The sequence below is a fragment of the Blastomyces dermatitidis genome, assembly GCF_000003525.1.
Source record: "Blastomyces dermatitidis ER-3 genomic scaffold supercont1.4, whole genome shotgun sequence".
In the NCBI taxonomy this organism is placed as follows: Eukaryota; Fungi; Ascomycota; class Eurotiomycetes; order Onygenales; family Ajellomycetaceae; genus Blastomyces; species Blastomyces dermatitidis.
The window spans coordinates 763,237-835,325 of NW_025544777.1; the positions used below are offsets into that span (position 1 = coordinate 763,237).

A 72,089-nucleotide genomic window follows, 5' to 3' on the forward strand; every position below is an offset into this window, starting at 1 on the left:
AAGTTACTATTTTTAGACATTTTAAGATTTTTTTTACACTATTTTTAATTTTTTAAAAAGTAATGATATTTGATAACACTTAAATGAGATTTAAAGTTATTTAAAGCAATACAATAAATTTAAATTAAGAAGTGAAAATCATAATCTTATTTTAAAATTAAATATTCTGATTCTGATTTCAGATATACTTACACAGTCAGTCTAGTTATAACTGAAAGAACTAGAAACTTATATACTTCAATCTCTGTATACTGTACTGCAGATACTCAGAAGTAGCTATCTGAATTATAAATAATCTCTATAAAAGAAATGTCTCAGAGAACTTATTAATTACTTACAGAATATTATTCTCTATATCTGTAATAGAGAAACTTTCTGAATCTGTGAATAAATTAATCTTAGTGAAGAATATTTTTAAGTATCTTTTACAGAACTAAGCTATTTTTCTATAAGAAATACTTACTATCTGTAAACACTCTTGAACTGAGTCTCTAAATATAATCTTCAGAAGTATCTATAAATTGAAAAGAAACTTTCTTAAGTAGTAATTACTTAAAATCATCTACTGAATTATAATCTATAAAAGCTTTTATAAGTTTATCTTTGAAATTAACTCATAAGTCAGACTATATAATATAAAAGATAAAGAAGTTATTATCTATATAATAACAGATCTCTACTATATTAAAGTCAAGAAGTAACTAAATTATTTAAAGACTAATTATAAGATATTCTACTAATCAGTTCTTAAGATTTATTTAAAGAATAAGTTAAGAGACTCTGTAAGCTAAATAGAGAATATTCAAACTATAATTATTAATATTAGAAAAAGAGATAAGAAATCTGATAAAGATTACTTATAATGCTTTATAGAATTATAACATAAATTAAGATCTGTGAAAATAAAGCTCTGAAATAAGATATAAATAATGATATTTATAAAAAAACTGAATAAAAATATATAGAATAAGCTTATTAAATAAGACTTTAAAAGCTCTTAACTCTAAAGAAACTAATAACTCTTATTTATTACTTATAAATTACTGTAAGAGTTATAAATTTATAAAGAGTGAATTACTAATCAGCTTTATAAGAATTAGAATAATAGAGAATAGATTTACTATAAAAAGATAATAAAATATAAAGAGATTTATATCTAACTATTAAGTAGAAAGAGAGAGTTTTATAAGCTTCTATAAATAGAGTATATAATAAAGAGATTAAGAAAAAGAGTCTCTACTTTATCTATTTTAAATCAGAATATCTCTATGTAAACTGTTTTAATAAACTGAAATAGAAATTTAAAGAGTTATAGATAGAGTCAGTAACTATCTTCTTAAGAGTTTTAAAACTAATGTCTGAATCTGTTACTCTTTTAATAAAAATATATACTTATAAAGAGAGACTGCACTGTGATACTATTAAACTGACTGTGTGACCGTGTCTGAGATCAGGATCAGATTTTTTGATAGTCTCATTACCAATTTGACTGATCTCATTACATGGTTTTAACATTAGATAGTAGTTTCATACTGTCTCAGTGAGACTTACTGTCTACTCTTATCACATTTTTCAAATAAGATCATGATTTTCACTTCTCAATTTAAATTATTTTTATTGCTTTAAATAACTTTAAATCTCATTTGAGTGTTATCAAAAAGTGTTACTTTTTAAAAAATTAAAAATAGTCTAAAAAAAACCTTAAAATGTCTAAAAATAGTAACTTTATACCAAGAATGAGACTAAATGAAATCAAATGAGATCACTTTCTCATTTTTTTCAAGTCATGATTTCATTTTAAGATCTGATATATAGTCACTTTACATGTTTTTTTAATAGTCAGTCCCAGCGGGATTCACGCCAAGAACTGTATGAAACCAGATCAAATGAGATCAAATGTGAAATTCATGATCTCAGTGACCAGTCTAGATACTATTACTCTATAAATATAAAAAGTATTAATAAACTCAGAATCTCAGATCACTATAGTATCTCTAAAGCTTATAAAGTGAATAAACTAAGTGATAAAAACTGAGAATCTACTCTTATAATAAGTAGAGTATGAGAACTTAGATCTAATAGCTAAGAAACTTATAAGAGTTATCTTTAAATTATAAGATCTCTTTAGAACTTGAAGAAGATTTATAGAAACTATAATTATCACAGATATTATAGATAACATATATTTAAGACTTATATAACTTCAAAGATACAATTCATATATAGCTGTTTATAAGTCAGATTTATACTTTTAATCAGTATTAACAGACTTACTTATAGAGATAGAATCAGTTAATACTACAGAGTTAATTAAAGAAGATAAGCTTATTTATATAATAACTTTATAAATGTCTGAGAACTTCACAGTTATTAAAACTGAGCTTCAGATATCAGAGAAATACTGGGATCTTATAGAAATATTCAGTTGAGCTAAGATAGCTAAGCTTTTATCTCACTATAAGAAGAATCTGATAATAAATTTGATAGAAGAGTAGAAACTCTTCTGAGAATTAATTTATAAGCTCTCTCATTATAAGACAGAAGCTTTGTGAGCTTATATAAACAAGAATTTAAAGAATAACTTTATTCAATCTTTACAGATCTTCATAAGAGTCTCTGTAATATTTATAAAGAAGAAGAATAAAGATTTCAGATTATATATAAACTATTATAATCTGAACTTTAAAACTATAAAGAGTTACTACTCTCTGTCTCTGATTAATAATATAATTAATCATCTTATAGAAGCTGTTATATTCACATAACTGAATATAATTAATATATTTATACAGTTATAAATACAGTCTGAGAATGAATAAAAGACTGTCTTTAGAACTGTACTGAGATTGTTTGAATATCTAGTAATATCTTTTGATTTAACTAATACTTCTATAATATTTCTAGACTGGCCGCTGAGACTATAAATTTTATGTTTGATTTCATTTGATCTGGTCTCATACATTTCTTGATGTGAATCCCGCTGAGACTAATCATCAAAAAAACATACAAAGTGACTATTTATCAGATCTCAAAATGAGACTATGACTTAGAAAAAATAAGAAAGTGATTTCATTTGATCTCATTTAGTCTCATTCTTAGCATAAAGTTACTATTTTTAGACATTTTAAGGTTTTTTTTAGACTATTTTTAATTTTTTACAAAGTAATGATTTTTGATAACACTCAAATGAGATTTAAAGTTATTTAAAGCAATAAAATGAATTTAAATTAAGAAGTGAAAATTATGATCTCATTTGAAAAATATGATAATAGTAGATAGTAAGTTTCTCTGAGACAGTATGAAACTACTATCTAATCTTGAAACTGTGTAATGAAATTAATCAAATTAGTAATGAAATCATCAAATATTCTGATTCTGATCTCAGACACGGTCACACAGTGAAATAAGAAATAGAGAAATAATAAGTTCTTGAAATATAAGAGCTTGAAAAAGCCAGTAAAATCCTTGAAAAACAGTGTCTGATTGAGATGAATGAAGAAGTTCTGTTAATTCTTCATACTCAGGCTAGACAACTACAGAAAGTGATTAAGTTCAAGCTTGAAATTTCAAATACAGTTCAAAAAACATTAAAAATTTCTAGTATAATCACTGACTCTTCTTCATCTTCTTCTTTCTCAAATCAGAAAAAAACATATGCTCAAGTAGCAGAATCTGCTGTTTCTAAACCTGCTGTCTCAAAACCTGCTCAAAAGTCTAAAAGTACTCAGAGAAAAAACACTCATACTTCTCTTCATAAGAAAGAAGAGAAGAAAATTTAAAAAGAGAAAATGCTCAAATCTTCAGAAATAGAAGACTTATTCTCAAAGTCTCAAATAGAAAGATTCTGCAGAAGAACAAGCTGAATTTAAGTCTTGTTTTCAAAATTAGAAATGAAATTAATCAGCAGTTCTTTTCTCAGTTAATCTGTGATATTGAAGTTCAAAAATCAGTTATAGCTTTAATTAAGTCATCTTTCTTTGAAAATTTCATCATTCTAACTACAATGCCTGAATTCAGTGTGGAATTTCTTATTAAGAATGAGAATGTCTGAAAATCAGTAATAGAATCTCTGTTAAATACAACAATTCTATCTGAGAGAGATGAAAAGTGAGACAAATTCATTCTTTATAATATTTCAGTTAAAATTTTTGACTGTGAGAAAGAAACACTACTTCTCAAAAATGAGTTAGAGGAATACAATTCTATTCAACTGAGAAAGAAGACTGTATAGCTGAATTCAATTAAATTCAGATAAAACAGAAGAAATGTCTCTGTTCTAGTTTATACAAAGACACTTGAATAATTAAAAATCTCTGAAGTGAGAGTGACAGGTTTGAAAATGAGAGTTTATGAATACAAAGACTCAAGAATGAATCTCAAAGCACAAACACAGTGTTCAAACTGTCAAAGATATGAACACTTTGCAATCTCTTATTACAGAGACTTAAAATGTGGATTCTGTGCTAAAGATTATAAAACTAGTGAGTGTAAATGTGAAATATGCTTAAAAAGAGATAAAATATGTCAATATACTCTGTTTAAATACTCTAACTGCAAAGAAAAGCATGCATCTAGTTCAAAAGAATACATATTTGCTTCAAGAATTCAAAAGAACTGAAGAAAAGTAGAAGCTCAGAGTCAATCTAAAACTGAAGATAACAGTCAAGTCCGTTATTATTATTATTATTATTCTTCAGTTATAGATGTATGCAGTCAGAGACTATGACATCTACCTGAGAACTTTTAGTTCTCAGGGTTTTTCCTATATCTATAAAGTTAACTATTATACATTTATCAATTTCAGATATGCAAAATCAGAAAATTCCAGCTCAGAATACAAGAACTGTTTATAAATTGCAGTATTTTAACACCTTCTGATACTTTGAAATCATTTGATAATATCATGACAAAAGAAAAGAGAACACAGTCTTAAAGATAGACACATTAAATAGATAGCTAGAAAAGAACAAAAAAAAGAAAAAGTCAAGTAAAGAGAGACTATAACAAATCAAAATTATTAAAAGATAGTGTATAGCTGTTTTAACAGACTATATCTAATCAATTTTCATCTCTTTATATTCAGATGTTTCTGAATTCAGCTGTTTTCTTATAGCTGCTTGAGTTTCTGATAGAAAGTCTATTAAGTATTTAATTCCTGTCTCAGTTGAGAATAAGAACCTTATATTTAATTGATTTAAATCATACTTCTTCTTCAATCTGGCTCTGAGACTATTGTATAATGCACAATGTATTACAATATACTAAGAATTTTCATTTACATTGCTGAATGAGCATTCTGTTGAATTAAATCTATCATCAAATCTTTGTATATAAGATTTGAAATAACCATGTTCTAGTTTCAGCTGAATTATAGATGAGAATATTTTCTTTTTACATTTAATTGAACAAGATTTCCACTTAGGTTTTGTCTTAAATCTTGAATAATGTATACTCTTCTTTTATTTCTGCCAGTGCCAGCTTTTATTTCACTTGTTTAAACAAGATTCTTTTATCTTTCTCTTCATAAAAGACCAGGACACTATTTTTTGAATAGATCTGCTTAAGTCTGAACTCTTTTTTACTGCTGAATCAGTCAATTTATTGTCATAAATGTTTATATGAGCAGAAACTCAGTGCAGATAAATTATCAGTTTTAATAATCTTCTCTTTCAAATCTTTATAACAGAATTTAAAATTAGTTCAAGATTCATTTAATTATTATGAATCTGACTATTTTTAAGTCTTTTCAAAGTAGCTTGACTATCAGACAATATTCATGTCTCTTTCAAGTTATTTTCTCTTTTATAAGATTTTATCTTAATAAGTTTGAAAGCTTTTACTATTACAAATAGTTCAGCATCAAAGACTTCAGATTCACAGCTCAAATTTCAGAAATCTGAGATAAAATTAATATTATCTTCAGTATAAGCAATGCCTGCATCTAATCTGTTCAAACTCTCATTTTTTGAGTCATCTGAGTAAACTAGAATAGAGTCTTTTATATTGATTGTAGAGATCTTCTTCAAATGCTGTTTATATTCTCTCTCTTTACATAGTTTTACTTATTTATAAGGCTATGAGATATTCCAGCTTTTCCCTTCTAAGAGATCAGTCAAGCCAGTAAATCTGTAACTGCAAGCTTAAAAAGAAGAAACTCTCAATTATCTAAATTCTCAAACTCAAATTCTCCAGCTAAATACAAGCAGAATTTGAATTTTCAACCATCTGTCATGATTAGAGAATTGAGAAATAACTCTGTTAATAAACTGAAAAGAATGTAAGCAGTTGAATTTCCTGCTTTTCAAAACAGTTATAATCTACTATCAGATGATAGTGATTAGATTTTACTCTATTTCTACTCTTTTTTAGTATGAATATATAATAAAAATAACAAAAAAGTTTAAAAATTCTTCAAAAATTACATTCATTTAAAACAATGTGAATAGAAACTCAAATTATATTTATTCTTATCTTCAGATTGTATTTGAATAAAAAGTTGATTTTGTACTTTTTCAAGAACCAAACTTTGATACTGAGTAAAAATACATTATTTCTCATTCAAGCTATTACTGCTTTCTACATGAAAAATCTGAGATAAAATCAAGAGTAGTGATTTATGAGAGAAAAAGATCAAGATATTAATTTAATCTGAGATTTGATATTATATCTGACTCTGATATTCTAGTGAGTGATATTATAGATAAAGAGAATGAGTTTGATACTATATAACTTATAAATATCTATAATGAAAAGTTATTAAAAGAAAACAACAATATCTGAATAATTAATAGAGGATTTTTGAATATAATTCTCTTAAAAAACTCTATAATTGCAGAAGACTTCAATGCACATCATTTCTAATAAAATTCAGAATGCAGAAAAGCAGTAAGAGTAGATAAACTGATTGAATAAACTTTTAAACATTCAATAAATTTAGTTAACAAGTCTGATCAACAAACATTCTTTAGAAAAGATATGAAATAGAAATCTATTATAGATCTAATCTTCATATCATAAAATCTAATTGAAAAAAGACTTATAAACTAGTTTATTAATTCAAATAAGATCTCAGAATCAGATTATGAGATTATTCAATTTAATATTGAACTGAGTGAAAAATAAATAAATGAAAATTCTCTTCTCTCTAATCAGTATAACTTTGAAAAAGCTAATTAAAAAGCAGTTAAAGAAAGTATAAAACAACTGAAATCTGAAAAGTAGAGTGAGCTCTATTAAAATCAGAGTTAATATATCTCAAATGAAATACTTGAGAATAGAGTAAAGCTAATTACATCTATTTCTCTGACAAGTATTAGAGAAAACATTTCAAAGAAAAAGTCTTCTAAGTATTTCAAATCTTAGTAGAATAAAAATATCACTTCTAAAAGAAAACAATTAGTCACTGCTAAGAGAAATTGAAAAAACAACTTAATATCTGATAAAGAGTTCAAAGCTATCAGAAATGAATATTTTTCAGATATTAAAAGAGTAAAAATAGACTACTGAAACAAATTTCTTAAAGAAGTATAAGAAAAAGAAGTTTTTAAAGTCTTTAACTATACTAAAACAAGAAGTTATTATTATTATTCTTCAATTATAGATGTATGCAGTCAGAGACTATGATATCTACAGTTCTCAGAGTTTTTTCTATATCTGTAAAGTTAACTATTATACATTCATCAATTTCAGATATATAAAATCAGAAAATTTCAGCTTAGAATATAAAAACTGTTTACAAATTACAGTGTTTTAATATCTTCTGATACTTTGAAATTAGTTGATAATATCATGACAAAGGAAAAGAGAACACAGTCTCAAAGATAGACATATTAAATAGATAGATAGAAAGAAATTGAAAGAAAAAGATAAAGTAAAGAGAGTTATAGAATAAGATCTCTGCAGTTTATATCTTAAGCTATATATATATTTTAACACTCTATATAACTGACTGCTGTCTCTGTTCTCTCAGACCTGCTTTAGAGATTATCATTCTCTCTAAAGAGCTGCTGCTCAGCTAGCTTCTGTAACTAGCTTATTTATAAGTGAGATTCTCACTAAGAATAATATCAGAGCTACTTAATTCTAGTTAAGTCTTTAATCTTTCAGCTGTCAATCTCAGCATTTCAGCCTACTGATTAACTGTCACAGTCTTACTTACACTAATCATCTATTAAGAGTGTCTAGATATTGTCTTATCTAGATTCTTACTAGGCTCAGAGTGTTCTAATCAGATAGTTTTCAAATCTCATTCTCTGAAAGTGAGTATCTAGAGTGAGAGAAATGAGACCTGAATAGTTAAGCTTAATAATAATTCACTATTCTGTAAGTACTCTAGATCTCAATTACTCTAGTACTGATCTAACTTAAAGCATCTGAAGAGCTGTTAATTCTAAGATCAGTGAGAATTAGCACTTGAAAACTCTTAGAATAAATATCTTAAGCTTGATAATAATTCACTATAGTGCATCTGAAGATCTCTGATACTATTTTATAACTTAACAGTGAAAGCTGTGATTAAGATAACTCTTACAGAGTTTGAATCTGCTCTCTCTTGACATTCATTCCCCGAGGGGAAAGGCTGCTAATTGAGGCTTCATGGTAGCGTAGTTAATCACTACGTCACCAGGCCTAAAACAAGAAGTGTAGCAAAGCTTTCAATCTTAGAATATAAGTTTCAGAATAAATTATATACAGCAAACTCTTTTAAGAAAAAGTGTTAAGCTTTTATAAGAATTCTCTTTCAAAACTTATCACATTCAGATAAGAAGAATATATTATTTCATAAATATATTGATAAAAATAACTGAGAATGATCTGAGCTTATATATAATGAACTAGAGTCAGCTATATTCTCAAGTTCAATTAAAACTGCTATAGAACCTGATTCAATCAATCACTTGATTATTTAAAATATATATTTCTACTTGAAGAATGAATATTTTGAGCTGTTTTTTTATCTCTTAAAAAATAATTATTATTCTGAATGCTGAAGAGAAGCTACTGAAGTAATTCTTATAAAGTCTAATAGAAAAGCTTTAATTTCTCAGTTATATAGAGTAATATCTCTATTGAACTGTCTGAGAAAAATTTTAGAAAAGATAATAGCTACTAGATTATCTTTTATAAGCTCTATTAGTAATTCTCTTCTATTTAATGACTAAATGAGAGATAGAAAACAATGTTCTGCAATTGACACTGTTTTTTCAGTTATTTATAACATTTAAATAGCAAAGTATGAAGACCTGATCTCAACTGTAATTTTCATTGATATAAAAAATACATTGAATCATGTTTCAAAGTCAAAGATGATTCAAACTTTGAAGATATTAAAACTGTCACTTTCTCTAATAAAATGAGTTAACTGTTTTATAATTAAAAGAAGTATACAACTATTCTTTGATAAAATGAAATAAGATAAGATTAAGATAAAAATAGAAGTACTGTAAGAATCTTCAATGTTATCTGTTTTATTTATAATATACACTGCATATCTATTCAAGAATAGAGAGATGAAAATTATGAGATTATTAAGTTATATAGATGATATTGATCTAGTCTACATTTTAAAAACAATCAAAGAGAATTTAGAAGTGATTGAAAAAGCAGTAAAGAAAATCTTTGTTTGAGTAGATATCAATCTAATTTAATTTAATATGAATAAAACTGAGTTGATTCACTTTTTCTTCAGATTTAATAAGAAAACACTAAGTCTTACTCTTCTGAATAAAGAGATTAATCTCAGTTTGAATATTAAATAACTAGAAGTATAATTAAACTTCAAGTTGAATTTCAAATATTATATTCAATAATGAACTATCAAGACAGAGAGACTACTGAATAGTATAATCAGACTATTAAATACAGAGAGAGATCTATTCTTTCAGACTATAAGACAGTTATACATAGTCTGTATCATCTCAGTAGCTGATTATGAAGTTCAAGTTTGATGAAATAATCAAGAAAATTTCACTGAACTCTTTCAAAGTCTATAAAACAGAGTTTTGAGAAGAATTCTAAGAGCATTCAAATCATCTTCTATTAAAGCAATGAAAATTGAAGCTTTAATTTCTTCTTCTACTATTAGATTTGAAAAGGCCTGTATGAACTATGCTCTGAAAGTTATAAAGATGAGCTTAAATTATATAATCAGAGAAAGAGTCTCTTCTTCATTTTCATCAATTAACTCTGAAAATGAACTGGATTGAAATAGATTTCTTGATTGAAATGAAAATAATTCTTTAAAGAAAATGTCTTCTCAACTGTACAGACTATGCTCACTAATTAAAAATCAATTTTCTTCTTTAAATATTGAAAAAGTTGATCATGAGAAGATATCTCTCTGAAGAGAAAAGCTTGAATCTCTTATAAAATTATAAATAAGTGAACTATTTAAGAAGAAAGAATATGAACAGTATTTGAAGAGAATTTCTACAATCAATATATAAGACTCTATTCTGATTTATTCAGATAACTTCAAAAATGAGAATTTGAATAAATTAAACACAGACATTGTCTATACTGAAGATAATATCAGTTTTATCTCAGATTTCTGAAATTTATGCTGTCAATCTGAAGTCTTTGATACTGAACTATTTATAATAGTGAAAGCTTTCAAACTCATTGAAATAAAATCTTATAAAAGAGAAAATAGTTTGAAAGAGATATGAATATTCTCTAATAGTCAAGCTGCTTTAAAAAAGACTTAGAAATAGTCAGATTTATAATAATTAAACAAATCTTAAACTGATCTTAAACTCTGTTTTAAAAATTTAAAAGAGAAGAATATTAAAGCTGATAATTCATCTACACTGAGTTTCTACTTATATAAATATTTATAGCAATGAATTGGCTCATTCAGCTGTAAAAAAGAGTATAGAATTAAGCAGATCTATTCAAAAAATTGTATTCTGATCTTTTATAAAGAGAAAAATAAAAGAATCTTGTTTAGATAAGTGAAATGAAAGCTGACAGAAATAAAAGAACAGTATATATTATTCAAGATTTGAAATAAAACCCAAGTGAAAATCTTGTTTAATTAAATGTAAAAAGAAAATATTCTCATCTATAATACAGCTGAAACTAGAATATGACTATTTCAAATCTTATATATAAAGATTTGATAATAGATTTGATTCAATAGAATGCTCATTCTGCAATATAAATGAGAATTCTGAGTATATTATAATGCACTGTGTATTATACAATAGTCTCAAAGTCAGATTAAAAGAGAAGTATAATCTAAATTAATTAAATATAAGATTCTTATTCTCAACTGAGACAGGAATTAAATACTTAATAGACTTTCTATCAGAAACTCAAGCAGCTATAAGAAAATGACTAAATTCAGAAATATCTGAATATGAAGAGGAGAAAATCAATCAGATATAGTCTGTTAAAACAGCTATATACTATCTTTTAATAATTTGTTTTATTATAGTCTCTCTTTATCTTATTCTTTTCTTTCAATTCCTTTCTATCTATCTATTTAATGTGTCTATCTTTAAGACTGTGTTCTCTTTTCCTTTGTCATGATATTGTCAAATGATTTCAAAGTATCAGAAGATGTTAAAACACTGTAATTTATAAACAGTTTTTGTATTCTGAGCTAAAATTTTCTGATTTTGCATATCTGAAATTGATGAATGTATAATAGTTAACTTTACAGATATAGGAAAACCTCTGAGAACTAAAAGTTCTTAGGTAGATATTATAGTCTCTGACTGCATACATCTATAATTGAAGAATAATAATAATAATAATATATATTTTTATTAAGAGAGTAACAGATTCAGATATCAGCTTTAAGACTTTTAAGAAGACTGTTATTAACTCTGTCTATAACTTTTTAAATTTCTATTTTAATTTGTCTGAATAGTTTGTATAAAGATATTCTGATTTAAAATAGATAAAGTAAAGATTCTTTTTCTTAGTCTTTCTATTATATACTTTATTTATAGAAGCTTATGAAGCTCTCTCTCTTTACTTAGTAGTTAGATATAAATCTCTTTATATTTTATTATCTTTTCCTTAGTAAATCTATTCTCTGTTATTCTAACTTTTACAGAATTAGTAAATAATTCACTCTTACAGATCTATGACTCTCACAGTAATCTATAAGTAATGAATAAGAGTTATCAGTTTCTTCAGAGTTAAGAACTTAAAGTCTTACTTAATAAGTTTATTCTATATATTTTTATTCAGTCTCTTTATAAATATCATTATTCAGATCTTGTTTCAGAGCTCTGTTTTCACAGATCTTAATTTATATCATAATTTTATAGAGCACGCTGCACTGTAAGTAGTTTTCATCAGATTTCTTATCTTTTTTTCTAATATTAATGATTACAGTTCAGATATTCTCTGTTCAGCTTATAAAGTCTCTTAACTTATTCTCTAAATAGATCTTGAGAACAGATTAGTAGAATCTCTTATAATTATTCTCTAGATAATTCAGTCAGTTCTTGACTTCAGTTGTGACAGGCTGCGCCCGATTAATTATATAGACTATTCTGTTACACTCCACAGATTCCAATCACTTCATTCTCGAACGCGTACGCTCCGATTCTCGGCCATTCTCGATTGCCGATCCTCGGCCGCCACAAACGCGTATGCTCCGATTCTCGGCCGTTCTCAATCACTGATCCTCGGCTGCTATGAACGCGTGTATATTCTTCCGCCCCGAAGCTCCACCGCGTACACCATCACATACATGTATAAATATTCATCTCAATCACTGATTCTCACACTTTCTCTTTCTTTCCTTCTTTAATGTTTTTATCTTTGTTAAATAAGACCTATCAATATAATACTGATCTATTCAGTGTAGGTCTCTTACACTATAAAAATATTCATCATTTTCTTATTAGAAAATGATTATTTATATATTATCTTCTCATCAGAAACAATTATTCATTGAGAGATATCTGAATATGTAATAACATGTAAGAAAGAGAAAGCATAGTTAAGTAAATATTAAGTTTTCAGATAGAAGCTTACTCATCAGTTACTCTGACTTTGTAATAAGATCTTATAATAATGTCAGTGAAAGATCTGAGAGTTCTGACACTAAGATGTATAAGATATTTATATAATTACACATTCAACAATTGATATAATCATGTCTAATGAGAATATGAAACTCTTGAACGCGAGTATAAATATGATACCACAGTGACTCTAAGCAATGTTGAAATTACAATAATAATAAATAGCTGATATGCATGCAACTCAATAACTTTAATACAAAGAGATTCAATGATTAACTCATACAATTTCAACATCTACAGAATTAAATACAAAAGTGTTAAAAGAATGCTTAGATACTCTTACATATTTTAATGCTTTCAATCTCACTCTCTACTCATCATAGAGAATGGAAATACTTGTGAAACTGAGTGTAGATGAAGATTTCATTGATTCATTAATCAATTAAAATTGATATATCAATGAATGATTGAAGAATTATGTGAAACAGAAGTTTTATTCATGAATGAAAGCATGTGAATTAGCATTGTGAATATCTGATAATATCATCAAATATCTTAATGTTCTGTTTCAAGACACTGCTATGCAACAGAAAGTATTAGATTGATTACAGAGTATTTAATAGAGAAATATTTCTCTTACAACATTCATCTCTGACTTCAATATTAAGATCTTAGAAGCAGGTAATCAATCTTGAGAGAATTGAATAAAGATTAACATGCTTAAGAAGATATTAACTTTTGAACTCTTACAGACTCTTATAAGTATAAATAAAGACTCAACTTATAAAGGCTTCTGCACACAGCTTCAGACATTGAATAATTATCTTATCAAGCTCAAGAGTATACAGAACAGTGACAGAAGACATTACACTTCAGTCACTTATATACCTGCACTGAAGAATAACAATGATGCAGATGTTATGAACTGAATAGATTCAAATGTCTATGCATAAGCAAGAGTTTTCATCATTTGAACAGACTTTCAAGTTTCTGAGATCACTTCTGAAGAAGTTATCAATTAATATTAATATGAAGTATACATCAACTGTAACTGATCAGAACACATTGCTTTTAACTGTCAATCAACCTATGTGTCTTTATATTCAAGAGAAAGATCAGTGTCTTCTTGTTCAAAGAATGAATCAGTGTCTATTCATGTCAATCACATTACATTAGAGAAAGATTCAGAGAATAATTATGAGAATACTCTGATGAAACAGAGAAAAGATTAGCTTCTGTTCAAATTTACAAACAGAAGCTTGAAGAGATCAGATAATAATAATTTGAAAAGAAGATAATAATAAATGCAATTCTTGTATCTACTGTGATTGATAATATGTATAATATGAAAGCCATGATAGACAGCAGTCTATACTACTATGCAATGATAAAATCTTCAGTTGTAAGATATTATAATCTTCAGCATATTTCTCTATCAAAACCCTGACTTTTCATAGAGTTTGATAATTCAAAAGACATTTGTATCTGTTATATAATGAAGCTGATTATAGATGTAGAAGAATATCAACATGAAGATGTCTATGTATATGAAGTTAATAATGTTAATTACAATCTTATATTAGAACTTATCTGACTATCTGAACAAGGTATCTTGTTAAACACTTGAAACAGAAGCTTGATATTTTCTAATAATGATAGAGTTCACAAAGATGACATTCATAAGATCATGAACCTGACACAGATCTCTGTCAATATGTACAAAATACTCTGAAAAAGAAGTCATAATCAAAATCACTGACAGAGTCACTCACAGTATAATTATATATTAATCTATTTCATCAGTCTGATCAATATTAAAAAGACTCTAGAAAAGTTATCTCATGTTATAATAACAGATTCTTGTATAAAACTCTCTCAATAATATTATGAATATCTAGATATCTTCTGATAAGATAATATTATAAATATACTTCTCTTACAAGATTCTGAAGTGAATCACAGTATCAAGTTAGAGAAAAAGAATGATAAGAACTTCAAATCATCATGAGACTCTCTTTATAACATGTCTCAAGATGAACTTCTTCTTCTTTGAAAGACACTTAATAATCTGTTAAATAAAGAATTTATACATATTAGCAACTCTTCTACTGCAGTCTCTATTCTCTTTGCAAAGAAACTAGATGAAGAACTCTGATTCTATGTGAACTACAGAGATCTGAACAGATTGACAAAGAAAGATTGATATCTTTTATCTCTTATCAATAAAACTCTAGCACAGATCAGGCAAGCTCAATGATTTATAAAACTAGATATTATCACTGTGTTTCATAAGATTCATATCACTGAAGAAGATGAATGACTTATAGTATTTTAAACATATTATAGTCTCTTTGAATGAATAGTTACACTCTTTGAACTGACTAATATCTTCAGTATATTTCAGAAGTATATCAACTGAGCACTCTGAGATTTTCTTAATAAGTTTATATCTGCTTATCTAGATAACATTCTCATCTTCACTGATGAATTCAGAAAAGAATATCAAGAATATGTGTAAAAGATATTACAACAGCTATAAGAAGCAGGACTACTGATAGATATTGACAAGTGTGATTTTAAAGTCAAGAGTATCAAGTATCTGAGTTTTATTATAGAAGCTGATAAGAGAATTTGAATGAATTCTGAGAAAGTCTTCATCATTCTTGAATGAGAAGCTCTGTATACTGTGAAAGATATATAAAGCTTTATCAGATTTGCTAACTTCTATCAGTGATTTATATGAAACTTCTCAGATATTATAAGATCACTTACAGATCTCACTAAGAAAGACTCAGTATTTTAATAATCAGTAGATATTGAAGCTGTATTTATACAGATGAAGAAGATGTTCATTAATACTTCTCTACTGATAATATTTGATTCTGATTATAAGACAGTTGTTGAAGCTGATTTCTCTGACTATATAATAAAAGAAGTGATATTGTAATATAATAATAAAGATATTCTATAATTCTGTATTTTCATGTCTAAGAAACTGAGTTCTGCTGAATACAATTATGAGATCTATGATAAGAAACTTCTTACAATTATACACTGTTTAGAAGAATGAAACTCTGAACTCTAAAGTGTCTCTAAATCTAAGATAGTTATAAATTATAAGAATTTCAAATACTTTATAACTATCTGTAAACTTACTAAATAATAGATGCAATGATCTGAGTTCTTAAGTCACTTTCATTTTACAATATACTACTGTTCTGACAGCCAGAACTTAATAACAGATGCTCTCTTATAATAAGAGCAAAATATGCTATTTAATATAATAGATACTCACTGAATGAACTGAGAGTATCAGCTCTTGAATCTGAAGATACTAGTTAATCAAGATAAAACAGCTCACAGTACTATACATACTTCTCTGATTAGAACTGTTACTGATATCTCAACTTCTCTTAAATCTATATTAGATGAGCTATGATATATAGTAGCTTAAATTAATAAACTTCTTCAAGCACTCACTGAAGCTGTAAGAATAAGTACTTACAGATGATTATTCAGATATTTGCAGCTTGGCATGATATGTACTTTATTATTATTATTATTATTATTATTCTTTCATTATACTCATATACAAGTGAAGCTTATAATGAGTTCTTACATGATGTTAAATACAGGTTAAGTGTTGATTATACAGAAGGAAATACAGGTGTTGAGATCATATTAAGATAACAAGAACATAGAAAATACAAAGAAGTGACAATTAAATACATGCGATAATAACTTCCCAGCTCAGAAACATAGAGTGATTTTATTGAAGTAATTTGTACACCTCTGTATTTATTAGAAACCTGAGATGCTTGAGTTCCGGATTTAATGTATCCTCTGCGGGTTTCGAACTCACACACCTTGGTTTCCCACGCCAAGGCACTACTGAGTAGCCGCATTAATCATTCGGCCACCGGGGCTCTGCATGATATGTACTATTAACTACTAGAAGTATTCACAGTAGAAAGATAAAATGTAGAGATTAAATATATAATAGCATTTAAGCTGAGTTATGAATAGTATTCATGAACTTCAGTCTATATAGTTATATGTAGTCAAGAGCTGCTAGCTTTATTAATTATATAAGAGATAGAAATAGAGATAAAGAATCTATAAGAAGTGAGATTTCTTATATATCTCTCTCTCTCTAAGACTTTATCTGTGAAGTCTTTCACTGAGTGACTTCATAGAATTAGCTCAGCACTGTAGTGATACTCACTAAAAACTCTTTATATCTATAAAAAATCTTAGTGAGGAAAAATTCCTTGTTACTATGAAGAGAAAAGAGTCTATTATCTAGTTTCTTATTTCATAAGATTCTTTATAATCTATAGATTCTTCTCTGACTATTATATAGATTTATCTCACATCTTTTATATAGAAGAATTTCAGTTAACTCTCAATTATTTCTATAAGATTCTTATGTAATTATTATATAAATTTATCTCATAGATAAATCACTCTCTGTGAGATCACTCTTATTAAAGAGAAGTATTTATAAGTTAATTTTTTACTTATTTTTATAAATCATTATTCTTTAACACTGTAGAATTGTGAGAAATTTTTCATTCTTTTACTAACTCTGTAGAATTGTAGAATCAAGATATTCACAGTCTATAATCACTTTTTATAGTTATATAGAATGATTCAGATCTGCAATTTATAATCACTTTTATTTACTAGAGTGATCTGACTGTTTCACAGAATCATTTACAGTGTAAGTAAATCTCTCTAGAGTAGTATAAATATCTCAGATTTATCTGTAAAATCTTATTCTTTTTTTTCTTTTTCTGTGACAGCTCTCATTCTTATAAACTATGAGTATCTTCATTTATTTTCAAAGTGTTTTCACTTAGATGACAGAGAGAGAGTGTTTCTGACAATATTTATATATTAATTCAAGAACTTCTGAAGAATAAAAATTTTTCAATTTTAATATTTTTATAAATAATGTCTGACTGCTGCTGAGCTTCTTATGAGTATTCTCATAACTTCTCTGATTACTTTTTACTGACTGATGAAGTAGAGATATTATTACTTATAACAGTGTCTTCACTCTTCTCAGCTCTGTTACTATATCTGATCTTCAGATCAGTAGTCAATCTTATATCTCTTTCAGATCAGTCTCTAACTTTAAGCAGTATAGTCTCTCTCTTTACTGTAAGTCTTCTTATAAGTAATTTCTTATAGACTCTAGCTAATAGTTCTTATAAAGCTCTCAGTGTTATCAGTGTCTTCTACAGTTCTGTGAGTCTATAATTATTCTTCTTCTGCTCACACAATCTCTGATCAGATATATATAAATATATTTAGATTTTCTATCAATGATTCTCATGCTGCAGCGCATTTCTGTAATCTCATTATCAATAAGAGATAAGTTCTCAGATATCTGTAAAATTCAGATAATTAAGATAATATAAATATTATAAATTCATAATAGAAGTTAATCTGAACAGATGAGTCTTCTCTCTACATTTTAATTATTTTCAGACTGAATACTTCAGCATAACTGAGAGGATAGATACAGCTTTGTAAGAAATATCTGATTATATACATAGACAGTCAGCTCTCAAGATTCTGCTATAACTGTGTATACTCTGATATTCAGCTTCTCTGAAGTCTGTGCATTTCTGATAATCTTCATGTTAAATGCAATAATTATCTGTATCACAGATATGATACTCTCTACTTCTTTAAAGAGAGAAATTAATAGTTATGAGAAGATTGAGTATTATAAGTATTAAGAATGTGAATTTGAATTTTCTTTATTTTTTCTTTATTAATCTCTAAATTATGTTTACAGTTCTGTTTTTATTCTCTTATTTTTTAACTTTAATAAGAGTATGATTTCTTCTTTTCTTATATACATCACAGACTGTTCATCTCAGTAGAAACTTATTATCTTATAGACTAGAACTTATAAATGATAGTATTAATATCTTTATTATAATCAGATTCTTAGCAAAGATTATATTATTCTGACTTATCAGAATTTACAGTATAAAAGTTATATCTCAGCTTCTACAGATATTTTATCTACTTAGATAATTCTTAAGTGAACTTATTTATCTTATCAGAATACTCTTATCACTAAATCTTGAATCAGAGCTTATAATCTTACTTCTCTAAGTTAATAATTTCTTTAATCTAATATTCTCTTTCACTCTCTAGTACTTTATAAACAGAGTGATGAGTTACAGAATTCTCTTCTAAGAATTTCTTATATTTATAGAGTAAAGAGATATGAAAAATATTATATATCTATAACTCAGATAACAGTTTCAATCTATAGAACTATAAGCTAACTTTCTTCATAATCTTATAAGACTCTGTTTATAAGAGATTCAGCTTCTTACTAGATCTCTATATAATAATATTTTCTAGACTCAGTCAGACTCTATTATCTTTCTTAAAACTCTTTATAATATATTTAAAGTCATAGTATCTCTTCTGATACTCTTAAGTCTTTCTTAAGAATTTACAGACTTTCTTCTGAATCTTCTGAATTCTCTCAGTCTGTTCACAGATATTATTATACTCTATAGTATACTCTCACAGATTTATCAAGATCATCTGTAGATAAGTCTTAGTAAGTATCTTAAAGAGAGTTTTATCTGTACTAATATATTTTGAGTTATTGTATACAAACTCTGTAAGTGATAATCAATGCACTCAGTTATTCTGATTATAATTGATAAAGCACTGCAGATACTGTTTTAATATACTCATCAGATATTCTATCTAATTATTTATCTGTTAATAAAAAGTCATACTTAAATCTTATAAAATCTTCAGTATAGTTATTAGATTAGATTAGAACTCTTCTATAAAGATTAATTCTCTGTCTGAGATAATATTTATAGATAATTTATATAACTGAATTACATTGCAGATAAAGATATAAGTTAAATTCTTTAACTTTAAGTTCTTATAAATGAGTATAAAGTGTGTTATCTTGATAAAGTGATTCACTATCATCAGCACACTGTCAAAGTAGACATTATATATGTTCTTGCTTTCACAGAGACTTATAAGAGTATTCATTTCTAGCTATTCTCAAGGTTTCTGTGAGATGAGTAGAGAAGTAAGTTCTTCATATAATCTGAACTGCACTATCTGTGAATTCTGATAAATAGTATAAGAATTCACTATCTTCTTCATAAGTTCTTATATCTTCAGTTAGAAGTATTTTCTTATAAGTAACTCATGAGTTCTAGTATCTGTAAAATGATCTGCTAGAGAAGAGTCATGATATTTTTTAATAAGTTCTATATATAGAAACTTATTTACAGATATATAAATTCAGCTCTCTCTTTGTAAGAGATTATTTAAGTCTCTTTAATTCTTTATTTCTGTAGAATTGATCTCTGCTGTAAGCAGTTTCTGAATATACTGAGTATATTCATTCTTCAGTTGCAGTTCAGACAATCTGAATAGAAGATCTTATAAAGACTTATACTCTATTTCTTCTTATATCAGGTCTTCTGCAGTACTTCTTAAAATCTGTAAATTCTTCAGATTATAGATACTCTCTTCAAGAATTCTCATAGAGATTCTCAGAGTGTTGACTCTCAGTGTTATAGTGTAACGTGGCGGAACCGAAGCGGTAGCTAGTCAGCAGTGTCATGTAGAGGTAGTTGTTTTAAGAAGCTGTATGAGTGAGCTTGACTATCTTACTTGAATAGTAAGCTTGTAGACTACAGAGTTATTGTGAGAATATCACAGATATGATACTTAGTATACTAAGAAGATTGTATGAGACATACAGTAACTCTTGTGTATATTTCAGTAGAAGAAAAAGATGAATCACTGACTTCTTTGATAAGAAGCCAGCATCTAGCTATTCTATTGTAACGTGGCGGAACCGAAGCGGTGGCTAGTCGGCGGCGACACATAAGGGTAGTTGTTTGGGAAGCTGTATGGGTGGGCTTGACTATCTTGCTTGAATAGTGAGCTCGTAGGCTACAGAGTTATTGCAAGGATATCACAGATATGGTACTTAGTATACTAAGAAGATTGTATGAGGCACACAGTAACTCTTGTGTATATTCCTGTAGAAGCAAAATGAATCGCTGGCTTCTTTGATGGGGAGCCAGCATCTAGCTATTCTATATAGACAATGGGTGGATACCCTCCTCTCATTCCACAAGTGAGGATAACTGGAGTGATACCTCAGCGGCGCCTCATTGCCAAGGAAGAGTAATCTGCTGACCTCATATAGAAGCGGGGTTCTCATATCCATCAATCAGATCTTTCTATGATATATCTGAATGATGTCATAGAGTGGTTGAAAACCGGTTTGAATGGGATGGAATCATTCGCATGGAAGCGATGAGCTGTGTGGAACCGCAATGGGGCCTTGGTGCGGCCGGGAGCATGACAATGCCCTCCTCTTTAAGGGCATAGTCCCTATGCCCTCAAGATTACTGGATTAGGAATTATCTTTGTTGTATAGCAATGGTTGCCAACTGATTGACAGTGCATGTGCTGCGCATGACACAAAGGTGAGTTTTTCTGCTGACTGTGTAGATCTTTCTTTTCCCACCTTTGTCCAAATCAAACACATGGTAAGTGGGTTCCTTATATATTGATTTGGAATGTGGAAAAACGTAGTTAACAAGTGACTTGCAGATCTCTCAACATATTCCGTCCTATGTATGGAATTTCCTGCAAAAGTGGTGTGTTTTAGGGGCAAAGCTAACAGTAGTGACAGGATTTTTTCGAAAAGATCCCCCTCCCCCATGACACTTTTTTCTCCCCCCCCCCCCCCATCTGCAATAGTGAGTGCATGGGAGTATCATCCTTGGAGGACAGTAGAGGGCTTATTCTGATGTTTTTCTAGTGGGTAAACGTCTTCGTGGTGCGGCGGCGGGCCTCCGTGGCCCCCAAAAAAAACCAGGTTGGAGGCGGAGGGGGCAGTGTCAATGAGCCGCGGGAAGACCCGTTCCCATTGCCAACCCCTCTCCTTCTCCTGCTTCTTTTGCGGCCGCGCCGGTAGTCGCCGTCCCTTGCAGTGGGGTGTCATCCCCTTCTGCCGGTTGGTTCGTTCTGTGTCCCGGTCCATCCCCCGCCCCCCCCGCCGCGTTGCAACGCTGCCCCCCCCCCCGGCCAATACAGTGGTGTATGACCCCGTGTGGTCATTTGGAGAGGAACCCAGGGAGAGCTTGGTTCCGGGGACAGTGGCTCTGAGGAGCCCAATCTGTAGTTCCCCTCCCCGCGGCACGCCTGAGCCCTGCTCAGGATGCTGCTGGGTTGGGTCTGCAGGGTCCCGCGGTTCCTTCATCTTCTCTCTGTGGGGAGGCTCTGGTGCAGCCTCTGGCTGGCACTGCTACTTGTCTGCACTGTGTCAAGCAGCTGAAGGAGAAGAGAATTTTGTGCATCTGTCTCTTCTCTCACTCTCATTGTTTCTGTTGTGTCTGCAACAATGACTCCTGCCTCTCTGTAAGTATTATCTCACAGAAAGGCATCATGTCAGTTCTGACAAGGAGTCTAGATGCCCAAGCAGTACAGGATGAGAATCTCAGAGCTTCAAGTGTTAGCAGATTCTGTCAAGGCTGAGGAGATCCCCCTTGCTCATCTGCAAAAGGAGGTGAAAGCATGGGTCTCTGAGATGAAAAAACACCTCAGGATGGCTGATCTCAAGAAGAGGTCAGCCAGCATCACTGTTGAAAGTGTCACAGAGATCAATTACTGATTGAAGAGAATCTCACTTCAACTGAAGCAGATGACTGAGATGCTTTGCAAGTTGATGAGTTGACATTTTATGCATTTCTCATGTTCTCCTGCAGCACTGCAGCACTAACTTCTCAGCAGATAAAGATATCAGTGTCAGAGACTTCAACAGTGAAGAATGAGTTTGGTGAAGATGTAATTATTGATGAGTAGATCCTGGAATTCCTTCTTTTTACTTTTTTGACAGGCTGCAGCCTCATTAGATTAGCAGTGACCTGTGAATTGATTAATATTAATCTTTTTATTGATTCTAAATATCTCTTTCTTTCCTTATTAACCACTTCAGGAATTTTACACTTGTGTAGTCTCATTAAACTTCTAAAAAACTCTTTGAGAGAAAATAGAAGAAGAGTGCTACAGAGCCTACAAGATGCCAGCTCATCACTGTGAGATCATCTCTAAAAAACTCTTTGAAAAAAACAAGAAGTCTCAAGTGATGTTTCTTGTCCAACATCTCTGATGTGTAACAGGACAGTCTCTACTAGCTATCTCATAGATTGCAATCTCTTTCTCAGCATTTTTCAAATACTCAAGCAGTTCTCATGAATTCTCTGACAATGAATAATCTTCTCATTTAACAAGGTATTGAAGCTTGCTGTAATGTATTCACTTGTTCAATATTTTCTTCACAAGATATTCAGTATCACTCTTGATCTCAATACTATTCAGCCAAGGTGACTCTGCTCTGAGATGTTGCTTATAGAGCTTTAAATAGAAAATGTGAAAAACAGAATGAATTGATTTCAATTCTGTGAATAATTTCAACTCATATGCCTGCTTACTCATCACTCTTGTTATCAGAAAAGATTCTAGTCATCACTCACTGAGCTTCTTATATGATCTCATTATCTTAATATTCTTTACTGAAAGTAGCACTTGATCCTCTATTAAGAACTTCATCAAAAGATGTTTTTAATTATAGTATTTCATCTGCTGCTTCTGAGTGTGATGAATGCTTTTTATCACCTTCTTATGAATTTTGTTCAAAAGTTTCAATCTCACTTTTACTTCTGACACTGAGAGATACTTCATTCTCTGTATCTGTCTGACATTCTGACTGTCTATTTCTCTCTTTGAAATGTTGTCCGCGACATCACTGAGTAATGAAGGATTATATTCATAACAAGCATAGAAAGAAGATATCTTTAAGATTACATTCTTTGTATTGTTATATATGAATTCAGCAGTCAGAAGATGTTTGAGCCAATCATTCTGATAATATGAATAGAACACTTAAAGATGCTGTTCTAGTGTCTGATTCTGATATTCAGTCTGACCATCAGTCTGTGGATGAAAAGTGATACTGAGGAGACATCTTATTATAAGGTGATAGTAAAAAGCTGATCAGTACTTGCTGATAAAGAGGAATTCTCAATCTATTATCAACAATTTCAGAGTACTGTGATCACAAATGATGATATCTAAAAACAGGTCAGTCAATTCAGAGGCTTTAATCTTTTTATAAGTAGAGATATATCTGATCATCTTCATGAAGCAGTCAATAATGATCAAAATTGAGTCATATTCTTTGACTCTTGTCAACTTCAGCAGGTCAACTATGAAATTCATCAATAGATTCTATCATGAGCTCTTTGAAACAGGCAGTGATATCAACTCACTGTATTGCTTATACTGCAGAATCTTTATTCTTTAACAGATATTGTAAGTCTCAACATACTCTTTGACATCTGCTCAGAGCTTGTCTCAAGTGTATTTACATTTTAGAAGCTTCTCAGTCTTCTCTAACTCAAAGTGCCCTGTATGAGAATCATTATAATGAATTCTCAATAACTTCTGACACATCACCCTGCTACAAGAAATGAAGACTGAATCATTCAGCAGTAGAAGTTCACATTCTTCTAGTTATCAGTGACTTGATTTCTTAGCAGCATCACCCTGCTCAGAGTCTGTCTCTTTCAAGTTCAAATCAGATTCTTTCTTCTTCAACTTCTGAATTCAAGCTGCAGTAGAGGTATTCCTCTTCTATAACTTATCAATGAATTTCAAAAGTAGTCAGATTGAAAGATTGTAGATCATTTCATTCTTTATCAATTCAATGATTGTAAGATATGACACAAGAAGCTCATGATCTTCAGTGTCAGTTCTCTGCAGAGACTCAGGTTCTCTTCCATCTTCTATACTGAGTCACACAGCTGCCTCTTCAGCACTGTTCTCAAGCTTTAGAGAATCTCAATCCTCTGCAGCCAGCTTCTTCTGCAGTGATGACAGAGATTCTTTTGTAGAATCCTTCTTCACATTAATGATATTATAATCAGGCCATCTAGATAATGCATCAGCAGGGTTAAGCCGACCTGAACAGTATCAGATATAGAAATCATACTCTGAAAGCAGCTTCACTCATCTGACTTGATGTTCTATCAAGCTCTTTATTGTCAAGAAGTAACACAGATTTGCATGATCAGTGAGAACTTACACTGAATACTTACTACTCTAGAGATAATGTTGCCAGATCTTAAAGAATTTGATAATTGCTAACATCTTCTGATCATGAGTATCATATCTTCTCTGCATGAGTGATAACTTCTTGAAGAAGAAGATCACTGATCTTCATTCACAGTGTCTTATAGACTCTGTGAAAAAGTCTTCTCTCACAGATAATTCATTGCCTGTTCTCTCAGAAGTGATTATTCTCTGATCCTTTCAATGTTGAAAGATCTTCAGTGTCAACTGTGAAAAGATTTCACAGATTTCATTCTCAGATATATCAGTCTCACACTGACTGAGTAAGTTGAGATTAAAGTGATTCAGCATTGTGATATCTGTAAAAGCTTGTTTCAATTCTGCAAATGCCTGCACAGTGCCTTGAGTGAGGGTAAACAGTTCTGTTTTTCTATCTTTCACACTTCTCTTTAACAGATCTGTAAGAGAGGCAGTAATTCATGAATATGCATAGATGAATCATCTGTAGAAATTTGCAAATTCTAGAAACATCTGCACCTTGCAGTATGTCTGCAGTGCTGACCAGTTCTCAATGATGAAGACCCAGCTTCTGTCCATTGAAATGTCATTCATCTCAACAATATAATCTAAGAAATCAATCTTCTGTATGTAGAACAAGCATTTTTCAGTGTTTGTATAGAGTTAATACTGTCTCAAGTGACTTAACACTTCTCAAACATGAATATCATGTTCTTTCTCTGATTTCAAGAAGATTAAAATGTTGTTCAGGTATACTATGCAGGAGATGTTAACAAGGCTCTGCAGTGCCTCATTTATATAGACCTGAAAGATGGCTGAAGCATTACAAAGATCAAAAGATAAAACAAGATATTTGAAATTGCTGTACTTGGTATGAAAAGTCATTTTTCAAACATTATCTTTGTTAACTCTGATCCTATGATAGGTATTCTGTATATCAATCTTTGAGAACATCTTTGCTTCAGATAATCAATCAATTATCTCATCAATCAACAGTAATGAATAGTAATTCTTAATCATCATCTTGTTGAGACCTCTGTAGTCTACATATAGGCATAGTCTATCATTCTTCTTGAGCATAAAGAGTATAGACGCCTCTGCTGAACTCTTTGATAAACATATCCAGTTCTTTGATTGCACTTCTTCAAGATATTTGTGCAGAACATTCAACTCCTTTATAGACAAGTTATAAAGAGGCCTGTACAGTGCTATTGCATCATCTTCAAGACAAATCTTATATCATATCTTGATATCAGGAAACTTCACTGCTTTCCTTTCTGAAAAGACATTCTTAAAATCTGTAAAGAGATATTGTGTACATTCACCTTCAATGATGAATACTGCTGCCAATCTTGCAGTGAGAGTGATGGCTTCTTCATCTGTTCTCAAGTTTCAATCACCTGCTACACAGTATATTAACTCAATCTTTTTCTCAAGATTCTTCTGATGAAACTCTTCAGGTTTCTCTATCACTGCCTCTTCATCAGTGAGGCAGTATCATCACACCTGAGTGACTCAGTCAATGAGAGGATTGTTTTCTCTCAATCACAGAAGACCTAGAATGACATCCTTATCTATGATGTTAACTGTGTGAAGAAGCAGACTGCTCTTCTTGAAGGTTTCTTCTGAGTCTGTGATCACACACTTTGCTTGAATTATGCCAAAATGATGGCATTTCATTTCATCTGTAAATTTCACATGATCTGACAGACCTATCTTCTTCCAACTCTTCATCAAAGAAAAGAAATAGAATATGAAGTTGACATCTGCTCTGAAGTCAAGTAGGCACCTCACTGATATCTTCTCATTCAGGGTATACATTGTAATTGTAACATGAACTCAGAGATATGAGAATTATCAATCCTTCATTTCTTTCTCTTCATTATCTTCCACAGATACATTTGTCAGAAGAGGAGTCAACTTTGAGAAGATGTCTTCTTGATTTCTTCCCTTCTTCAGCTTCTTACAATCACTGATATAGTGATCACCAGCTCTGCAGTTGAAACAGAGATCTTTGTCAAATCTTTTTTAACATTTCTTTACAGTGAGTGAAGAATCAGAACACTTGAAATTCTTCTTTACTTTCTCTGCACTGAAGCTGTCACAGCACTGTTTAGATTTCATCATTGATTGCTTAGAAGAAGTCTTGTTAGCCTTTTTCTCAGAGAATTGATTATTCAAATAGATCTGAGAAGCCAGGTTGACAAGCTCAGTATAATTAGTTGATGAACTCTGATATTATGATATCATTGTCTGCACCTTGTGAGTCAGCTTCATGAGATAAAGCTGCATTTTTAATTAATTCAAATCATCAGTCAGTTTCTCTCAATATTCTTCAAATCTTGCATTGAAATTGAAAGAATTCTCATTATCTTATTGATGTAATGAGTTGAATTGCTGTACTGCTGTGAAGCTGTGATTGTGATGATCTTCAATTTAATTCAGTAGAAAGTTCTTGAATTCTTCTTAAGTCATGACAGCATTGATACACTCAAGCTCTCTCTTCTTAATGGCTCAAGTAGTCACAGAGGTGCCTTCAAGAAGGTTGACAGTGTATATTACTCATATCTCATGAGTATTATACTGGCTCAGGTTAAGGCGGAATTTCTGTTCAAGAATACAGATAAAGCTGTGAAATTCAGACAAGATGTTTCTCTTATATCTCAGTGAATCTCTGACCTTAATCTCTCTATCTCCATGATAGATGTAGGTGTGTAGGGGCCGCGGCGGTGGCAGGGCGGTTGAAGGGCCTATGTTAAAATGTGCAGCAGGTTCAGGAATCTCAGATTCCTGCTGAGGTAGAGGTGTATGCACTCTAGGAAATGATGTAGTGTTTCTCTCAGAGAGTGGGGTCAGGTCAGTCTCAGTGTGAGTGCATGAGGCTATATCAGTCTGTTAGAGCTTGACTGATTCAAATATGTAATCAGGTTGAGTGATTTGAATTGTAATATGATGAAACTGAAGTGGTGACTAGTCAGTGATGACATGTAAGAGTAGTTGTTTAAGAAGCTGTATAAGTGGGCTTGACTATCTTGCTTGAATAGTGAGCTTGTAGGCTACAGGGTTATTGTGAGGATATCACAGATATGATACTTAGTATACTAAGAAGATTATATGAGGTACACAGTAACTCTTGTGTATATTTCTGTAGAAGCAAAACAAATCACTGACTTCTTTGATGAGAAGTCAGCATCTAGCTATTCTATATAGACAATGAGTGAATACTCTTCTCTCATTTCATAAGCAAGAATAATCAGAGTGATACCTCAGCGGCGCCTCATTGTCAAGGAAGAGTAATCTGCTGACCTTGTATAGAAGCGGGGTTCTCATATTCATCAATTGAATCTTCCTATGATATATCTGAATGATGTCATAGGGTGGTTGGAAACTGGTTCAGACGGGATGAAATTATCCGCATGGAAGCGATGAGCCGTGTGGAACTGCAACAGGGCCTTGGCGCGGCCGGGAGCGTGACATCTATATAGATAATGAATGAATACTCTTCTCTCATTTCATGAGTGAGAATAGTCAGAGTGATATCTTAGCAGTGTCTTATTATCAAGAAAGAGTAATCTGCTAATCTTGTATAGAAGTGAGATTCTTATATTTATTAATCAGATATTTCTATAATATATCTGAATAATATTACAGAGTGATTGAAAACTGATTTAAATAAGATGAAATCATCTGTATAAAAGTGATGAGCTGTATGAAACTGTAACAGAGTCTTGACATAGTCAGAGATATAATAATACTCTTCTCTTTAAGAGTATAGTTCTGATGCTCTTAAGATTACTGAATTAGAAATTATCTTTGTTATATAGTAACAGTTATCAACTGATTGATAGTATATGTACTGTATATAATATAAAGAAATAGATGAGTTTTTCTGCTAACTATGTAGATCTTTCTTTTCTCATTATTATTCAAATCAAATATGTGATAAGTGAGTTTCTTATATATTGATTTAAAATATGAAAAATGTAGTTAATAAGTGACTTACAGATCTCTTAATATATTTCATTCTATATATGAAATTCTCTGCAAAAGTAATATATTTAAGAAACAAAGTTAACAGTAGTGACAGGATTTTTTTGAAAAGATCTTCTCTCTCTATGACACTTTTTTCTTCTTCTCTCTTCATCTGCAATAGTGAGTGCATGAGAGTATCATTCTTAAGAGATAATAAGAGACTTATTCTGACATTTTCTAGTAAGTAACAAATATCTTTGTGATGCGGCTGCGGCCTTCATAATCACTAAGAAAGCCAGGTTGAAGGTGATGATGTCAATGAGCTGTGGAAGCACTGCTCTCATTGTCACATCTTCTCCTGCTTCTCTTGCAGCTGTGGTGATAGTTGCTGTGCCTTGCAGTGAGGTGTTATTCCTTCTGCTGACTGATGTGTCTGTGTTCAGTCTGTCCCCTGCCTCTCTTATCACTGTTGTGACACTGCCTTCTCTCTCAGTTAATACAGTGATGTATGACTCTGTGTGATCATTTGAAGAGGAACTTGAAAAGAGCTTGATTTCAGAGACAGTGACTCTGAGAAGCTTAATTCATAGTTTCTCTTCTGCAGCATATCTGAGCTCTGCTCAGAATGCTGCTGAGTTGAGTCTACAGAGTTCTGTGATTTCTTTGTCTTCTCTCTGTGAAGAGGCTTCAGTGTGATCTCTGACTGATACTACTACTTATCTATACTGTATTAAGCAGCTGAAGAAGAGAGAAATCTTGTGTATTTACTTCTTCTCTCACTTCTGTTATTTTCATTGTATCTGTAATAATAACTTCTGTCTCTCTGTAAGTATTACTTCACAGAAAGATATTATATCAGCTCTGATAAGAACTTCAGATACTCAAGTAGTACAGAGTGAGAGTCTTGAAGCTTTAAGTATTGATAGATTTTATCAAGACTGAAGAGATCTCTCTTACTTATCTATAAAAGAAGATGAAAGTATGAGTCTCTGAGATGAAAAAATATCTCAGAATAACTGACTTTAAGAAGAAGTCAGCTGATACTGCTGTTAAAAGTATTACAGAGATTAATTACTAGTTAAAGAGAATCTCACTTTAATTAAAGCAGATAACTGAGATGCTTTATAAATTAATAAATTAATACTTTCAGTATCTCTTATACTCTTCTGTAGTATACTTCTCTACAGTGCTGTAGTACTAACTTCTTAGCAGATAAAGATATTAATACTGAAGACTCTAATAGTAAAGAATAAGTTTGATAAGAGTGTGATTATTAATGAGTAGACTCTGATTCTTCTTTTTACTTTTTCAGTGAGTTGTAACTCTATTAGAATAGCAGCAGTCTGCAGATCAATAATATTAATCTTTTTATTAATTTCAAATATTTCTTTCTTTTCTTATTAATTGCTTCAGAAATTTTACACTTGTATAATCTTATTAAACTTTTAAAAAACTCTTTGAGAGAAAATAGAAGAAGAGTACTACAGAGTCTACAAGATACTGACTTATCACTGCAAGAGTATCTCTAAAAAATTCTTTAAAAAGAATAAGAAGTCTTTAAGTATTATTTCTTATTCAATATCTCTGATGTATAATAGAGCAGTCTCTACTAGCTGTCTCATAGCTTATAATCTCTTTCTCAGTATTTTTCAAATACTTAAGAGATGCTTATAAATTCTCTGATAATGAATAATCTTCTCATTTAATAAGATATTGAAGCTTATTATAATATATTCACTTAGTCAATATTTTCTTCATAAGATATTCAGTATCTCTCTCAATCTTGATATTATTCAGCTGAGATAGCTCTGTTCTGAGACATTACTTATAGAGCTTTAAATAGAAAATATGAAAAATAGAATGAATTGATTTCAATTCTGTGAGTAATTTCAACTTATATATCTGCTTACTTATTACTCTTATTATTAGAAAAGATTCTAGTCACTACTCACTGAGCTTCTTATATAATCTTATTATCTTGATATTCTTTGCTGAAAGTAGCACTTAATTCTCTATTAAGAACTTCATTGAAAGATATTTTTAATTATAGTATTTTATCTATTACTTCTAAGTACAGTGAATGCTTTTTATCATCTTCTTATGAATTTTATTTAAAAGTTTCAATCTCACTTTTATTTCTAATACTGAGAGATACTTTATTCTCTATATCTATTCAATATTCTGACTATCTATTTCTCTCTTTGAAATGTCATCTGTAACATCACTGAGTAATGAAGAATTATATTCATAATAAGTATAGAAAGAAGATATCTTTAAGATTGTATTCTTTACATTGTTATATATAAATTCAGTGATTAGAAGATATTTAAGTCAATCATTCTGATAATATAAATAAAATACTTAAAAATACTATTCTAGTGTCTGATTCTGATATTCAGTCTGATCATCAGTCTGTGAATGAAATGCAGTACTGAGAAGATATCTTATTATAAGATAATAGTAAAAAGCTGATCAGTATTTACTGATAAAGAGGAATTCTCAATCTATTATCAATGATTTCAGAGTACTGTGATTATAAATAATGATATCTAAAAACAGATCAGCTAATTCAGAGACTTTAATCTTTTTATAAATAGAAATATATCTGATTATCTTTGTAAAGTAGTTAATAATAATCAAAATTAAGTCATATTCTTTGACTCTTATTGACTTCAGCAGATCAACTATGAAATTCATTAATAGATTCTGCTATAAGTTCTTTAAAATAGACAGTGATATCAACTCACTGTATTACTTATATCACAGAATCTTTATTCTTTGATAGATATTATAAGTTTCAATATACTCTTTGACATCTGTCTGAAGCTTGTTTTAAATATATTTATATTTTAAAAGTTTCTCAGTCTTCTCTAATCTGAAGTACTTTATATAAGGATTATTATGATAAATTCTCAATAACTTCTGACACACTGCTCTACTATAAGAAATGAAGACTGAATCATTCAGCAGTAGAAGTTTATATTCTTCTAGTTATCAGTGACTTGATTTCTTAGCAGCACTGCTCTGCTCAGAGTCTATCTCTTTTAGACTGGCCGCCGGGATCATGAATTTCACGTTTAGTCTCATTTGGTCTGATCCCATACATTTCTTGGCGTGAATCCCGCTGGGACTGGCTATCAAAAAAACATGTAAAGTGACTATATATCAGATCTTAAAATGAAACCATGACTTGAAAAAAATGAGAAAGTGATTTCATTTAGTCCCATTTAGTCCCATTCTTGGCATAAAGTTACTATTTTTAGACATTTTAAGGTTTTTTTTAGACTATTTTTAATTTTTTAAAAAGTAACACTTTTTGGTAACACTCAAATGAGATTTAAAGTCATTTAAAGCCATAAAAATAATTTAAATTGAGAAGTGGAAATCATGGTCTCATTTGAAAAATGTGATAAGAGTAGACAGTAAGTCTCACTGAGACAGTATGAGACTACTATCTAATGTTAAAACTGTGTAATGGGATCAGTCGAATTGGTAATGAAACTATCAAAAAATCTGGTCCTGGTCCCAGACACGGTCACACGGTCAGTCTAATCTCTTTCAAGTTTAAACTGAATTCTTTCTTCTTCAACTTCTGAATTCAAGCTGCAGTAGAGATGTCTCTCTTCTATAATTTATCAATGAATTTTAAAAGTAGTCAGATTGAAAGATTGTAGACTGTTTCATTCTTTATCAATTCAATAGTTGTAAGATATGATATAAGAAGCTTATAATCTTCAGTGTCAGTTCTCTGTGAGAATCTGAGTTTTCTTTCATCTTCTATACTGAGTCACACAGCTGTCTCTTCAGTGCTGTTCTTAAGCTTTAGAGAATCTCAACTCTCTGCAGTCAGCTTCTTCTGCAGTGATAACAGAGATTCTTTTGTAGAATTCTTCTTCATATTAACAATATTATAATTAAGCTGTCTAGACAGTGTATTGATGAGATTAAGTCAATCTGAATGATATTGAATATAGAAATCATACTCTGAAAGCAGCTCTGTTCATCTGGCTTGACATTCTGTCAAGCTCTTTGTTATCAAGAAGTAATGCAGATTTGCATAATCAGTGAGAACTTACACTGAGTACTTACTACTCTGAAGATAATATTATCAGATCTTAAAGAATTTAATAATTACTAACATCTTCTGATCATGAATATTATATCTTCTCTGTATAAGTGATAACTTCTTGAAGAAGAAGATCACTGATCTTTATTTATAGTATCTTATAGACTTTATGAAAAAGTCTTCTCTCACAGATAATTCATTATCTATTTCTTCAGAGATGATTATTCTCTGATTCTTTCAACATTGAAAGATCTTCAGTGTCAACTGTGAAAAGATTTCATAGATCTCATTCTCAGATATATCAGTCTTACACTGACTGAATAAGTTAAGATTAAAGTGATTCAGCATTATAATATCTGTAAAAGCTTGTTTCAATTCTGTAAATGCCTGTACAGTATCTTGAATGAGAGTAAACAGTTCTGTTTTTCTGTCTTTCACACTTCTCTTTAACAGATCTGTAAGAGAGACAGTAATCTGTGAATATATATAGATGAATCATCTGTAGAAATTTACAAATTTTAGAAATATCTGCATTTTACAGTACATCTGCAGTGTTAGTCAGTTCTCAATGATGAAGACTCAGCTTCTATTCATTGAAATGTTATTCATCTTAATAATATAATCTAAGAAATCAATCTTCTGCATGTAGAATGAGCATTTTTCAGTGTTTATATAGAGTTAATACTGTCTCAAGTAACTCAACACTTCTTGAACATGAGTATCATATTCTTTCTCTGATTTTAAGAAGATTAAAATGTTATTCAGATATACTATGCAGAAGACATTGACAAGACCTTACAGTGTCTTATTTATATAGATCTGAAAGATGATTGAAGTGTTACAAAGATTAAAAGATAAAACAAGATATTTGAAATTACTATACTTGATACAAAAAGCTGTTTTTCAAATGTTATCTTTGTTAACTCTGATTCTATGATAGACATTTCATATATTAATCTTTGAGAACACTCTTGCTTCAGATAATTAATCAATCATCTTATTAATTAATGATAATGAATAGTAATTCTTAACTGTCATCTTATTGAGATCTCTGTAGTCTATGCATAGATGTAGCCTATCATTCTTCTTAAGTATAAAGAGTATAGATGTCTCTGCTGAACTCTTTGATAAATATATTCAGTTCTTTGATTGTACTTCTTCAAGATATTTATACAGAATATTTAACTTCTTTATAGATAAGTTGTAAAGAGATCTGTACAGTGCTGTTACACTGTCTTCAAGATGAATCTTATATCATATCTTAGTATCAGAAAACTTCACTGCTTCTCTTTCTGAAAAGACATTCTTAAAATCTGTAAAGAGATATTGTATACATTCATCTTCAATGACAGATACTGCTGCTAATCTTGCAGTGAGAGTAGTAGCTTCTTTATCTATTTTCAAGTCTCAATCACCTGCTACACAGTATATCAACTCAATCTTTTTCTCAAGATTCTTCTGATAAAACTCTTCAGATTTCTCTATCACTGTCTCTTTATTAGTGAGATGATATTATCATATCTGAGTAACTCAGTCAATGAGAGAATTGTTTTCTCTCAATTATAAGAGATCTAGAATGACATTCTCATCTATAATATTAACTGTGTGAAGAAGCAGACTACTCTTCTTAAAGATTTCTTCTAAGTCTGTGATCACACACTTTGCTTAAATTATGTTAAAATGATGACATTTCATTTCATCTGTAAATTTCATATAATCTGATAAATCTATCTTCTTTCAATTCTTCATTAAAGAAAAGAAATAGAATATGAAGTTAATATCTACTCTAAAGTCAAGTAGCTATCTCACTGATATCTTCTCATTCAGAGTATATATTGTGATTATAATATGAACTCAGAGATGTGAGAATTATCAATTCTTTTCTTTCTCTTCTTTATCTTTCACAGATATGTTTATCAGAAAAGAAGTTAACTTTGAGAAGATATCTTCTCAGTTTCTTCTCTTCTTTAACTTCTTATAATCACTGATATAGTGATCATCAGCTCTGCAGTTAAAATAGAGATCTTTATTAAATCTTTTTTAATATTTCTTTACAGTGAGTGAAGAATCAGAATACTTGAAATTCTTCTTTACTTTCTTTACACTGAAGCTGTCACAGCACTGTTTAGATCTTATCATTGATTACTTAGAAGAGATCTTATTAATCTTTTTCTCAGAGAATTGATTATTCAAATAGATCTAAGAAGTCAGATTGATAAGCTCAGTACAATTGATTAATGAACTCTGATATTATAATATTATTATTCATATCTTATAAGTCAGCTTCATGAGATAAAGCTATATTTTTAATTGATTCAAATCATCAGTCAATTCCTCTCAATATTCTTTGAATCTTGTATTAAAATCAGAAGAATTCTCATTATCTCATTAATATAATGAGTTGAACTGCTACACTGCTATGAAGCTGCAGTTGCAGTAATCTTCAATTTAATTCAGTAGAAAGTTCTTGAATTCTTTTTAAGTTATAGTAGTATTGATACACTCAAGCTCTCTCTTCTTAATAGCTTAAGTAGTTGCAGAGATATCTTTAAGAAGGTTGATGATATATATTACTTATATCTTATAAGTATTATACTGACTCAGATTAAGGTGAAATTTCTGTTTAAGAATATAAGTAAAGCTGTGAAATTCAGACAAGATGTTTCTCTTATATCTCAGAGAATCTCTGATCTTAATCTCTCTATCTTCATAATAGATGTAGATGTGTACAGGCTGTGATGATAACAGAGTGATTGAAGAGCTTATATCAAGATATGCAGCAGGTTCAGAAATCTCAGATTTCTGCTGAGATAGAGATGTACATACTCTAGAGAATGATGTAGTGTTTTCTTCAGAGAGTGAAGTCAGATCAGTCTCAGTGCAGATGCATGAGATTATATTAGTCTGTTAGAGCTTGACTGATTCAAATATATAATCAGATTAAGTGATTTGAATTATAACATGATGAAACTGAAGTGATGACTAGTCAGCAGTGTCATATAGAGATAGTTGTTTTAGAAAGCTGTATAAGTGAGCTTGACTATCTTGCTTGAATAGTGAGCTCATAGACTACAGAGTTATTACAAGGATATCACAGATATAATACTTAGTATACTAAGAAGATTATATGTAACATGCAGTAACTCTTGTGTATATTTCAGTAGAAGAAAAAGATGAATTGCTGACTTCTTTGATAAGAAGTCAGCATCTAGCTATTCTATATAGACAATGAGTGAATACTCTTCTCTCATTTCACAAGTGAGAATAGCTGGAGTGATATCTCAGTGATGCCTTATTATCAAGAAAGAGTAATCTGCTGATCTTATATAGAAGTAAGGTTCTTATATTCATCAATCGGATCTTTCTATGATATATTTGAATGATGTCATAGGGTGGTTGGAAACCGGTTCAAATGAGATAAAATCATCCGCATGGAAGCGATGGGCCGTGTGGAACCGCAACGGGGCCTTGGCGCGGCCAGGGGCGTGACATATAGAGAGTAATTATACAGATTTCTTTTCTCTCTCTTTTCTCTTCTCTTATAGAGAATTGAGAGACTCTTCAGTCAATCTCTTTATAACACTCAGTCTGAGTATCTTATAAAGCTTTTCTATCTTCTCTAGTCTCTCTGTGTCTGTTATTCTGATCTTCTTAATATAGTCTGATCTGTGAGAGAGTCTATTCACTGAGTTCTTAGTTCTCTTAATATATTCTATCTTGAATCAGAACTCACTCAGTCTCTAAGCTCAGTGAATCTGTCACTGTAAGATCTGTGAGTCAGATTTATACTTTCAATCAGTGTTGATAGACTTACTTACAGAGATAGAATCAGTTAATACTGCAGAGTTAATTAGAGAAGATAAGCTTATCTATATAATAACTTTATAAGTATCTGAGAATCTCACAGTCATAGAAACTGAGCTTCAGATATCAGAGAAATACTGAGATCTTACAGAGATATTTAGCTTAGTAAAGACAGCTGAGCTTTCTTCTCACTGTGAGAAGAATCTGATAATAGATTTGATAGAAGAGTAGAAACTCTTTATACAAGTCTCAGATACATGTTATCTGTGATATCTGTAATAATTACAGTTTCTACAAATCTTCTTCAGATTTCAGAGAGATCTTACAATTCAAAAATAACTCTTATAAGTCTCTCAGCTCTCAGATCTGAGTTCTCACACTCTGCTTGTTATAAGAGTAGATTCTCAGCTTTCATCATTCAGTTTATTTACTTTATAAGCTTTAGAGACACTATAGTGATCTGAAATTCTAAGTTTATTAATACTTCTCATACTTACAGAATAGTAGTATCATGATGCAGTCTCTTTCTATAAGTAAGTATTTTCATCAGAGAAGTAACAGATTCAGATATCAGCTTTAAGACTTTTAAGAAGACTGTTACTGACTCTGTCTGTAACTTCTCAAATTTCTATTTTAATTTATTCAGACAGTTTATACAGAGATATTCTAATTTAAAATAGATAAAACAGAGTCTCTTTTTCTTAATCTCTCTATTATACACTTTATTTATAGAAGCTTATAAATCTCTCTCTCTCTGCTTAGTAGTTAGATATGAATCTCTCTGTATCTTATCATCTTTTTCTAATAAATCTGTTCTCTGTTATTCTAGCTCTTATGAAGTCAGTCAGTGATTCACTCTCTACACATCTGTGACTCTCACAGTGATCTGTAAGTAATAGATAAAAGTCATCAGTTTCTTCAGAGTTAAGAGCTTAGAGTCTTACTCAATGAACTTATTCTGCATATGTTTATTCAGTCTCTTTATAAATATTATTATTTAGATTTTATTTCAGAACTCTGTTTTCACAGATCTTAATTCATATTATAATTTCATGAAGTGCTGTAAGTAGTCTTTATCAGATTTCTCATCTCTTTTTCTAATATTAATAATTACAGCTCAGATATTCTCTGTTCAACTTATAAAGTCTCTTAACTTATTCTCTAAATAGATTTTAAGAATAGATTAGTAGAATCTCTTGTAATTATTCTCTAGATAATTCAGTCAGTTCTTGACTTCAGTGTAATAGAGATCTGTTATTATATAGATAACAGCTTTTTTATCTTTTATATTACACAGTCAAACTTATAAGTTAATTTTAAATACAAACTTATAAAAGCTTTTATAGATTGTGATTTAATAAGTGATCTTAAGTGATTACAGCTTAAGAAAGTTTCTTTTCAGTTTATAGATGTTTCTGAAGATTATGTCTAGAGACTCAGTTTGAGAGTGTTTACAGATAGTAAGTATTTCTTATAGAAAAATAGCTTAATCTTATAAGAAATGCTCAAGAATATTCTTCACTGAAATTGATTTATTTATAAGTTCAGAGAGTTTCTCTGTCACAGATATAGAGAATAATATCTTATAAGTAATTGATAAGTTCTCTGAGACTTCTTTTATAGAGATTATTTATGATTTAGATAGCTGCTTCTGAGTGTCTATAGTAGAGTTTGCAGAGATTGAAGTATATAAGTTTCTAGTTCTTTCAGTTATAACAGATGATTGCTGACTGACTGAGCTTGAAATGTAAGAATAAGTACTCACAGATGATTATTCAGATATTTGCAGCTTGATATGATATATACTGTTAACTACTAGAAGTATTCACAGTAGAAAGATAAAATATAGAGATTAAATGTATAATAGTATTCAAGCTAAGTTATGAATAGTATTTGTGAACTCTAGTCTATATAGTTATGTGTAGTCAAGGGCCGCTAGCCCTATTAGTTACGCGAGAGATAGGAATAGAGGTAAAGAATCCGCGAGAAGCGGGATTTCTTACAGAAGTAGTATAACAAGAAGCACTCTGATTTCTCTCAGAATTATATGTAAGAACTGATATCTCAGAATGTTCAATTGATGATAATAATACTTTACAATTTCATGAATAATGCTGAGTCTCTTACTTTAAACTCTTACACATCTAAATAATGTAAGAGATGCATGATTTATATATAACTAATTATTCAGATTATAAATAACTGTATAAAATGATCTTCTGAGAGTTCTATTAATCTGAGATATTAAACAGTATTACATACTTCATCTGAAACTGCAACTACTGTTCTTTCATTATCTTATGAAAGAATTGTAGAAAAGATCTACTGAAATCACTCAATATTTCTGATAGAATCTGATGAGATATAGTAATTAACTTTACTATTAATCTATTTAAGAGTAAGAATCGTAGAAACATTCTGATTATTATGAATTGATTGAGCAAAGATGTAATATTGAAATCTTGTAATAAGATAAATACTGAATAAGTCACTGAAGCTTTTCTACAGAGTCTGTTCTATTGAATGTATGAATTATCAAGATTTATAGTATTAGATCAGAGCTGTCAATTCATGAGCACTCTCTGAACTAGAATCTATCAAGTTCTCAAGATTATACACTGTCTGTCAACTATCTATCACTCTGAGATTGATAGTGTATCAGAACAGATAATTCAGACTGTAAAGAATTATCTTTATAAGTTCTACAATTATCTATAAGATGATTGACATAATTTTCTTCTACACACAGAGATTGCTATCAACAGTTAAGATGCTATTTCAATAGATATAAGCCTGTTCTTTCTTATACATGAATATTACATAAAAGTGTTGAATCTTCTAGAGATCACACAGTTCACACTGAACTCTCACAGTTCAATTCAGATTGCTGATAATATAGTAACAAAACTCTGAGATGTCTATAATTGAGCAGAGATCTTCATGACAACTGTAAAACAAGATTAAGAGAACTGAATTAATGTTTACTAAGACTTCATAGAATAATATAAGATAGAAGATCTGATATGATTGAATCTTAAGAATATATAAATCACATATTCATCTCATACACTAGATTATCACTATGTCAGATATAAAGTGATAGAAGTTCTAGATAGTTATAACTACTGTCTTGACACATTATCAGAAATTTATAATGTATTTTATATAAGCTTACTCTGCTGCACTATCACTGATCTATTCTCTTCTCAGCTGATTTCTGACTGATAGTTATCAGACATCATAGAAGAAGATAATAAGCTTGAGTGAGAGATTAAGAATATTCTCAATAAGAGATCTCACAGCTGCAGCTGATAATATCTTATAAAATAAATCAGTTACAATTAACTATAATATATGCTGCAATTTAATAGCATGTCTTATTAAGAATAAGATTCTCAGTGCTCTTAGATTTCACTTCATCTTCAAAAGATACAACACTGATGATTAATCTGAGTTGTGAATAACAAAGTTCAGTCAACTTGTGGTTCAGAAGAACGTACAACCGTCGGATAATACCGCGGCCGCTTCCGAACTACTAGCGTACATGTACAAGTGTAAAGGGGCCATAGCAGCCACTAATTAAATTAGCATATGATATTACAATATATAAGAAGCCGGCATACACCTGTAATTGTACACTGACTTAAGCAATCTTTGAATCACATCTGATAGCATGTCTAAAAACTGGTGAGAAGTGTAGACTTCTTCAGAGTGTGATAATTCTGTCTACAAAGTGATTCATAGTTATCATGTCAGTGTGGTTCTAGAATGCCTCAAAAGATAGCATATGAAGAGCAGTGAGTGAAAGAGCATCTGATTAATACTGCTTCACTTGTTGAGGGAAAACTTCACACCCAGGCAAATGCCATGTATGAGATGCGAACAGATGAGATGTGAGAAAGAAAATGAGAGTGATGAACCAGATTCAAAGAAGTCTGCTCTCTACTCAAAAGAAGAATAAAAGAGAGAGTGGCCATCACCGGAGTTGTACAATGATAACAGAAATCATATAACAATAGACATTGTACAATCAATCAGAAATTAACCACTGAAATGAATACCTTCTCTAGCTAATATGAACAACACTCTTCTCTGCTACCTGAACTGAAAGATATGCAGAATCTCTCAGAGAGTTTACTTAAAGCAGTAAGAAAAGCAGCTGAGATCACTGAACTGAAATCAAAGCTCTGTACATATATGAGAATTCTAAACAAGATTGAGGCCTTGTTTATACAGTGACAGACTGAGATGAAAGTCAAACAACAATTGACATTCACTGCAGATCAAGCATTCACTATGAAGAGCTTTGTCAATGCAATCATCATCATTAATAAGAATAGAGAAAATCAGATCTTAAGTCTGCAGCAGAAGATCAAACATTTACATAGATAGATGACTACACTGAATCTGAAGATTTCATCATAATTGTTCACAATCTCTTCAGAAGTGTATATATTATCAGAGATCACTGTACAGAATGAGAATCTGAGCATGAGATATATTAAGTCAGAAGATCTGCTGAAGCTATTAAGCTTTAATAATGACTGAAAAAATGATGCTGCAATCAGCTGACTAAGTCAGATGTGATTATATTATTAGATTAAATATGAACTCACAGACAGACAGCTAATAAAATTCTAACAAGTCTTAAGATCTGCTGTGTTTCTACACAGAAAAGCAAAGTTATTGTGAATAACTGATGAAAAGATGAATCTCATAGACTCAGAGTAATATTCATTCTTATGAATATGAAATGAGTTTTTCAAATGAATCTTGTACAACTTTGAGAAAGTGAACATGTGAGACAAGTGTTACAAACACTTCACTGAGTGTAGATAAGTGAGTGATTTTATATCATACTTCACACACTTCAGCTTACACTATCTTGCATTAAATGAAGAGCTTTCAACATCTTTCTGTTTACAGATCTTCATTCATGATCTTACACTTAAGTTAAGAGTGAAATGAAAATGCTTAATCTCATAATCAGGCACAGTGAAGAAAGTATACAACATTCTCATTGTATAAGAATAAGTAAGTCAATTATAATAGAAAATACTGCAATCAAGTATATCTCAGCATAGAATAAATAATCAGACTTCTACAACATAAGTCACACACTTAAATGCAATGAATCTAGATCTGAATGTTATTACTAAAGTACTGAATTCTCTGAAAAAGAAATTCTCTGAGTAAAATTCTTGATATTGTAAGTATTGAGCTTGCTTCAACTGCAGATATCAAAATCATGATATAAAAGATTGCACTCAGCATATGCAGTTAAGAGAAGCAAGAAAGTCAAAAAACTAGCAGAATCAGTGAGCTCAGAGACACTCACTGATATTCTATGAAAAGTCTTCAAAGTGAAAAAGATACTCATGTTAGATAACTCTCTGAATTCTATGAATGCAAAGAAGAAGCAGACTTCTGAATGAGATGTAAGTGAGAATAATGAAGTAAATACTTATCTCAATACCTTAAGGTCTGAAATGTTAATGTATAGAGAGCACTTGAATAAGAATCAAGAGATGGCTGTAAAAGTGTTAGCAGACACAGAAGCTTCTACACAATATATTAGTAATTATATAATTTAAAGATTGAAAGAGGTCTGCTGAGTGAAGAATCTCTGATGTATAAGATTATCTGATAACTGATATTTGATATTATCTGCAAGAGTAAGAGTTCTCTTGCACTTCAGAGAATGATCTTGCTATATTTGAGTGCAAGAGCTGCAGAACATGAAATACAATCTTATTCTCAGACTTAATTGATTTCAAAGGTTCAATCTGCAGATTCAATGATGTACATGTCATATACAGTTAACTGATAGGAAGAAAATGATTCATATAATTCTACTAACTGATATGAGAAGAACATTTCACATCTCTGATATAGAAGGGTTAAATCTGCTTATATATTAATAAGTAAAGAGAATGATTTGCAAGACCTCATCTGAAAGCATTCTGTATGTCATACAGAACTCAGAAGTAGAGGAAATCAAGATAAAGAATATACAGAAGAACAAGCATATGAAGAAGCTTCTGAAAAAGCATGAAAAGATCTTTCAAACAGATCTTTCATCAGAATTGCTGCTGAAACAAGAATTCATACATGAGATTGACACAGAGAATGCAAAACCAGTCAATCAGAATGCATATCTTCTGTCACAAACACATCTTGAAGAACAGAAGCATCAGATCACTGATCTTCTAGAACATGGTCTCATACAACTCTTATCAAGCATGTGAGACTTTCCAGTTCTATTCATGAAAAAGACAGATGAGAAGTGATGAATGTGTATCAATTACTGAGCACTTAACAAGCTTATGATCAAGAATGAATATTCACTGTCACAGATTCAACAACAGTTGAATACAGTTGAAAACACTTAATATCTATCAAAGATTGATCTTCTCTCAGAATACTGGCAGATCTGTATAGATGAACTATCAGTTTCACAAATCACATTTAATACACAATGAAGAAAGTTTGAATTCCTGATAATGTCATTCAGTCTGATAAATATGCTCATCATCTTTCAAATAATGATGAATATGATTCTTTATAAATAGAATGAAACCTCATGCCTTATATATCTCAATGACATTCTAGTCTTTTCAAACTCATACAATGAACATCTGAAGCATCTCAATAAAGTGCTTATAACTCTGGCAGAGTATAAGCTCTACATCAAATCAATCAAGTGTGTGTTTGAAATAGAAGAGTTGAAGTTCATAGAACATGTAGTGAGTAATAACTGTATACACCTCATTTCAGAGAAATTGAATGTCATAGTGAATTAACTGCAGCTGAGAAACATACATCACATATAACAGTTTCTTGAGTTGATCTCATACTATTACAGATTCATCAAGAATTTCACACAAATATCTGCATCACTCTCAGATCTCTTAAGAGAAACAGATACAAATCTGTGAAAGAAGAAGTTTCATTCAATCATCTGAAATACTGTGTATGAAGAGGCTTTTCTCACACTGAGAGAATATATAATAATATCTTCAGTGATTATTTAATCAGATTGTAATAAACCTTTCTATATCAAGATAGACATATCTGAATGAGCTATCAGAGACACTCTTCTACAGATGAGTAAGAATGACAAGCTGCACTCAGTGATGTACAATGGTAGAAAACTATCAGACACTGAGCTCAATTACTCAGTGCATGAAAAGAAATTGCTAGCAATCAAGCACATACTGATGTTATGAAATAGATATATTAACAATGAGCATATGATAATGATGATTACAGATCATGAAAGTCTCATCTATCTATAATCAATAACAAAACCTTTTAAACACTTAGCACATTAAATCTCAGAGTTTCAAGTGTATAATCTTCATATCAAATACTGAAAAGAATCAGATGTAGTGATGTCAGATGCAATCAGTTACAGACTCAATTTCATGAATGAGAGTTCTGTAAATCAGGTACAAGAGATGTTCATGTTAAACACACTGAGAGAATGCAAGGAATCAGAATGAGTGAACACTATGATCTCTTACTTGAAGAATGACAAGATGTCAGATAATAAGCATCTCATAAAAGTAGTAGAAGAGATGCTTTCAAAATTCAAGCTGAGAAAATTGAAAAACAATATTGTGCTTTACTGTGATCTAGAATACACAGAAGCTCCCTATCTAGAATCTTCATTTAAACACAACTTAATGACTCATATGCACAAGGAATTCAGTCACTTAGAAAGCCCTGAACTCATGAGTGTACTTAAATCAAGAGTATACTGATCAAGCATGACTGAGAACATTCAGATGTATACTTACAAGTGTCTGAATTATCAGATTGTGAAAGAATCTAAGAAAGAATTGAAATGCAAGAAAGCACAATATCAGATGAAGTGTATAATACAATCATTCAAACAATGAGAGATGAATCTCATAGACATATTATCACAAACATCAAATGAAAATCAATGAATAATCACTGCTATTAATTATGCTACTGGCTGGTCAGTCATGAAAGCAGTTTCAGAGATGACAGAGAAGGTGATGACAAAGTTCCTACATAATAAGATCTATGTCAACTATGAAATGTCATGTGAGATTGTAACTGATAACAGTGCAAATCTCATAGAAGAAGCAGTGAGGCATTTCATGAACCAGTTACAGACAAGATATTGTAGAACAACATTATATCATCTGCAGATAAACAGGAAGATGAAACACTTGAATGAAATCTTGAGCAATATGCTGATAAAATATCTAGTGAACAAGCCTACAAGACTATGAGATGAATATCTCAGGCAGGTGCTACTGATCACGCGGATTCGACAGCATGCAGTCTTCAAGTGTTCATCATTCTATCTGTTGTATGAATTGCATCCGCATATTTCAGAGAATGCTTCAGAAAAGGTGAGAGAGAGAGCAGTTATGAACACAGCAGAAACAGCAGTTGCAGACACAGCAGAAACAGCAGTTATGAACACAGTAGTAGCAGTTGCAGACACAACAGTTGTGAACAAAGAACCAAGATTGAAAGAGATCAGTCACATACATGCAAAAGCTAATGAGTTACTTCTGAACTGAGCAATTCAATTGAAAAGAATATGAGACTCACTTATTAAGAAATCAAGTCTTAAGATGAGAATATAAGTTCTTATATACAATGAGAGTTCTGAGAAGTTTCAATCTAGATGATTTGAATCATATAAAATACTCAAATCACATTCTCTGAGAATATACACATTGAAAGAATCAGAGGAACAGATCTTACACAACTTAATCAATGATTCATAACTTATGAAAGTAAAGATGCAAGACCTGAGTAGATTATGATTATTCACAGCACTATCATCAGCATTGAAAAAGAAGAGACTTACAATTAAAAAGTCTCACAAAGTAAGAGAAATCATAGACACTTATAAATCAGATGATCTCACTTATTCTGATCTTTTCATAATTATAAGAAAAGAATAAAAAGTAATGAAGAAATCAGATGAACATCACACTTTAATAAGTAATGAGACTGTAGCCAGTTATATAATAACACACTGTAGACAGTAGATGCAATGTGATAAAGAGTAGTCTCAGAGCAGCAGACTTGTATATAAGTCAGATTACAGAAGAAAAAGAAATTCAGAGTTGAATTCAACTGTTTATATCAGTTCAATTGTGAAGATCACAGAGAATGAACTATCTGAAACATCTGCAGATGCATGAGACTAAGTTATCTCAATCTCTGAGAACACTCAGAGATCAGATGAGATTAGTTTTGATAGACTGTTCACTGTAGTGATCTGAGCAGGTGAAGAGAGACAGTATAATGTATAAGACAGAATTATAAAAGATAAAAGCTGCTGAACCTAGTCACTGAACACTGTATTATATAGAGGTCATGTAAGAGTAGTGACTAGCAGATAAAGAAAAAGTGTAAGAAAAGAGATAATGAATTGATCATCAACTGTAAGAGTCAGCTGTAAAAGACAAATGTTATTATACATATTTCATTCATTTTCATACATCATATATTTAATCTATTTTCAACATCACATCACCTAAAAAATGCTAAAAACAAAGGAAATCTCAAAACTCAAGGTCTGCAAGAGATTCAAGGATCACAAGTTACTCTCATAATAACACTGTACATATCTCTGATTTCTCTACTGCTCTGTGTACAACATTAATGTCATTGATTGCAAGATTGACTGGAATGCCAATATAGAAATGCACACATATATGTGTAGAGAAATTGAAGAAGAGCACAGAACCTGCAGAATCAGAAGTCAGAGCAGAGAGAGTAGAGACAGAAGAAACAGAAGAAGAAGAAGATACAGAATCAGATAAATGACAGAAGTCACTCAGAGCTGAACACTTATAATTCAGTGTGCACACAACCTTTCTCACAGAGAAGGAAGAGAAAGTGACAGAAGAAGCTTAAGAGCAGAAGAGAATAGTCTCAGCAGCATTGTCATCTTTGATGAGAATGATCTCTGACACTGAAGCAACTAAGAATCATTATTAGTGTATAAAAATCACAAAAGCAGGAATAATAATTATCAAACAAACACCTGCTGATCTTAGAATTGTACATGCAATTACAACACACACAAGTCTTCTCAGAAAGAGAGAGAGAGATATGAAAGAATGCAGAAAGCAGAACACAGCATGTGAACAGCTCATTCTCACAATGACATCTCAGACAAGGTGTACAAGTCTCACATTCACAGGTGTAAAAGAGTATAACATTCATGTTTCTGTTTCTGAAAACACAGATATCTTTTGCCTACATCATGAAGTCAGATGACAGATGTCAGAGAATAGGCTGATACAGATCTATCATTCTGAAGGAATTCATTAGAGTAGATGTCTCTATAATATTGAACTTTACAGTTATAAAAAGCTTCTTGATATCTGTGAATGTCACAACTTCATGCACAGTAAAACTCATAATGATTTTCTCTAAGAATAGAAAAATCAGCATCAGATTAAAAAGATGAAAAGAAAAAGACTTACAATCTCAACACTGTTGAGAAAAGAGATGATTCTCTGATATAAATGAATAATTATCTTATCATGAATATTTAAAATGAATATAATAATCAGCATCTGTAACTGAGCTTCAGATAGTTATATTATATACAGTCTTCATACAATAAATCATTCTGAGAATCAGTAAGAAGAGCAGAAGTGTATACACTGAGAAATGTGATTCACTGAGCCTATACAATATCTTCTTGAAATGAGGAGAGCTAGTAAGGAAGGCAGAGACAGCAAAACCAGAAGTAGTGAGAGTAGGAATTGCGGGAACAGAGATAGTGAGAGCGGGAGAATCAGACACAGAAACAAGTGTAGAAGATTGAGAGAAAGTAGCAGAGAAAGAAGCAGCAGAAGAAGCAGAGAAGAATACTGAAGACTCAGTCATACATGATACAGACAATTTCTTCATTATCACATTCTTCAAGTTCTTGATCAATGATTCAACACTGGGTTCACTATCATCAGCAGACACAGATCTGTCAACATGTGATAATTCTATACAAATAAAAATAAACATATTAGCATCTGCATCTATGCAAAATTGTGTCAGAAAACATGATCAGAAACCTGCTGAGAAGAAGAAACAGTCAAGAGTGTATAAGAAGATAAAGAAGATGTATTATTATTCATGATAATACATTGTTCTGATGATTGTTAAAAGATAAACAAGTTCTGATCATGTTTTACAACATGTTACACTTACTGCTAATGAACTGCCTGATATGAGTACTATAATAACACTTATTATGAAAATGAGAGATCATTGCCAGAAATGCATATAATGTGATAGATGAACAGATAGAAAGAGTTGAACAGAAGAAGAGATAGAAATCTTGAATGATGATAATATTCAATAATGATGAAATGAAGAAGATAATTGAAGAATGAGAAAAGTTAGTGAATGAGTGATGTAATATAGTGAAAGTTTCTTTGTAAGAGTGTATACAGAATGCTAGCTGAATCAGAGATAGATCACACAATTATGAAACACTAGTGATGAGCTAATCTGCATGAAGCTAGGATGTACAACATGGTCACATGAGCGCGACCGAATCTGGTGAGAGAGAATGTGGTTTGAAAGAATGTATGACTGTCAGATAATACCACAGCTACTTCTGAACTACTAGTGTACGCGTATAAGTGTAAAGGGGCCATAGCAGCTGCTAATTAAATTAGCATACAATATTACAATATATAAGAAGCCGGCGTACGCCTGTAATTGTACGCTGGCTTAAGCAATCTTTGAATCACAAACTGATAATTGATCTGATTGATTTCTCTACATTCTTTTCATCTTTAAGAAGATGTAACACTGATGATTAATCTGAGTTACAGATAATGAAGTTCAGTTAACTGATGATTAATCTGATTAACTACTCTATCTTTTTCATCACTGCAGCTGATAATCAGTTCAGTTATAATACACTCACTTTATACATGTCTGTTACACACTGCAATGAAGTAGAACAGATGTCTCACTAGAAGTGACTTCTGTCAGCTACTTCACTCTGCTAGACTGAATAAGTTTGCTGAGAAGTGAGCTTTCTGTAAACTCACTCAGAGATCTGACACTGAGCACATCTACTCACAGACAGCAGCAGAGAAACACACTGTTATAATCACAGAGATCTGACAGAATACAAATGAATGATATGATAGTATCAAGAACTAAGTCATATTATATAACTGTGTTAAGACAGAGAACATTCTTATGAAAGTGTCTATCAGATATTACAATGATGTTAAGACAATTCTTGACTCAGTTTCTGTCATAGAATGAAAGAATGTCATTGATTCTTGACTACAGACTTTTCATACAGAGGTTATAAAGCATACAAAAGAAAGAGAATTAATAGCTTTAAGCTATATTAAGTTTAATGATCAGAGTCATGCCTCTTCTGATGAAGCTGCTGTATTAGATACAATTGAGAAGTTAAAGCAACTGAAGTCTCAGCTGACTCAGTGAGAAAGCAAGCTAGATAAATGTAAGTATCAGCTCAATCAGCAGCAGAATCAGCTGAATAAGTGTATCACTCTTATTAATAAGTATATCAACAAGCTTCAGAACAATCTTCAGTATTTGACAGATGAAAGAAGCTGACTGACAGAGATATGAAAGTAACTTTCATATGAAGAAAGCAGTGCTCACTGCTCAGAGACAAGAGCAGTAGTGTAAAAATTAATAGTAGCAGAAATAACTGACTTAAGTTGAAGATAATAATTCTCTCACTGAATTCTCTCAGTGACTGAATATCTTATTTGATGAAGACTTTGAATCACTCTCTAGAGTCCTGCAGACATCTGCAATCTCAAGAGAGTCATATAATGCTGAGTGAGATGTGTTTGAGAGCAGAACTCACTGCTCAAATATGATAAGAGATAGATTCAATTTCATATGAGAGACAGACATTCTGTGCTTCATCTATAACATAGAAGAGAATTGAGTCTGCAGAGAGCAAGTGTTCACAGTACTCTTGAAGAAGAAGATCTGTCTTACTCATGATCATGATGACTTTCTGTTAGATAATAGATTCTATTCATTCTCATAACTAGACTGACCGTGTGACCGTATCTGGAACCAGAACCAAACTTTACAGTTGTCATGTTATCTAAAAGTATTACTTCTGGTCATGATTTGTGTTCATTACATTGATCTCAAATCCTGTTATTTCAAATATTAAAGATCTCAGATTCACTTTTCAAACAAAAATCTAGTCTCAGATAAAGAATATGTTTGAATTCTTAGTCATATTTTCATTCTGATTTCATTATTGAAAATGACATTAAATAGAATCATGAAATCATTTCTCACTTACATAATATCATAATATAGTACTCATTTGTTGAAAATTCAATAGAGAGTATTATCAAATATCATTACTTTTTTAAACACAGATCATAATCAATATCATTTTAATTAAAAAAAAAATGTAAAATACAAAAAATAATAAAAAAACAAAAAATAAAACAATAAGAAAAAATCACAACAAAAAAAAAAAAAAAAGAGAAAGAAAAAAAGAAGAGAAAGAAAAAAAGAGTTAGAAAGAGAAAGAAAAATAAAAAAAAGAAAAGAAAAGAAAAAGAAAAAAACAAAAAATAAAAATAAAAAAAAATCAAGATTACAAAGCCACAGCATTCTTAAAATACTCACTTTTCAGAGTCTTTACAATGTTTATTATCAACTGTGTATCTCTCACAGTGAGAGTAATACAGCTGTGATAAGTCATTATCTTAACATCATCTAATAAATAATCAGTATATATCTATATAAATGTGAATAATTAGAAAACATACACTTAAAAAGTGTGGCTAGAGTGAACTCTGCTGCTACTTGAATGACATTAAGAGCAGAACACTGAAATTGATGATTTCTCTCATTGATTTCACAGACAAGATGTGTGAAGATGATCTTGAGAAATATAAGATCTTCTGACTTCTGATAGAAACAGATCTCACAGAGAGACTCTATTTTCATCATATCAGAGACTGAGTATTATCAAAAAGTATTACTTCAATGCACATGCACTTACTACAGTAATTCACCCTCTGTGTACATGACTGAGAGTTATGACTTTCTCACACCGCATGGCTCTCCCTGAAATGCTGTTATCAGTTTGCAACTCACACAGTCTTTCAGTTCAGCACATACTGTGTATATGCAGCTCTGTGTGCTGAGGCTGTGTTGATCATTATAGTCTGATGTGGTACTCACTTTTCACAGGCCATGTTTCATTTGATTGAGAGGAGGGGGAACATGACTACTGTTTTATTTGAGAGAGAATAGATAATTGAATCTGTAGAAGATAATTTGATTTCTTCTGCATTTGAAATTTGATTAGTCTATACTGTTCAATTTGAGAGTTTCTGAGAGTGTTTTAATAGTTTTCATACCAGCTTGAAATTATTGATTGATTAAAGAAGAGAAAAGAGAGAAGAAAGAAATGAGAATAACTTATCTTTATAATATAAAAACAGAGAATTGCTGCAATCATTTGTTCTAGTAATAAAGATCTGTTTTCTGCATGTATCTCTGATATAGATTATATAATAACTGCATACAAAGAATATCAACAGTGCATGTATTGAATGAAGATAATATTACTATATAACACTGTAGCTGTTTCTGTACAGTGCTGAAAGCTGTTAATATTTTCTTTAAGTCTCTTTATATTTGATAAGTCAGTAATATATTTCAATGCACTCTCTCTTTTATCATCATTATCATCATCATTATCATTATCATTATCATCACTATCATCATTATCATTATTATTATTATCATTATCATTATCATCATTCTCATCATTATTATTATTATATCATTTCTGACTGTCTCTTCTGCCTTCACTCTTCTTTAACACTCACTGAAATCAATTATATCATCTCTCTTCAAATATTCTGCGGTTCTGCGGATCATCAAGGCGCGTGAGCACTGTCACAGATTGAAGAGAGAGAAGAAGAAGATGTTCAAGTGAGAGAAGACAGATTGTAAGACATGTTATAATGCCTTGAAGAGGCTCTGTAAGAGAGTAGAATGATAATAATTTTAAGTAATACTTCTAATAAATTTAGACTGAATTAAGTATAGAAATAATGTAAATGATGCTGTCTGTGAGAGATTGAAGAAGAAGATAGTGAAGAGTCTTATATAGTAGTGATGAAATCAGAAGAAGTTCTGAGAATAATTTAAGATCAAGATAAAGAGAGAAAGAGAGAAGAAGAGTATTACTATAAATAAGCAGTAGTAGAAGAAGATTGAGAAAGTGTTGAAAAGAGAGATAAAGAAGTTAAAACTGATAAGTTTTTTATTTATTAAGAGATAATAATTTTTGATAATACTTCTGTTCTCTAATTGATTAGCAGAAGCTGGCAGAGAAGAAGAGAATTGAGACCTTATTCAGATCTTGAATGCACTTCATAATTCAGAATATTAAGAAGACAGCTCTGCTCTCTGAGCATATCAATCTGCTTACTACTGAGATAGAACCTGAGACAGCAGATCAGAAAATGTGAGATTTTGAGATACAGATTAATCTAACTGAGAGGAAGCAGTAGAAACTCTTCTCTGAGAAGATAGTGAAGAGAGATTTTGAGATGATTATTATTTCAGATAAGAAGAAGAAGAAGGAGAAGAAGAATAAGAAGTGAATTATGAAGAATGATAAGAAGAATGAGAAAGAGAAGAAAGATAATGAGTAGAAAAAGTTTTTTTTCTTTTTATATTAGTTAGTTATAAGTTTATAATTATTAATAATTGAAATTAATTTTGAGTTTTTAAAAATTATTGTACAAGTTGTAATCAAGTCAGAAACAATATATATATATATATATATATTTAACTATCATGATTCACAAATCACTATAATGTATAAGTATCAACATTTTTTCAACATTGATATTCACAATATTAATATATAGCAAGATTCAAACCGCTTCACCACGAACTCGCTCGATTTTTCGAATAAGAACCCGCTGATAGATCCATTGAAAAGCCCTCGATCATACGAGCATTCTGACCCCATCGCTGACTGCATACCCTGTGTGGTGGTGGAGTTATCCAGCCAAACATGAACCGGGCGTTGTTCAAAGCTCCTGTGTGGGATTATCCCCCGTTCTCCCCTACCACACCACAACCCCGGGCCAGAGTGCCATACAAATTGTAAGGTGAAGTGACCTAGTCATATGCACCAATCTTCTTGATTTTGGAAGATCCCTGACCTGTAGTTGTGGAGATATCTGAGGAGCAATCTCCGCGAAAACCCTGTTCATCTTTGATGTTTCAAAACATCAATACTAAGTCTCACCCTTGTACTGCCCTTCTCAATCTGGCTCATCCTCAGCAGAAAAATATAAAAAGATATCTCAGTGATAATATTAAGTACATAATCAACAGACTCTTCTGAAGTGCAATCTTCATGATCTGCTGTCAGTGTATCTAGACTTCAACATCAAGTCTCACCCCTGTACTACTCCTCTCAATCTGGCTCATTTTCAGCAGAATGATATAAAAAGATACCTTGATAACAGCATTCAATACATAATCAGTGAATAATGAGTCAATAGCATATTAATAACTATAAAATCAGTATATCTCAAGATCTGACTGAGTCTTTGATTCCTGCACAGTGAGATATATTAAATCTAGTTTTAATATCTCAATATTCAATAGATTCTGCAAGAGATTGAGAACAGCAATACTAGATTTCTATTAAATTTAAGAATTAACTCTATATTAATATAATCATTGACAAAGTCTTCTATTTTGAGATATAAATAATCAGTTTCTCTACATCTCACTGATAATATTTATATTATTATATAGAAACAGACTTATATTCTCTATAATATCAAGACTCTGAAGAGAGAAAGTCTTGATAGAGAGTATATAGTAGTACATATCTTAGCAGTTTCTATCTCATTCTTCTGCAGCAGTTAATACAAAAAAAAGATCTTAGAAATAGTTTTTTACTTCTCTTGAAAAAGTAAGATGTTTTTCTCTGAGTTTTATACAATATTCTTACAAAGAATTAAAAACAGAGTTATTTTCTATTATAATTTCATATTCTTTTAAGTAAGAATTACTTTTTCAGTGACTGAAGAGCTTTCATTAATACTTAATTCTTTTTTATACTTTTTATTAACTGATTTGAGTTGCACACTTGTTATGTGAGAAGAATTGAATAATTTAGAATAAAATTGAATAGTTTTAATCAATTTCTCTGCAAAAAATTAATTTATTTTTTATCAGTTTTTCTCTTAAAAACTGTCATATTATCTGATTTATTATCAATTGATATCATACTTTTTCTCACTGTATCTCAAGAAAGAGATTATAAAGATTTTATTGATTTATTTTAAAAATCAATTTTAGTTTATTAGATTCTCTTCAAAAATCTAATCTAGTTACTGAACTATTGTGAAAAAAATCAGGTGTTTTATATATAAAAGTCTTTTATTCTTCTTTTGAAACAGTCTGACCAACTTTTCAATTGAAAACAGACTTAGAAATATCTCAATTGAAACAGTCTGATCAACTTTTCATTGAGTGAAAACAATGAGTTTAAAAATACACTCAGTTAATGTGGAAAAAAATGCTTTCTTAAATACTATTTCTGAGATTGAAATTCTGAAGAGAAGAAAGAAAGAAGAAATAGAGAAATAACAAGTTCTTGAAATACAGAAACTTGAAAAAGTAAGCAAGATTCTTAAAAAGCAGTGTCTGAGTGAGATAAATGAAGAAGTTCTGTTAATTCTTTATACTCAGACTAGATAACTACAGAAGATGATCAAGTTCAAACTTAGAATCTCAAACACAGTTCAAAAAATCTTGAAAATTTCTAGTATAATCACTGACTCTTCATCTTACTCTTCTTCTTTCTTTCTTTCTACTTCTTCTTCTTCTTTGAATTAGAAGAAAACACATGCTCAAGCAGCTGAATCTACTGTCTCTAAATCTGCTGTCTCAAAATCTGCTCAAAATCCTGAGAAAACTGAGAAGAATACTGCTCATGTCTCTATTCATAGAAAAGTAGAAAAGAAAATGTAAAAAGAGAAAAACTTCTAAATCTTCAGAAATAGAAGACTTATTCTCAAAGTCTTAAATCAGAACATTCTGCAAAGAAACAAGCTAAACTTAAATCTCATTTTCAGAATTAGAAATGAAATTAATTAGCAGTTCTTTTCTCAGTTAATAACTGATATTGAAGTTCAAAAACCAGTTATAGCTTCAATTGAGTTATCATTCTTTGAAAACTTCATCATTCTGACTACAATGCCTGAATTCAGTGCTGAATTCCTTATTCAGAATAAGAATCTCTGAAAGTCAGCAGTAGAATCTTTGCTAAATATAATAATTCTATCTGAAAGAGATGAAAAGTGAGATAAATTCATTCTTCATAATATTTCAGTTGAAATTTTTGACTGTGAAGAAGAAATGCTACTTCTCAAAAATGAATTGAAAGAATACAACTTCATTCAACTGAGAAAGAAGTCTGTATAACTAAATTCAATTAAGTTTAGATAAAGCAGAAGAAATGCCTCTGTTCTAGTATATATAAAAATACTTGAACAGTCAAAGATCTCTGAAGTAAGAGTAGCAGATTTGAAAATGAGAGTTCATGAATACAAAGACTTGAGAATGAATCTCAAAGCTCAAACACAGTGTTCAAACTGTCAAAGATATGAACACTTTGCAATCTCATGTTTTAGAGACTCAAAATATGCATTCTGTATCAGAGATCATAAAACTAGTGAGCATAAATATGAAACATGCTCAAAAAGAGATGAAATTTGTCAATATACTCTGTTTAAGTGCTCTAATTGTAAAGAAAAACATGCATCTAGTTCAAAAGAATGTATATTTACTTCTAGAACTCAAAAGAACTGAAGAAAAGATAAAGCTCAAAGTCAATCTAGAACTGAAAAGAAGAGTCAAGTTAGTAAACTCACAATTACAAGTTTAAAAAGAAGAAACTCTCAATTATTTAAGTCTTCAAACTTCAATTCTTCAGTAAAATGTAAACAGAATTTGAATTCTCAAACTTCTGTTAAGATTAGAGAATTGAGAAATGACTCTGATAATAAACTAGATATAATGTAAGCAGTTGAGATTTCTACTTTTCAGAACAGTTATAATCTACTATCTGATAATAGTGATTAGATTCTACTCTACTCTCTTTTAGTATGAATATACAACAAAAATAATAAAAAAAGTTTAAAAACTCTTTAAAAATCACATGTATTCAAAATAATGTGAATAGAAACTCAAATTGCATTTATTCTTGTCTTTAAATTATATTTGAATAAAAAGTTGATTTTATACTGCTTCAGAAGCTGAATTTTGATACTGAGCAAAAATATATCATTTCTCATTCAAGCTACTACTGCTTTTTATCTCAAAAGTCTGAGATAAAGTCAAGAGTAGTGATCTATGAAAGAAAGAGATCAAGATATTAATTTAATCTAAGATTTAATATCATGTCTGACTCTGATATTCTGATTAGACTGGCCGCCGGGACCATGAATTTCACGTTTGGTCCCATTTGGTCTGGTCCCATACATTTCTTGGCGTGAATCCCGCTGGGACTGGCTATCAAAAAAACATGCAAAGTGACTATATATCAGATTTTAAAATGGGACCATGACTTGAAAAAAATGAGAAAGTGGTCCCATTTGGTCCCATTTAGTCCCATTCTTGGCATAAAGTTACTATTTTTAGACATTTTAAGGTTTTTTTTAGACTATTTTTAATTTTTTAAAAAGTAACACTTTTTGGTAACGCTCAAATGAGATTTAAAGTCATTTAAAGCAATAAAAATAATTTAAATTGAGAAGTGGAAATCATGGTCCCATTTGGAAAATGTGACAAGAGTAGACAGTAAGTCTCACTGGGACAGTATGGGACTACTATCTAATGTTAAAACCGTGTAATGGGATCAGTCGAATTGGTAATGGGACTATCAAAAAATCTGGTCCTGGTCCCAGACACGGTCACACGGTCAGTCTAATTCTGATGAGTGATATTATAGATAAAGAAAATGAGTTTAATACTATACAGCTTATAAATATCTATAATGAAAAGTCATTGAAGAAAAATAACAATATCTGAATAATTAATAGAGGATTTCTGAACATAACTTCATCAAGAAACTCTATAATTGCAGAAGATTTCAATGCACATCATCTCTAATGAAATTCAGAATGTAAGAGAGTAGTGAGAGCTGATAATCTAATTAAATGAATCTTTGAGCATTCAATAGATTTGATTAATAAGTCTGATCAATAAACATTCTTTAGAAAAGACATAAATCAGAAGTCTATTATAGATCTAACATTTATATCATAAAATCTAATGAATAGAAGACTTATAAACTAGTTTATTGATTTAAATAAGATATCAGAATCAGATCATGAGATTATTCAATTTGATATTGAACTGAGTGAAAAATAAATGAGTGAAAATTCTCTTCTCTCTAATCAGTATAACTTTGAAAAAGCTGATTGAAAAGCAGTTAAAGAAAGTATAAAACTGTTAAAATCTGAAAGACAGAATAAGCTATATTGAAATTCTGATCAAGATATCTCAAATGAAATACTTGAGAATAGAGTGAAGCTTATTACATCTATTATTCTAATAAGTGTTAGAGATAATATTTCAAAAAGAAAATCTTCTGAGTATTCAAAATCTTGATAGAATGAGAATATCTCATCTAAAAGAAAAGAATTAGCTATTACTAGAAGAGATTAGAAGAATGATGTAATATCTGATGAAGAGTTCAAAGCTGTCAGAAATGAATATTTTTCAGATATTAAAAGAGCTAAAACAGACTGCTGAAATAAATTTCTTGAAGAAGTATAAGAGAAGGAAGTTTTTAAAGCTTTTAACTATACTAAAACAAGAAGTGTAGCAAAACTTTCAGCTCTAGAATATAAGTTTCAGAATGAATTATATACAGTAAACTCTTTTGAGAAAAAATATCAAGCTTTTATGAGAATTCTCTTTCAGAACTCACCAGATTCAGATTTGAATTCAGAGAAAGAGAATATATCACTTCTCAACTACATTGATGAAAATGACTGAGAATGATCTGATCTTATAAAAGATGAATTAGAGTCAGCTATCTTCTTAAGTTCTGTTAAAACTGCTACAGATCCTGATTCAATTAATCACTTGATTATTTAAAATATATATTTCTACTTAAAGAATGAATATTTTAAGCTCTTTTTCAATCTCTTGAAAAATGAATATCATTCTGAATGCTGAAGAGAAGTCACTGAAGTGATTCTTGCAAAACCTAATAGAAAAACTTCAATTTCTAAGTCATATAGAGTAATATCTCTATTGAACTGTCTAGGAAAGGTTTTAGAAAAGATAATAGCTACTTGAATATCTTTTATAAGCTCTATAGATGATTCTCTTTTATTCAGTGAATAAATGAGAGATAGAAAACAGTGTTCTGCAATTGACACTGTTCTCTCAGTTGTTCATGATATTTAAATAGCAAAGCATGATAGTCTGGTCTCAACTGCAGTTTTTATTGATATAAAAGAAGTATTTGATCATGTTTCAAAGTCAAAGTTAATTCAGACATTGAAGATATTAAAACTGCCACTTTCTCTAATAAAATGAGTTAACTATTTTATATCTAAAAGAATTATACAACTCTTCTTTGATGGAATGAAATAAGACAAGACTGAGATAAAAATAGAAGTATCACAGAGGTCTTCAATCTTACTCATTTTATTTACAATATACACTGCATATCTATTCAAAAATAGAAATATGAAAATAGTGTGATCTCTGAGTTATGTGGATGATATTGATCTAGTCTACAGCTCAAAAAATATTAAAGAGAATTTGAAAGTAATTGAAGAAGCTGCAAAGAAAATCTTTGTTAAAGCAGATATTAATCAAATTCAATTTGATATGAATAAAACTGAGTTAATTCATTTCTTTTCTAGATTCAATGAGACAGAACTATCTCTAACTCTTTTAAATAGAGAGATTAAACCCAGTGTAAATGTCAAATGATTAGAAGTATGATTAAACTCTAAGTTGAATTTTAAATATCACATTCAACAAAGAACTGTCAAGGCAGAAAGACTATTGAATAACATAATCAGACTATCAAATACAGAGAGAGGTCTATTCTTTCAGACTATGAGACAGTTATATATAACCTGTATTACATCAGTAGCTGATTATGAAGTTCAAGTTTGATGAAATAATCAAGAGAATTTCACTGAACTCTTTCAAAGTCTGTAAAACAGAGTCTTGAGAAGAATTCTGAGAGCATTCAAATCATCTTCTATTAAAGCAATGGAAATTGAAGCTTCAATTCCTTCTCCTGTTATTAGATTTGAAAAGGCCTGTATGAACTATGCTCTGAGAGTTGTAAAGATGAGCTCAAATCATATAATTAGAGAAAGAGTCTCTTCTTCATTTTCATCAATTAACTCTGGAAATGAACTGAATTGAAATAGATTTCTTGATTGAAATGAAAATAATTCTTCAAAGAAAATGTCTTCTTAACTGTACAGACTATGCTCTCTGATTAAAAATCAATTTTCTTCTTTAAATGTTGAAAAAGTTGATCATGAGAAGTTATCTTTCTGGAGAAAAAAGCTTGAATCTCTTATAGACTTATAAATAAGTGAACTATCAAAAGAGAAAGAATATGAACAGTATTTGAAGAGAATTTCTACAATCAATATAAAAGACTCTATTCTGATTTATTCAGATGACTTAAAAAATGAGAACTTGAATAGATTAAATGCAGGCATTGCTTATACTGAAGATAATATTAATTTTATCTCAGATTTCTGAAATCTAGGCTCTGAATGTGAAGTCTTTGATGCTGAACTATTTGCAATAGTGAAAGCTTTCAAACTCATTGAAATAAAATCTCATAAAAGAGAAAATTGTTTGAAAGAGATATGAATATTCTCTGATAGTTAAGCTGCTTTAAAAAGACTTAGAAATAGTCAGATTTATAATGATCAAATGAATCTTGAACTGATCTTAAACTCTGTTTTAAAAATTCAAAAGAGAAGAATATCAAAGCTGAGAATTCATCTGCACTGAGTTCCTGCTCATATGAATATTCATGGCAATGAATTGGCTGATTCAGCTGCAAAAAAGAGTGCAGAATTAAGCAGATCTATTCAAAAAATTATGTCCTGATCTTTTATAAAGAGAAAAATAAAAGAATCTTATTTAGACAAGTGAAATGAAAGCTGGCAGAAATAAAAGAAGAGTATACATTATTCAAGATTTGAAACAAAACCCAAGTGAAAATCTTGTTTAATTAAATATAAAAAGAAAATATTCTCATCTATAATACAGCTGAAACTAGAACATGACTATTTCAAATCTTATATACAAAGATTTGATGATAGATTTGACTCAATAGAATGCTCATTCTGCAATACAAATGAGAATTCTGAGTATATTATAATACACTGTGTATTATACAATAGTCTCAGAGCCAGATTGAAAGAGAAGTATAATCTAAATCAATTAAATATGAGATTCTTATTCTCAACTGAGACAGAAATTAAATACTTAATAGACTTTCTATCAGAAACTCAAGCAGCTACAAGAAAATGGCTAAATTCAGAATTATCTGAATATAAAGAGAAGAAAATCAATCAGATATAGTCTGTTAAAACAGCTATACACTCTCTTTTAATAATTTGTTTTGTTATAGTCTCTCTTTACTTTATCTTTTTCTGTATCTTTTTCTTTCAATTTCTTTCTATCTATCTATTTAATGTGTCTATCTTTGAGACTGTGTTCTTTCTCTCTTTTCTTTTGTCATGATATTGTCAAATGATTTCAAAGTATCAAAAGATGTTAAAACACTGCAATTTGTAAACAGTTTTTGTATTCTGAGCTGGAATTTTCTGATTTTGTATATCTGAAATTGATGAATGTACAATAGTTAACTTTACAGACATAGAAAAAACCCTGAGAACTAAAGTTCTCAGGTAGATGTCATAGTCTCTGACTGCATACATCTATAATTGAAGAATAATAATAATAATTACAATATTAATATATTTTTAATGATATTATCTGATAATACAATTTAGTAACACTCTCTTTCACAATATTAATATATTTCAAGAAATATGACAGAGATTAATCAAGATTGTTTATTTACTTTTATATATTATTAATATTCAATCTGAGTTAGTACTAAAATTATAACTAAGCTAAGAAACAAGATTATTTTCTCTTATATTAATTCTTCTTACACACATCAGTGATCAGTTATTGAAAATAAATTATTATCTTTCTTAAATTATTATCATATCTTCTGAATTCACTTCTTTCACTTCTTTTACTTCTATTGAAGATTCATAAACTCTTCAAGAAATCACTGTAAATCACAAAGTCTATGTTGTTTACAATTCAACACAGAATACTCTCTTTCAATTATAATAGATGATCACTTCATTCTTCACATTTGATTTCAGGTCATGAAATTTATGAAAAACTCAATATAAATATTGAGATGAACTATGAAATAATTATCAATAGATTATATTGTAGATTACTGAAGAGTTATCTCTCTATTACAATCACTACAACTTCATTCAGAAACATTCATCATGAACTGATTATAACTCTGAAGAAATTTCCTGACATCTGAAGTCATCAGAATGCAGATAATAAAAGAAAAATAATCAGAAAATTACTACTAAGCTGGTAAGTTACTCTATCAGATAATAATTTTTGATAATACTAACTTTCTAATTTGAAGAAAATCATGTGAAAATGACTCTGTATCAGTACTCTGATTTCACAACTCTCATCTGATAACTTCTGTGAATAATTACTTCACATGTGTATATCTCAGAATCTTTCTCTTCAGTCAATTAAAAACCCTGAATTCTGAACACTTCTTTAAATGCTTAATTCAAATCTTCATATTTCACATCAATTCTGTCTTCAGTTCAATCTTGAGATATACTACAAAGTCAATATATAATATCTAGAATCAGAGTTGAAGAATCATTGAAGAGTATCTCTTACAGTAAATGCATGAACTAGTACAAATAATCTTGCATTTATAAGAGTTACATGTTATTACATTGATGAGAACTGAACTTATTAAGAGACATTAATTGAATTTAAATCATTGATCAGTAGTCATACTGAGGATTATATGACAGAGATATTAATAACTGTGATTAAAAATGACTATTAAGATATTAGTCTCAGTCTTCTTACAATTACAACTGATAATGCTGTGAATAACTATACTATGATAAAGAGCTTAGAGTAAAAATTGACTTTGCATTTCTGAAATGATAAACAAGGTCATATTTTCTACATTACTCATGTGATTCAACTTGTGATATAAACACTGATAAAGAATCTTAACATCAAGACAAAGAATAATGAGATGACTGATTCTTGAGATAAGAATGAGATAAAAGTGATTACTCAAGTAACTTTTACATTCACTTTGTAAAAGATAATGTTTTTTAATAACACTTTTTAATATTGCTTTTTAATAATGCTTTTTGATAATGCTACTGTTAATTTTGAATAGATTGACTAATAATTTAAATATCATAGATTTGAAACATTGCTAATGTGATTTGTATCTCTTCTAAATAATAATAATGATTTCATGATATTTAATAAACAAACAAATCAGTCACATCACTGAATATCATACAGAATATTAGAATATAATGAAGTTCAATATATAAGATAACTATTCAGACTCTTCAATTGCATCAGATGATTGATCATTGAGTGTAACACTCTGATTGAGAAAAGATTCAGATATTGAAACTTTCTGATATGAAGTGAACTCAGTTGAAATATGTGATTGATTTACTGTTTCAGTTTTATAAGATAATAAAGACAGTCTCAATCACTTGTATATCAATACTGCAGTCAGCCTGATGAGTGTATAACAGTTTATTTACTCATCTTAAGAAGCAGTTGAATCACTCAAAAAGAAATTCAGTCTGAGATGATGCTATAGTACAGACTATTATTACTGTAAGAAATAAACTGATATATTACTACAGCAAAATAGAACAATCTTTTACAGAGTACTATGCTGTAGCAGCTCTACTAGATCTCTCTCATTGAGTTAATATCTACACTTCTCAAGATTGAACAGAGAAGAAATGAGACTTATATATCAAATTAGTCTGAGATTACTATAATATCAACTATCAGAGATTTGAATGAGCAGATGTTTGAGATATGAAGACAGTGAAATACAATTCTCTAGTAAGTAATAATCTTTGATAACACTTTATATCATATAGAACTATAATACTAACTTTGAAACAGAACTTGCATACATTGATTACAACTGAAAATCAGACAAAACTATATGCTTGTAAAACTAAATTTGACTACTATCTTCAAGATGATCTGATGAATTTACACATCAAATCAATTCTAGAGTTATGAAAAATTGTTGAGAGTATATATTCAACTGTTGCACTGATGATACATGATATTCTGACAATTTCATTGACAGAGATGAGAATGAAGTGAAAGTTCAACTCAAGTCAAGATATTTATCACTATTACTGAGAACAATTACAAGGAGAAACAATCAAGAAACTCATGATTGTAAAACATAGAATTATCAGACAGTTTAATATCTCTGATCACAGTATATCAGAGAAGTGTAGTTTTCATGAGAAAGTGAAGAATAAACTTGTACAAGAATGTATTTAGTTGTTTCATGAGTGTTATCAATAATTGTTACCAAATTCTGATTATATAAGCAATCACTGAATGAACTGAATGAGACTGATTTTGATCTTCAGTCTCAGTCTCATTCTGATTTTGAAAGAATAATCATCTTTCACAGTTTATTCTGAAAAATTACTTTCATTTCACTGTTCTTGAATTAAATCTGGTCATTTTTCACGCCATTTCTCTCAGAAATGGTCCATTTTCAGATTTTTTTGAGGCTTGGTCCTGGTGGGACTCACGTCAAGAAATGTATGAGACCAGACCAAATGAGATCAAATGTGAAATTCATGGTCTCAGCGGCCAGTCTACTCATAACAGATCAGTGATGCAGTTCACTACACTGAAGATAATGAATAAGAACATTCAATGTAACTGAGAGTGAGTGATGTTATACTGTTCAATTCAGTGAAAGCAGATGTAATAATATTCATCAGTCATCTAGAGTTTATCATCATGCAGAAGAAAGAAGATATAGTACTCTGAGTCTTTTCATTATACTTAAAGAAATAGGTATTAGAATGACACAATGATCTGTCTACAGAAATGAGAAAGAATATAAGTACTTCTCTTCTCATCATGATTGATAAGCTGAGGTGAGAATTTCAGCTATCTGAGAAGAAAGTCTGAATAAAAGCTCAAGAACTGTGTTTCTTCTTTGAGAAGTTAGATAAGCTGTTATTAATACTGTATATCTTATGAAAGATTAACTTGCTGCAAGTTATCTCAATCTCTGACTCTGTAATAGCAAAGAGACTTCTATGAAAAGAGTTGAAGTTAAATCTATCTCTGATTATATCTCTTATTCTCACTGAGTGTCTGAATAACTTCTGAAGAAGAATTAGAGACAATGAGTCAGTCATTTAATATGCTTAAACTGATTGAAGAACTCAATTCACTGAATATATATAAGACTTCAGATGATTTGATTAAAATAATGACTGCTGCTCTTATCAGACTCTCTTAATCAGATTATATATAAAAACTATCAAGTTATCTGTGCCTGCTGTGAACTCTGCAGTGACTTCTCTTATGAGTGTTTCTGCAGTGAGCAGACTGCTGATTAGACATGCAGAGAATAAATCACCAGTGTCTGTGACAGAGTGCTATATATGTAGAGACTCTCATTACATCAATCACTGCCTCAGAAAAGAGAACTTAGTGCATCAAGTTAAATAAGAGAGTGATAGAGAAGAGAATGATGATTTATTATAACTAGATCTCAGTCTAGATTCTGATAGTGAGTCAGAAAAATAGACAATGAGTCAGGCACTGAGAGGCCTGTCTTATTCATGAATACTTTGTCAGATAATTATCTGAGTATGTTTAACACTGATATATACACTATCACAGTGCATGATGTTCTTATAAGTAATTAAGAATATATTAGTGAACTGCAGTACTTACTCTACATCTTTCTTATCATTCTTATTAATACTTCTCAAGACAATTTCTCAGTTTGCATTGATACAGGCACAGATATATCACTTATTAATACAGTAATAGCAAGCTTATTCTTCTCTTAATATCAGTTAGCTGCTCTGTCACATAACTGATGTATATGCATTTGAGAAGTTAATTTGAATACAAATGAATTGAACCTATTCATATCAACAGCTCTTACTTTAAAGATGAATAATAAGGTTCTTTTTCATCTGAAGAGTGAATTTCACCTGATGTGATATCTCAGATACAATATGATTATAGTAAATGATATATTATTATCAGTGAGAGTTATCATTGATATTCATGATAAGCATATTATATTTCATAAAATATATGCTATAAATATCAAGATTATCAGAGACACTATCTGTGTGAGTAGAAACTCTTCTTCATTATAAAAGTAAAAAAGAATCATCATCTGCTCTGTGAATGTTAATATTATTAATAATAATTCAATTGAGAAGTCATCTCTGTTTTCTATCTCACACACAGAATTATTTCTATTGACAGATATAGAAGATTATGACAATTCTCTTCAGATTCTCACAGTGAATGTTCTTATTAAGTGAGTTAAAGTATAGATATCAGATCACTGAGTAGTGAGTGATCATAAGATAATTCAGAAAATCATTGACTGATATCACAAACTTTTTAATTTCAATCTGAGATTATTTTCAAACAATGTGAAGATACTGCTATAATTCATTAATGAAGATGATTTTTCTAGACTGAAGCAGTGATTATATTCTCTCTCATAAAGGAATTGAGAAGCAGCTAATCAAATCTTGAACTCACTTATTTAAAATGAGAGAATTGAGAGAGTTTCTCTTGAGATCAAGAACTCTATTGCTTCTCTCACATTCATAATCTGATATAAAGAGAAATCATGTGTAATTGTGAACTTATAGAAGATCAATCTATAATTACTTTCAAATGTATATTCTTTACTGACACAGCAGAATGTTCTGCAGTTATTGAGTAGTTTCATAGTATTCTTATCAATGAATATTCATCAAGACTTCTTTCAACAGCTCATAGAAGATTTTGATCACTTCAAAATTATCTTTATCACACTGCACTGAGAGCTTAAACACTTTACAGTTATTATAATGAAATTAACAATCTCATCTGAATTCTTTCAGCAATGTATGAAAGAGATACTGATATAATTCTTGTAATAATTCATCTTGATCTATGTCAATGACATCATCATCTTCTCATATTCACTAAATAATCATCTTCATTACATGCAGATAGTATTCATCATTCTTGAGATATTCAGAGTGATAATATTCTTATTCAAATGTCATTTCATCTATCTCTCTATGTATTTACTGAGTCATTACATTGACTGACTGAGAATATTCACTCAGAAGAAGAAGATAGCTGCTATCATAAACCTGATCTTCTTTATAACTCTTGAGAAGCTGAAGAAGATCATCAGTCTCTTTAACTACTATTACAACTTCATGAACTTCTACACAGATAAGATAGAATCACTGAAAACACTTAAAATCAGAATGCTGCACAATGATCTCTGAACAGGTCAGAAAAGAGCATTATACACAGTAAGAATTAAATTAATTAAGTTTGAAGTATCTCTGCAATTCTAAGTTCTACTCACAGAGACTCAACTTTTCTTCAATACTGTCAAACAGATCTTAATGAACACTCTTATAAGAGCATATCCTGACTTTAAGCAACTGTTCATTGTGTATGTGAATTCTAGCAAACAGTGTGAAATAGAGATTGTGCTGCATCAGATGAGCACTGATGAGATTAAGAGGCTCATTCTATTTCTATTGTGATGATTGAATCTAGCAGAGAGACAGTATTGAGTGACTGAATTAGAGTGCTTGAGATTGATGTGAGCTCTGAAAAAGCTTTCTCAATATCTCAACAGCAAATTCATTATTGTGACTGATTACATTGCACTTATATCTGCTCTTCAGTCACTCATCACAGGTTATCAGAGTAATTGATTAATGAATTGAGCTCTGACTCTTAGCATGTATATCTTGTGCATGAAAATCCACTATTATAAAGACACTTCATATTATAATATTAATACTCTCTTCTGATTACACACTCTCACAGACAATTTTGAAGAGATTTCTTAAGATGATTAAGAAAAGATACACTAAGCACTTGCTCAGCAAGCTAATGAAATCAAGAATAAGTTCATTACTGCTGTATTCAACATAGACATCACTCTCTCAAATGATATCAAAGATCAATTGTGTAAGAATCTATCAGCTGATTCAGCCTTGAAAAAGATCTATTATAAAGTGATATGAGAGGGAAAATATCATTCATTCACACTTCAAGACAGTCTTCTGTTCTTTGTCAATGACTATCTCTATATTACACAGATCTTAGCAGAATACCTTATCTGCATGTATCACACTGCTGTCAGACACTCAGGTCTTCATTAAACAGAAGATATTATACACTGATTCTTCTTCTTATCTCACACTTATAAACAGATTCTTAATTGCATCTCATATTATCTTAATTATCAACTGTTTAAGCTGTCAAATCACTCTCAGTGAGAGAAATCACATCTCATCTCATCTCTGAAAGAATCATTTGAGATTTTATCAATTAATTTTATTACAGAATTGCTGATAAGTGATAACTGTGATATAATACTAACAGTTACAGATAAATTCTTGAAAGCTGTCATTCTGATCACTGAGTAAGAGAAATGAGACACTCTGTGATGAGTGAAAGAGTTCTACAGAGAAGTAGTCTGCTACTGATAGCTCTCACTGATTATTATCTTAGATAGAGATCTCAAATTCATATTATAATTTTGAAAGAGTATTCTTCAACAGATGAAAATTAAGAGCTGAATGATAACTGTCTACAATTCTTATTCAAATGATCAGAGTAAGTGAATCAATCTCACTATTGAAATCATCTTACAAGTGCTTCTTATAGACAAGTACAAATCATCTTAAAGAACTCTACTCAATCAGATGAAAAGAGCTTTGAACTCAGTAGCTGCTCACTCAGTGATAGTCTTCTTATTTAAATTAATCACAGAAGTCAAGCTGAGATGACTGCTGTTAAGAGATAAAGAAGTCTCAGCAGATACAGCTGAATTCATTACAGTCTGTAATACTGTACAGTGAGATACTCTAGATTTATATACTCTTATGAAGATCAAAATAATAGAATTCTTTGACTGCTCTCACACTCAATCAGTCATTAAGATAAGTGACTTTGTCTTTCTTAATCTGATCTGTAAGAATGAAAAAGAATATACTGTTCAAGAATCTTCAAAGATCTCATCTCTGCAGACTGACCTGTTTAAGATTATTATAAAAGTCTTTGATATTGTTTTTCATCTACTACTTTTCTTCAAGTGACATATGCATTCTATTATTTTTATTATTTATTTAAAAAAAAATGCTTCTACATTCTGCAGATCTTGAACATTCATTCTCAGAGTCAGTTATTATAACTAATCAGTCTTAATTTGAAATTGAAAAGATTATTGACAAATGCACAGAGAGAAGAAAAACATATCTTCAGATTAAATAAAGAGAATATGAAGATCTGATCTGAGAATCTCTCAATGTGATTACAGAGAATACTTCAGATCTTATCAAAGTCTTTATAACTAAGAGATCTCACAGGTGATCATGTCAAGTCTAAGAGAGATAGATAAGAAAGAGAATGTCATGAGTAAAAGTAATAAGAAAAAAGAGAAAAAGAAGAAAAGAAAAGAAAATTCATTATCACTATTTTTAACTACTGACTGCAGAAGAAAAAGAAAAAGAAGAAAATAGAATAAAGAAAAGTAAAATCAGAGATCTTTCACTTATTACATTCATCTCAAGTCTCTTATCAATTATTCTCAAGCTTATATTGCAGCTTTGTCTTCTGTTTAGTAAGACATGTGTTTCAGAATGTAATATTCACTGACAGACTATTATTCATAAGATCACTGAAGCATGTCTTACTAGACAGCTTGAAGAAACAATTATTATTAATAATGTCATCTGCAGCTGAGACTACATTAGTAAATTCTCTAATCTTATCTAACTTCTTTTGAGTGATCTGCACAGTATTCAGATTATATTTATCAAGATTAGATAACTATCTTAACATCTTCAGATTCTGTGTTATACAGTCAATAGTCTAATTCTTAAAAGATAAAATTAATAACTACTACTTGCTGTTTATCTTGATATTCTTGATCACTCTGATAGAAGTTAAACTAGTATTCTTCTCACTAATTCAGATATGCTTAGTAGATTTTAAAGTGACTGAACTCAAGATCTTCTATTTCAAGAGAGTGAGTGTCTTCTTAACAGAGACAAAGATTAAATTATTTTCATCTGTATTACTATCTTTGATAGTGTCATTTCTGTCTGTACTCACAGTCTTCTTGAATCTCAGCATACTTTTCTTAAACAGCAGATTATCAGTGTTTTTTCCAAATCTGTACTGACTATAATAATTTAAAGAACAGTGAGTATTCTTATTATCTCACTGATAGTTAATATAAGTATCATATCTCTGTTAAGTTCAGTTATTATCTGAAGAAGCAATTATATACTCTTCAAATCACTTATGACTCACTGTACAAGACTGACAAAATGTGAGAACTACTTTCTCATAAGTTTGAAGAATAATGATATTCTGATTAGCTGAGTCTTTGAGATTAACTATTCTCAGAGTAATTAAGTCATCATTTATCATCTATCACTGTAACTTTCATTGTATGAGTATTTATCTCAGCTGTTTAATTAACTGCTGACTGAGTAGAATAAAAAATTCACAGTTTATGAATAACATTTTCTCACTGTGTTCTGTGAGTCTTTTAATAATTAATACAGTATTTACAAGTTCTTCTACAGTCAGATTCTATATTATCAATACACTCAGCTGAGCTAGCTTCTTATTCTTCTGAAAGTATAGATCAGTTTTGTCATTATAATACAGATAGTGTATATAAATTATATCTCACAGTTAAGACATCTGATTATCTTTAATAACTCTCTTTCACTCTGTTCTTCTCAGTATATTATTCTCTAATATACTACATTGCTTTCAACTATCTCTTCATCACTGTTTATCTGCTTCAGTTGACTTCAGTTTCTCTTCATCTTTCTTCTTATAAATGTCTTTCACTGCTGATGTCACTTTCACTTCTATTTAAGCTACTGACTTCATCTCATCTTCAGTCACTGCCTCTGTATCTATATCTCTGTCAGAGAATTCATATATATTTAAAGATCATGACTTCTTCAGCTCAGTGAATAATATAATAAACTTTCATTTAAATCTCTCTATAGTCATATCTGAATCTTTTAAGCTTTCACTCTCAGATTTCTTCACTGACTTATTCATGACTTTCTAATCATGTAATCTAGCTAATTAATGATGAGATATAATCATCTTTTTCTCATCACTTCTTAAAACTACCTTAGATATTAAAGAATGAGATTCTGACTCTTCAATTTCATTTATCTTCTCTGCAGTCTTAAGAAGAGTATTACACTCTTTCTGACTCAATGACTGAAATAACCTTTTCAATACTCTTTTTATATCATTTCTATTAAGATGATTAATCTGATTAATTACTTCTCTCACATCTGATATTCTGAATATCTTTCTTGAACTCATTGCTGCAAGTTCTCTAGATTTCAACAAAAATTTTTTATAATAATGAGAATGATGATGAAAAGATAATAAGAAAGAGAAAAGAAAAATAAGAAGAGAGAGATAACTGATTATATTATATACTTATGAATTATTCACTTACATTATCTTCAGCCTTCTGACAGAAGATCTATCTCTTTATTATTCTCAATTCTCTTATTCTCTTTTATTCATCTATTTGTTCATTCTTATGACTTCTATTGTCTTATTATCTCAGATTCTTTATCTTATTCATAGTTATTATTTCATTATCATCTCATTGTATCTGTATAATATTCATGAAAGACAAAGATTCTCTATGATATCTATTACCTTGTTATCTCAGACTCTTTATCATTGTATCATTATTATCTCATTGTTTCAATTCCTTTCTTTATTCACTTCTCATATATGAAGGATATTAATCTGCATCTGAAAAATGCCTAACTCATTTCTTATTAGATTTAGCTTTTTTTCTTATTATCTCATTTTCAGATGTTCATCTCTTTTCAGACAGAGAAACTGTGACATTTACTCTTACTACTTCTCAGAGCTTCTGTCTCTTTCTGAAACTTCTGCCTTTTTCTTTCTGAGACTTTCACTTCTTTCTGAGACTTCTGCCTCTTTCTTTCTAAGGCTTCTACTTCTTTCTTCTGTAAAAGTCAATCACAATAAACAAACAAGTATGTATATATATATATATAGAGGCATCCGCCCATCTCCATCTTGAAGAATAAGACAAGATTTACCTTTTTACATGTACAATACGTGATCGGCATACACTACAGATGATGTATGCTGCAGATCTTATTTAATTTCATTTAATTGTATTCTTGATATAAAGTCAATATTTTTAGACATTTTAAGGTTTTTTTTAGACTATTTTTAATTTTTTAAAAAGTAATACTTTTTAATAATACTTAAATGAGATTTAAAGTCATTTAAAGTAATAAAAAGAATTTAAATTGAGAAGTGAAAATCATGATCTCATTTGAAAAATGTGATAAGAGTAGACAGTAAGTCTCACTGAAACAGTATGAGACTACTCGAATCAAACACAGTTCAAAAATGTCAATAACCGCTTCATCATGAACTCGCTCGATTTTTCGAATAAGAACCCGCCGATAGATTCATTGAAAAGCCCTCAATCATACAAGCATTCTGACCCCATCGCCGACCGCATACCCTGTGTGATGGTGGAGTTATCCAGCCAAATGTGAACCAGACATTGT

At 30.2% G+C, this 72,089-nt stretch overlaps 2 protein-coding genes across 2 annotated transcripts; one reads left to right on the plus strand and one right to left on the minus strand.

The window, feature by feature from the left end:
* Window positions 1-21,789: 21,789 nt before the first annotated feature.
* Window positions 21,790-22,294, minus strand: BDCG_03931 (uncharacterized protein; the record flags this gene model as incomplete). The annotated part of the gene is made up of 1 exon (XM_045419598.1): window positions 21,790-22,294. Exon 1 carries the CDS (start codon window positions 22,273-22,275, stop codon window positions 21,790-21,792), a length of 486 nt encoding a protein of 161 aa, XP_045275862.1. The 5' UTR covers window positions 22,276-22,294.
* Window positions 22,295-22,416: 122 nt separating this feature from the next.
* On the plus strand, window positions 22,417-22,686 carry BDCG_16820 (uncharacterized protein; the record flags this gene model as incomplete). The annotated part of the gene is made up of 2 exons (XM_045426016.1): window positions 22,417-22,433; window positions 22,503-22,686. 2 exons carry the CDS (start codon window positions 22,417-22,419, stop codon window positions 22,684-22,686), a joined length of 201 nt encoding a protein of 66 aa, XP_045280687.1.
* Window positions 22,687-72,089: the final 49,403 nt, after the last annotated feature.